The sequence below is a fragment of the Chanodichthys erythropterus genome, chromosome 23, assembly GCF_024489055.1.
Source record: "Chanodichthys erythropterus isolate Z2021 chromosome 23, ASM2448905v1, whole genome shotgun sequence".
NCBI lineage: Eukaryota > Metazoa > Chordata > Actinopteri > Cypriniformes > Xenocyprididae > Chanodichthys > Chanodichthys erythropterus.
In genome coordinates, this window is record NC_090243.1 from 32,811,010 (window position 1) to 32,883,098 (window position 72,089).

The 72,089-nt window shown below is 41.5% G+C and overlaps 1 protein-coding gene across 8 annotated transcripts; it reads left to right on the forward strand.

Annotated features, from left to right (window-relative positions):
• Positions 1-13,491: 13,491 nt before the first annotated feature.
• Positions 13,492-51,855, forward strand: LOC137013814 (uncharacterized). Of its 8 annotated transcripts, XM_067377771.1 has the most exons (20): positions 13,492-13,582; positions 36,545-38,956; positions 39,276-39,512; positions 39,597-39,711; positions 39,800-39,889; positions 40,473-40,866; positions 41,064-41,168; positions 41,393-41,555; positions 46,837-46,950; positions 47,031-47,153; positions 48,053-48,068; positions 48,151-48,386; positions 48,662-48,776; positions 49,626-49,743; positions 49,828-49,919; positions 50,341-50,458; positions 50,576-50,677; positions 50,758-50,931; positions 51,143-51,319; positions 51,615-51,855. In XM_067377771.1, the coding sequence occupies exons 11-20, from the start codon at positions 48,060-48,062 to the stop codon at positions 51,821-51,823; spliced, it is 1,350 nt and encodes a 449-aa protein (XP_067233872.1). In that variant the 5' UTR covers positions 13,492-13,582; positions 36,545-38,956; positions 39,276-39,512; positions 39,597-39,711; positions 39,800-39,889; positions 40,473-40,866; positions 41,064-41,168; positions 41,393-41,555; positions 46,837-46,950; positions 47,031-47,153; positions 48,053-48,059; the 3' UTR covers positions 51,824-51,855. The 8 variants fall into 8 exon arrangements, with proteins under 8 accessions (XP_067233872.1, XP_067233871.1, XP_067233870.1 ...); XM_067377770.1 differs by having other exon boundaries at positions 36,545-39,512; positions 47,791-48,068; XM_067377769.1 differs by having other exon boundaries at positions 36,545-39,512.
• Positions 51,856-72,089: the final 20,234 nt, after the last annotated feature.

Genomic DNA, 72,089 nt, shown 5'->3' on the forward strand with positions numbered 1-72,089 from the left:
CTGTGATGCCTCTGAGCGTGCTTATGGCTCAGTCGCTTACCTCCGCACAGAAGGTCAAAGTGGAGAGGTAGAGGTGGCCTTCCTCACAGCCAGATCGCGAGTGGCACCCAAAAAACAGCAATCGATCCCTCGTCTTGAACTCTGTGCTGCACTGACTGGGGCACAGCTCGCTAAAGTAGTCAGAACAGAACTGAACCTTCCCATACATCAACTCACCCTGTGGACTGACTCCACCACAGTCCTCACTTGGCTGCATTCAGACTCTTGCCGATTTAAAGTGTTTGTCGGAACCAGAGTCGCTGAGATCCAGGACATTACAGACCAGCACACATGGCGCTATGTTCCATCAACTCAAAACCCAGCAGATGATATAACCCGGGGGAAAATCCTATGTAAGCTGGGACCAGACAGCCATTGGTACCAAGGGCCATCCTTCCTCAAAGATCCTCCAAATCTGTGGCCGGAAATCCCACATCCTGTGGCTGCAGATGAAGACGAGCTTCGGAAAACAGTTCCCTGCCTCCTTACCTGCTTCACAGTCAGTTTGTCATTCCCTGACATCAGCCAGTATAAGACTTTTGAAGAGCTACTGGAGTCCAGGGCCTGTCATGGGGCGGCAGGTAATAGTCTGACAGCTGATGACTACAAAACAGCTGAAATCAGTGTTCTACAGCAAGCTCAGGAGGAGTGCTTCCCTTCAGAACTGGAGCAGTTAAAGGCGGGAAAATCACTTCCCAGAAACAGTCGGCTAAAGACACTGGCCCCTGAACTGGACAACGAGACTCAACTAATCAGAGTGGGAGGTCGCCTACGCCATAGCCCTTTTCTAGATCCTGATTCCGTGCACCCCATTGTCCTAGACCCAAAACACCCGGTCTCTAAACTGCTCATACACAGTTATGACACTAAGCTCCATCATCCAGGCCCTGAAAGAGTCTTTGCCGAGCTTCGGCGTAAATATTGGATTCTTCGAGGCAGAGAGGCCATCAAACGGTGTCAGAGTGCTTGTGTGGACTGCCAGAAGTGGAGAAGAAACCCTGAGGTACCAAAAATGGCAGATCTTCCTCCAGCCAGATTACGTTTATTCAAGCCCGCCTTCTATTCAACAGGAATGGATTGCTTCGGTCCATATACTGTTAAAATAGGCCGCAGAAATGAGAAGAAATGGGGCATCCTGTTCAAATGTCTAACTACCCGCTGTAGCGTATGCACACGTATCAGGATAATCAATAAACTTTGGAATGTTCAGAACGCTTTTAGCATGCTGGACTGGGTTGTAAAACCCCCCCAGAGACTGACCAGATCCACATTCCAACACCCCACACACACAGGGACACACAAAAACACACACACAGACAGACACAGAAACACACAATCATACATTTTGAACTGTATTTGTAAACTACCACTATGCTGAAATATATATTTCATATATTTCTAGGGCCTATGCATGTTTCCTAGTGTTTAAATGAGTGTATTTGTGCTAGTGTGCATTTTAACGATATAATTTTGTCTGTAAACCATAACTTCTCTCCTATGCCTTTCTGACCTATCGAGTTTGGTCTCTCCGTAAAGCTCCGGACACGAGCTATTCACTGAGATATGTCACACCGCTGATAAATGCATTTTTCTATGTGTTTAATGATACTGTGAAGAACGCACTCCATTTGGAGATCTGATCTGAGAGTCATAAATCATGCAGATTAAGTCGTGAGGCCAAACAAAGGAAAAGCTTTCCCGCCAACTTTGCACCCATGTTATTGGCTACCCCACCTCAAGGAGGTGTGTCGGCTTATCTGTCATAAAAGCAAAGACGCACAATTTCTTGTGTGTTCTCTCCCGATTGTCTCACGAGCATCTCATGCACGTTTTTCCCGGACCCCTCCGGTGACCACGCGCTGCCACCGCGCTCAGCTTCGGGATCGCCATCTTCCAGCGAAACTCACTCTCGTCCTCAGTTCAAACCTTCCCGCTGAACGGAGGAAGCCAACGAACTGCACCAGCGCTAACCTGAAATTCGACACACGCAACCAATGCAAGTATACTGCCGTTTCTCAATCTTAGATGATGAAACTGATTTCCGTGCTGGCTTAGGACTGGTTGTGAGTTTGCTACTTGCCTTCTCTCTCTTTCCTTATCTAATTCTATTCTTGTACATAGGTGTGTATTTTCTTGTATATATATTTAGATGTATAACCTCTGTATTCGTAGTTTGCATATATTAAAACGTTATTCATGCTCGATTGTTCTGTTTGTTCTTTCAGCGGAAAACCCAAGTCACTTTAACGTTTTTTCGATCGCTTTATGCTTTAGTTATTTTCATGGCCAGAGAATAACTCCGTTTATAATATTCTGTGAGGGACTTAGTTTGCTGGACAAACGAGCAGTTTCTCTAAATAATTATTAAACCAGAACTAATCATATATGTAATTGATTATAATTCGTTGTAATTGATTCACAATATATGTTTCATTCCCCATTGGGTCGATATATGAATCATAATTTATTCATAACCTTATGAATTATTATATTCATATTTCATCCATAAATTGATTAATAACCGCTACATTTCGTTACATATATTATTTGGTGGAGGATGCGGGCAACGTTTTAAACTTGGGTTTCGGTAAAAGAGCAATGTAGAATAATTTTGTATGATTTAACTTACATGCGCGCTTTATTCAGTGAGAAGACGCACGAGTCCTCTCTACGCACCGTTAACAAGCTGCTGTTTGTGTCTAAAAACACTGCAGGCCTAGCCTTGGTTGACCGTGAAATACACTGCAGTCTATTGATATTTCAAGCTCGTATCTGTGAAGGACGACAATCTTTGCAGTAAGTTACAGTTTTGAATATTAATTTCCGCTTGAATTAACGAATTGAATCGTATTCAACGCGTTTTGAAAGGAGTATAGTGGCGAATATTCCCACTAAATCTCTTTTAAAGGCCTTTATATTTACCCGCTATTAAATCTGAATTTCTTGTGTCGTCCAAAAATTCACAATAGCCGGTTTGCTCCTGGGTTACGTCGTTTGGACTAGCTACCCAAAACCACGTGATCCCCGTTACAGATCTAATCGGAAAAGCAGTCCGTCTGGTTTATCGATTGATGTGTAATAATTTGGAGCTCGTATCAGCATTCTGATCCAATGTTGATTAGTAACAGCGGCGAAGCAATCCCGCAAAAGTTACATATTCGCGTGCATTAAAGTTTGCACCAAAGGGACTGATTCCCAGAGTTGTGTACCCGTGAGTAAAACGGTACACATATATTTATGAAAGAATCCGCTGAGGTTCTATAGTTGTAATCGTGACCGTGCAGTTAAAACAGCGTAAGGGTCAGAACCCCACAAAGCGCTCGTTTTATATCACGAATTAAAGAAAGGGGATGCAGTAACTCTGACCAGACGCCAGAGGGCAGTCTACTCAGGTGTGGCACCCCTCCCTACTTATTGGTTGTGTGGACTCAGTGACGCCACCGCGTGGACGTTCTGAGGTAAAGCCGCTCCATACTTTGAACTGAAATTATCTCCAAGTTAACTTTTGCTTCTCTATACTGCGGGGAGTTGTAAAAGTAATTTGCTTTTGGTGGTTATGCTTTCCAATCATTGTTGGAATGTGGTTTACTGATTTAAATTTAATTTAAACACGTTTAAATTTTTAATTTAAATTGTTTCCCTTCCAACAAGGGAATTCACTTTCTGAGAGTGCGCCCTGGTTGACACTGTCAGATAAGTCAATTCTCTTTTCCCTTGTATTCTTTTTCCTGTATTCACAGATCTACTCTATTTTATTTTATTTCAGTTTATTTATTTTATTTTTATTCTACTTTGTGTTATTTCATCCATTCCCTTTTTGTCTTTTCTCTCTCGCAAGTTATTTCTTTAGTTTTACTTTGGAAATTCATTCCCTTTTTTTTTTTTTTTTTTTTTTACTTAATGTTTTATTTTATTCACTCTTAGTTCTGGGTCCTGTGTGTTATTGGCTGGCAATAATATTCACGCACACCCAAGCCTCCCTTATTTCATACACTTATTTTGAATTTAATTAAATAACATTTAATTCAATTTTAAAATTAAGTAGTGGCAATCAGTTGGCATTTTGCTATCAACAAGCAATTCTCTTTAGGAAAAATCTGCAAATAGGGAAGGCTTTCTCTTTTCTTTCTCCCATTCTGTTATTCTATGCACTCATTTAAATTTAATTGAACAAGTTTAATTCAAATTTGAATCAAGTGCCTCTGAATTATCCTCTTTTCGCTTTTTCCCATCCTGTTATTCTATGCACTCATTTAAATTTAATTGAACAGAGTTTAATTCAAATTTGAATCAAGTGCATCTGATTTGTTTTTGTTTTATGTTATTTTTACTTTTGTTCTGCTTCTAGCTAGTTCCTTTTATACCCCTACTCTTTTATCCTACACACTTAATTTAGTTAAATTCTATTTAAACAAGATTTAAATTGAGTTTAAATTTACAATTAAGTCGTGTTTACCTGACTGTTTGTGCACTTGCAGATAAGGCCCTTTAGCGCCCTGGGGTGAGCTGACGGTTGCTCCAGTGAGTTCCAGTGAGTGGAGCTACCTGGCCTGGCGCTTCTTACACTAACCGTGTGTGAATCGTGGACATTCTGACCTCGTATCACGGGCAACACGCAAGGACATCAGCGAGTTGTGTATCAGGTACAGGGAGGCAACGAGACCCGGGGTGACAACAAGCGGCAATTTTGTTTAATTTCCCTGCTCAGGCTTCTGCACGACAGAACCGCCCGTTTGGAGTAACTGCCCGTAAAGGGGACAGACTCTGAGTTCAGGGAAAACTCAATCTTGACTGGTCACTCGGGCCGTTGGCGCAAATACCTTACCGAAGTGCGCAATTGTACTGGTGTTCCCTGTTTGAGAGGTTGCACCGTGGTACAAAGGGGACAGGTGGCCACGGACACCGCAGTAGAGTGTTTGAACGTCGAGGAAAGGTTGCCTGCCATTGAGTTCTTATCTGAGCACCCACAATTCACCCAGGCCTAAATTAGTGACATACAGTCATTTCACCTAATTGAAAGCCACAGAATATTACATATTCTTCAATTACTCAGGTGCGGGCCAACCCTTATGCTCTCGATCCATACCATCCCTCTAGGTTTTATGACGCAACAGTGCACTCGCCGGACACCGTCATAAACCCAGCTGGAATAGGAAGTTTAAGTTTCACTTCTCCCCTCTAGCCCTTCTGTTTTAGTTTATTGCGATTCTATTTTTATTCCTTTCTATTTGTTTACTGCTCTATTTCTCATTTAATTGCATCCACCCTGTTCTGTTTTGCTTCTCTACTGTGTTTGTTTCTTTCAGTTCATGTAAAAGCAGAGCCTGTGAGAGCCATCACGGAAAACTGAGTAATAGATAGACGACCGAGCAGCGAGAGTCATCAAAGGACTCTTAGGGCTACCGCCTGTCAAAATCTTTATTCAAATCCGGCACTCACCCACACAAATTGACCCGCGTGGTCCTTTTGGCTATCGACAATTAAGTGTCTAGCCTACATTCCACTAACTGTCTGCACCAGTTAACTGGAACCAAACCAAAGAATTATATAATCATGCATTATTATAAGTCGTTAGCCCTGCGCGTGCTTGCATTGGTTCTGTTTGTGCTGTCTTTCTCTCGCCAACAGCAAGCTAACGTGTTCAGAGCAGCCAGCCCCAGCACCCATGGGGACGGACTCAAGACCGGGTTGGGCTCCCTGACCAGCACAATCCTGCCCAACGACGCTGTGGATCCCCAGCACCTAAGCAACGAGCAGCTGGACGACAACCTGAATCGACTAATGGCCCACGATCCAATGGCGAGCTACAAAGAGTGGGCGAGAGTCATCCGAGCCATCGCCCACAACCTCAAGCTCCAGGCGGAGGACGCCCGGAGGAATCAGGCCCAGATTCATCGTCACCATGATCAGCGACTCGTCGAGACCCAGGACCAGCGTTGGACAGCGGACGAATCCAAACCCGAGCTGCAGGAGGAGCTGCAAAGACTTCAAAAAGCCCTTGCAGAGCTCCACCTGGAGGTGGAGCGTAGAAAACTGACTGGAAAACTCCAACACAGCGAAGCTCCCCTAGCCAAAGCAGAGACTACACTGAAAGACAGACACACTAAAGCCCTGACCTGTGAAAATCATCTCAAACAGGCCCAGAAAGGAGTTATGGCTCCGAAACAACAAAGAGACTATGTGAATGAACTTGACACTGGTTACAGAGTACTGAAAAGTGGCATGGGAGGGGAAACACACATCACCGAGTTTCCCCTAACCAGTCAAGAAGCCCTAATTCCAAATGGGGTTAAAAGTCCACTGCCCAAAACGTCCAATGGCCAAGAACCTTCGCCAGCAGCTGTCACATCCAACTGCCAGCACCTGCGACAGGTTCTGATCCAAAAGCTTTCTGACCCTGCATCAGATCAAGGGCTCCCTGCTGCCATGGACCTAAAACGGGGCAGACTGAATAACCCATACACTTTCTACAGCCGAATGCAAAGAGGGTACTACGGAGCACGTAACCAGCCAGCAACGGAGGAAGATTTCATCTTCAACCCTCTGCTTCTCCGAGAGCTGCACCCTGCGGTGAGTGATCATCTGGCAGCCTTGGCCTGCTCAAGCAGCATGTCTATTCAGCAGCCGCGAGACTTGGTCGACGAAGCTCAAGCCAAGCAGAGAACTGCGTCTAAAAAGACTGTAGAAATTCCAACCAGTTACCCAGACTCCGATCACTGTCCAGAAACCTGTCCTTACCTTTTTGAAAGACTGAGAAATGAAGCTGAAAGACAAACTCAGACTCTCAAGTCACAAAGATGTGAGCTGAATGTGCAGTCGCACAGTCCAAATGAGGTCCACCTTGAACACACAGCTCCCACACACCACACCATTGGTCGAGTGAGCCTGGTAACTCCTGTGTGCGTAGCGCAAATGGACACGTTTCTCTGTTCCACTCACAAAGACCTGCTAGACTGTTTTGAGCCCTTATTGAACGCCAGACCACTGAAAATCTGGGCTCAAGTGTGTGAACTTCTGCCTTCCCAGTCACCCAGGCCACCTGAGCCAGACGGTCAGGTCACAGAGGTCGCGGGAAATCTCCCAGCTAACCGCGGGAACCCGGTCTTAGAGCACAGTTCAAGTTCGCTACCCGGCACACTTCAACCCACCATAGACTGTAGCTCCCTCTGCTCCAAGGTCATGACAGACTCACAGCTGAATGATGTAACTACAACAGACATTATTCTCACACTGTGGGCAGACAACTCAGCCTTCAGCCACACGCTGTTAAGTGCCCTCATTGAAGGAACACCGGACCTCCCATTTGTCAACATGCAAATACGCTTCCCATTGGACTTTCGTCTGTCAACCATGATGACCGTCAAGGACATCTGCGTTGTGAACTTCAAATGGAACAACCGGCATTTGACCCATCACTTCCTGGTCCTTCCAGACATCCTGATGCACTCTAGTGCTCATACGGACAGTGCAAATGAGTTGTTGTGGGCCCCAATGACTGTACAGCTTCCTGTTGTTCCTGTCAACACTGCCAACTTCCTGTCAGGCCAGACTATCCAACAGGTCTGCATCCTGATCAACATACAGGAACCTGTAGTACCACCTTACACCAAAGGGGGTGCTGTTTGGATCAACATACAGGAAATTGTAGTACCACCTTACACCAAAGGGGGTGCTGTTTGGCTCAACAGGCAATGTGGTCAAACCCTAAGCCACATGCTGGGCTCCTTCACACTGTCACCTGAAGGCGTGGAACTTGGACTTGCTCTAAAAGCCACACCGCTAACTGAAGTGTCACCCTACGTAGTTCACAGCTGGCTCAACGAATGCATGGTCACAGACATCAGCATTCCCAAAGCCCACCATCTAGAATGGATAATGGACCACGGCCCCTATGACTTTGAACGCAAGTTAACAGTCATTAACTTAATACCAGCTGCCATGGTCCCAGAAGGAAGCTTAAGCAACACAAGTTTCACAGCATCCTTCAAGAGCATCTCCATCACTTCCATCAAACTGGTACCCACAGAACAGGTGCACAGAACGGAGCTCATGGAGGACAAACACCTTGCAGTACCCACAGTCGCTAACCAGCCTGCCTGTGAAACTCAGGAAAGCGCTGCACCTCGGACAGCCAACCTGACAGCTAACACCACAACAGAGGAGCCCTTCCCAAGGTTTGAGCCTAAAGGCCAACAGATCCAGAAAGATGCAAGTGCGCTAAAGAATGATGCAGACTGTCAAAAACTCAGAAACGTCTTGCACAAACTCAAAGTGACATTTGACAAAGACCTTTTATGCTGTGGTCTCACTAAACTTCACACAGTGCATAGTGCAACACACCCAAATGCTCCTCCCACCTTAATCAGGCAGTACAATGGTCACATCGCCCCACATGAACCAGTACAGGAGGTTGTTCATTCAACAGAAGGAAAAGGTGTTATCTGCCCAGGCAACAGCACCTATTCAGCCCCTACCTGGTCCATTGTCAAACCAGACAGCAAGTGGCGACCCACCAGCGACTTCAGGAGGCTGAACCAGCAGGTGCCACTGCCACAACGTGCCAGAAAGCACAAGTCTGCACGGAGCGGAGATTCAGCTGCCTGTCAAAACTGCTATAACAGCACACCAGCGTTGACACTTCAGATACTGGTACCCCAACAACAGCGACCAGCCTGTCACAGATACCTCAAAGAGAATGCGTGCCAAGGAATGCCCACGGCCTACGTCGATGGATGTTCCTACAACCATGAGGGCATCCCACAGGCAAATGCAGGGGTACGATGGTTAAGAAACCAACCCTGCCAACCACAGAACAGCAGGTGGGGTCCCCAGTCATGTCAATATGGTGAAGCAGCAGCTACCCTCAAAACCCTTCACGTCTCCTCAGCTCATAACATCAGGGAACTCATGTGCACAGACTCACACTTTGCCAGACCTTGTTTCACATGCCATCTTCTGGGCTGGAAACAAACTGGTTTCAAGACTGAATGCAACAAGCAGGTGAAACATCAACACATGTTCCAGACACGTGATCACCTCACCGAAGCACACGACATGATCGTTTACTGGGAAAAAGTGAAAAGATGCTTGAAGCAACCAGGGCGTGACAAAGGTGTGAACGACCAAACTAATGTCCTTGCCAAGACTGGCACACTGCATAACAAGCTATGGTCACACCCACCCCATTCACCCACCCTTAGTGTGGCAACAACATCCCGCAGCCAGCGGACTGTTCCTGCAACATTTCCCACCTTACTGCCACTGCCACTGGCAACCAAACTTTCCAACATTTCCATTCGAAATGTTTTGTACCACCACTCAGACCCCTCCAACCTCCCGTTCCCGGCATCTGGTCCCACGGCGGCCCCTAGCAACAAGCGACTGCACGAGACCGACCACATGCTGCGTGTGGGAATAAACTTTCTAAAGTATGTCCCTGATGTCTTCACAGCGCCAAAGCTTGTACTGCCACAGGGCCAAAAGGGGGGTGAACTGATATACACCCACGACACACCATGTGCCAAACACCATGGCACCAGAACTACGGACGAGACATTAAAACAAGTGGCGCACTGGCCCAGCATGCAGCAAGATGTGGCAGAGCACGCCAGAGGATGTCAAGTTTACCGTCATGTCCAGACTGCAAACGCAAAGCACCGAGCTTCACTGCAAAACCGAGGAATCACATTTCCACGGTCAGTCGACCAGAAAGACTGGACGGTAAAACCTCCTCTGATGCTCATGGCCATCACAGACACCGTACAGGAGTCAACTCAGGTGTTCCCCACAGAACTACTGATGGCACGGCAGGTGCCACTGCCGTTGCATCTGTACCAACCAGGAGACTTGAGTCTCATCACAGCCTGCTCCCCTCATCAGCATCACAACAAGCTCCGCCTACAACTGAGAAAGCAACTCGCAACACAGAGCCAAACCCTGCAAACCACCTGCAAATCCTGGAAAGGTATTGCGGTGGTTCTCCGCACTCACAGTTTCCTGCTGATCCAAACTGCGAACTCAAGGAAGCAACTGTTTACAGTCCTCCAGAATGACTTTGCCCAAAATCAGCTGGTTATAGCTCTGTTGACAGACCTGCTGCGAGAAATTAGCTTCTCTATGGACAGAGTGGCTATGAATAGGATTCCTCAGTATCCTACACAAACTGTGCTGGACTTTGCTACTGGCAGACCCAAAGACACGGTCAATGTCAGGTGGCGGCAACGTAACACCCATGCCAAGAAACACACCTCAGTTGCGGTAGCCTACCACAACAGCAACCCACGGCTGTGCCCGGCTCCCCACTTTCGCAGGTGTAGTTTCACCAAAGACTTTCAGTACTTCTGCCCAAACCAGCTCTTCCTCAGAAACCACACTGAAGGAATGGGCCGGTTGCAGCCCATGACCAGCGACACACGCTGCCCGGCCAAGCCTCGCACCCCAGTTATCGGAACACAAGCCGAGACTGTGGGTGATCGACTGCTCATCCACACCCCCACTCATGCAGCCATCCTAATCTACAATCAGCACAACACCACCACTCGTGTCAGCCTGCCCAATCCAAGTAAGAGGATCCATTTACCCCTGAGTTCCATCCTTTATCACAGCCATCTGGCAGTGCACTGTCTCTCAAGCAAAGAGGACCAGTCAGAACTGGAAATCCCATCTTCCCCCAGGGATCACAATCACACCTTAGATCCAGGAATGGAACTGAGGATTGACAAAGGGGGGGTCCCAGCTAAGTGACAGTACTCCTATTGATGCAGCCCTCCAAGCGCTCTCACGACTGCCTGTCCTGACCAGCTCACCTAGAGCCCGAGCTTGGACTGCTGCCAACACAATCCGTTGCCTCTCCATGGCAATCAAGTACGCACTCGCCCTGGCCTTCATCCTATCCCAAGGGATCAAAGGGATGCAAGAGTCCATGAACAAGGGCTTATCTGCCCTCCCTCAAGGACCAGTAGGAACCACCTGCTGCGTGACCATCCGGATCCATGTGCCATCGAACTTGGTTACCGTCCAACGAAGTCCGCACAGGAACTTCGTTGGCCGAAAGGGGGAATCTGTAGCGTATGCACACGTATCAGGATAATCAATAAACTTTGGAATGTTCAGAACGCTTTTAGCATGCTGGACTGGGTTGTAAAACCCCCCCAGAGACTGACCAGATCCACATTCCAACACCCCACACACACAGGGACACACAAAAACACACACACAGACAGACACAGAAACACACAATCATACATTTTGAACTGTATTTGTAAACTACCACTATGCTGAAATATATATTTCATATATTTCTAGGGCCTATGCATGTTTCCTAGTGTTTAAATGAGTGTATTTGTGCTAGTGTGCATTTTAACGATATAATTTTGTCTGTAAACCATAACTTCTCTCCTATGCCTTTCTGACCTATCGAGTTTGGTCTCTCCGTAAAGCTCCGGACACGAGCTATTCACTGAGATATGTCACACCGCTGATAAATGCATTTTTCTATGTGTTTAATGATACTGTGAAGAACGCACTCCATTTGGAGATCTGATCTGAGAGTCATAAATCATGCAGATTAAGTCGTGAGGCCAAACAAAGGAAAAGCTTTCCCGCCAACTTTGCACCCATGTTATTGGCTACCCCACCTCAAGGAGGTGTGTCGGCTTATCTGTCATAAAAGCAAAGACGCACAATTTCTTGTGTGTTCTCTCCCGATTGTCTCACGAGCATCTCATGCACGTTTTTCCCGGACCCCTCCGGTGACCACGCGCTGCCACCGCGCTCAGCTTCGGGATCGCCATCTTCCAGCGAAACTCACTCTCGTCCTCAGTTCAAACCTTCCCGCTGAACGGAGGAAGCCAACGAACTGCACCAGCGCTAACCTGAAATTCGACACACGCAACCAATGCAAGTATACTGCCGTTTCTCAATCTTAGATGATGAAACTGATTTCCGTGCTGGCTTAGGACTGGTTGTGAGTTTGCTACTTGCCTTCTCTCTCTTTCCTTATCTAATTCTATTCTTGTACATAGGTGTGTATTTTCTTGTATATATATTTAGATGTATAACCTCTGTATTCGTAGTTTGCATATATTAAAACGTTATTCATGCTCGATTGTTCTGTTTGTTCTTTCAGCGGAAAACCCAAGTCACTTTAACGTTTTTTCGATCGCTTTATGCTTTAGTTATTTTCATGGCCAGAGAATAACTCCGTTTATAATATTCTGTGAGGGACTTAGTTTGCTGGACAAACGAGCAGTTTCTCTAAATAATTATTAAACCAGAACTAATCATATATGTAATTGATTATAATTCGTTGTAATTGATTCACAATATATGTTTAATTCCCCATTGGGTCGATATATGAATCATAATTTATTCATAACCTTATGAATTATTATATTCATATTTCATCCATAAATTGATTAATAACCGCTACATTTCGTTACACCGCGCAGTTTACATTGACGTCCTTCATAGTCTCGACTCTGATTCATTCCTCATGGCTCTCAGGCGATTCATTGCTAGACGAGGAAAGCCATTCGAGCTATTATCAGATCAAGGGACCAACTTCAAAGGAGGGGAGAGAGAACTGAAAGAAGCATACACAGCTATCGTCCCAGAACTGCAACAGCAGCTGGCAAGCCAGCAAATACAATTCCACTTCAATCCCCCTAATTCTCCACACTTTGGTGGCATCTGGGAAAGAGAGATTCGCTCCCTAAAACAGGCCTTGATGACAACACTTGGTGCACAGTCTGTCACCTTTGAAGTACTGTACACTGTGCTGGTGGAGATCGAAGGGATCTTAAATTCTAAGCCACTGGGCTACACTTCCTCTGACATTTCCGATCTAGACCCCATCACACCAAGCTCCCTTCTCATGGGGCGGCCAGATTCATCACTTCCTCCTGTGATATATCCAGAATCTGAACTGATCAGTCGACGCAGATGGCGCCACAGCCAAGTCCTTGCCGACCAATTCTGGAAGCGCTTCCTCAGGTTCTACCTTCCCAGCCTTCAAACCCGCCAGAAGTGGCAAGATGAGAAATCTAATCTCCAGGTTGGCACCATCGTCCTGATCGTCGACCCGCAGCTGCCCAGGGCATTCTGGCCAGTGGGCCAGGTGTCGAAGGTATTCCCTGGACTAGACAGCAGAGTAAGAACAGCTGAAATTAAGGTGGGAAAGAAACTGTACACACGCCCAGTCGCACGCCTCATTCGATTGCCTGCCATACCAGATTAAAGCTACTTAAAATGGTATAGTTTATAGGCCTTTTTGTTACTGTACATATTTCCTTCTGGAAATCTGGGGGCGGCTGTAAAAAAGGCCACACTCAGGTTATATTCATGTGCCTTAGTTCCCCTTGTAATACACTAGAGTTGACTCACACGCAGCATCCATTCAGCAAGCCAATCAGCGCTGTGCACAGGACGTGCAGATCAGCGGTCCCGCCCACTGAGCTGAGTCATACCGATCGGGAAAGCGGACAGATGCTAGCTGTACTGTAGCAATTTATATCTTTGATAAAGTTGTGTGCGTACCTATAAAGTGAGTAACAGTCTGTTTATATTTTGTTTCTACATTGTTTGTGCATGTTGAACTGCCCCCAGTGTTTATAAGTTTATGAATGTGAGTGACAAAGACAAACTAGCGTGTAAAGATGTTCGTATGTATATTTGCATACTAGTTTCCTCACATATATCACTATTATGTTTATAAGACAAATTCTATGTGCCATTTGATCATTATATGGTTTATTTAATATATATATTTAATATATATCGCTCAATTCTGAGAGTTAGAGCACTCTTTTGGTGCATACGCAGTAATAATTTAGACAGAGCGGCTCCATCTTTGTCCTCGCGCTGAGGTGTCGAATTTCAACTACTCAATATTAGTCATTTCTAGTAGCGCAACTTTCAATATAATGGCACATTTGTTTTCTTATTTGATTGTTTAATTACTGTATTTAGTGTATTCTTTGTGCAGAAATTGTACTGTTATTATATTTATTGTGACCACTGTTATTTGTTATTGTTATTTGTACTTATATATTTTCCTTATATCTTTATCTTGTAGAAAACCACACACACATACATGCAAACCAGCCAATAAATGTGGTGACAATAAATGGGTTATTCCCGCATACCTGAACATCTGTCAGAAAGTCTCTTACCGGACGTTCCGTAGTGGATTTGTTATCAACCGGCAAATTCACATAAACCAAGAAAAGCTACCAGTAGCCACTCAGTTTTACAGCAGGTGATGGCGATTTAGCGGTAATCAGGGAACCGGCTTTACTGAAGAAATGCGCGTGACAAAAGCATTCGATACATCGCCCAGCCCTAGTGTGAACGCAGCATTAAAGGTTTTGAATTGGTTATCTTAAAAGCAGATTGAGTACAGTGCTCTAAAGTATTAACGGAAAAGTTTAGAAATACTAACGTTACTTTAGAAAGGATAAAAGAGGAAAAAACATTCTGAGACTGAGAAGGTGATTTATATATTTTATTTTTGAGGAAAAATAAGTAATTTACATACCATTAGGTAAAAGTTTCTCTGTTTCCTTACAAAGGGTAATATTTATTTTCAGTTATTGTTTTTTTTTTTTTTTTTTTTTGAGGGGGGATTATTATCTTAATAAAAATAAATAAATCTCTGTTATTCCTTTTCTCCTTAAAAGTTCCACTGTGGTATTTTCTTAAATTTGGCAAGTTAACTCATTTAACAAGGTACTGATTTCTGGGATACTAAGAAAATTGTCTAATACATTTTAGTAATGTTTTTTTTTTTTTTTTTTCTAATTGGTATAGGGAAAAAGTAAATTGATGACTATCATCATTTAAAGAGAAAAATACCGGCCAAATTCACTATTCAACTGCCAGGAATCCAGGATTTTCTTATTTGAAAATATTCAAATTTAACTTTACAATTTAAAATAATTTATTTGATTATTTATTTTATGGATTTAAAATTTTCTATTTGTATCTATAAAATGTCATTTATTCCTGTGTTGACAAGCTGAATTTTCAGCATCCATACTCCAGTCTTCAGTGTCACATGATTCTTCATAAATCATATCTCATCTATCATATAAATCAAGCTGATTTGCTGCTCAAGAAACATTTATTATTATTATCAGTTGAAAACAGTTTTGTACCATTTTGTTCAGGATTCCTTGTTTAATAGAAAGTTAAAAAGAACAGCATTTATCTGAAATAGAAAGCTTTTGTAACAAAATGTCTTTACTGTCACTTTTGTTCAATTTAATATTCATCAAACCTTTCTGTCACAAGTCTTTCGTCATGTGTATTGGTACATTACCATGCTACATTGCACCCCCTTCAGGGTACAATGTTTAAACCATTTGGTGCACATGGTCCTCCAGAATGGTTTGGTAGTAGTTTGACATAAGCACATCAAGCACAGTAGGGAATGCCATGATATTGCAGCCCGATCATCACTGATCCACCCCTATGCTCTGGGTAGCAACAGGGTGTTAAGCCTGTTTAGGGCTTCTCCACATCGTAACTCCCATGGATGTGGGAAAGATGCCGGTGAAGGTGGACTCATCCGAGAACAATACGTTTCACATTGTCCACAGCCTGAGATTTGCACTGTTGGTACCAATAAAACCAACATTTGGCAATATAAGTGACCAAAGTTTTGACTATAGCAAGCCTGACTTTGAATATTGTTTTGGTGGAAACAGGAGGCAAGGTTGAAGGGTTGTATTTTGGAATCCACTGCCGCTTCAATATATCTTTTGAGTGATTTATAATCAAGTTATTAATCAACATTTATCTTTCTAAATATTAAATTATTTAAACGACTTCTTCAACTTATGTTAAAGCATTTATTTTCCTTTTCATTTTCAAACACTAGAGAATAATGATGGATATTGTCTATACCTCTCACTGAGAGAAAAGTACAACTTATCGGTATGTTTTGAGAAATGTTCCTGTTTATAGTTAAAGCCTGGGCCAACTTCAACCTTGAAGAAGCTGTGAATCATGTGTATCTTTGTATGTGCGCTAAGTGTTCTGTGTGCAGGTCGTTTATTGGTGCTGGTGAACAACTGGCACTCTGCTTGAGATCTGCAGATGCCTTGTCATGATCTAGAAGGACATCCTGTGCCTAAATCAGAATCAGTTAACCTGAAGTAATTACGTAGTTAGTAGACTCTGTTAGAGTATAATTGCTGTGGAAATGTGAATGTACGTGGAGCGGCCTACAAACTCCTTGTGCAAACTATTCTTCAGTAAAAATTTCATTTTCTTTTTTTTTTTTTTTTTTTTTTTTTTTTACTCTGACTCCGGCCCGGGTCTTCATTCATTATATCTGGTCTTTTGGGTCTTTAACTGAAAAATTCCGCTACAGGGTACTCATTAAATTTGCAGTGAGTTGAGCAGCTGTGGTTTTATGTTTTTTTGTATAGAATCCGGGTTAGTACCTGGACATCCATTTCGGACAGTTATTCACTCCTGTTGGATGTGGTTCGTCCTACGTGGTGGTATGCCGACATTACTCTGGATACCATAGCTCTCGATACACCACACTTGCTGTCCTGGTCACAGATGAGATGCGCATCAACAGTTTGTCCTCTTTTGAACTTGGATATGTCACCCATTATGATGGGTGGTTTGCAATATTTTTTGTACAGCTGTACTATTGCTCTGCTGATTCAACCTTCACACTTTGCTTTTACTGATGGGATGTAAAATCAGTGAAACGCATAGCCGTGAAACATCCAACACAATATTGGCCAGTGATTCCCTGCTCCTCATGTGATCTTGCCATGTGCTCCGCTTGTGATGTGTGCCATGTTCTCATTAGTCGATTTAGTCATGTGGTTTATTAGTTCTGGCGCACGTTCAAGCTCAAACCAGTGCGCAACACTTTGCTACGTTTTCCGGGTTGACCGACATGTTTCCTGGAAAAGGTGTGCAACAGGTTTGAGATACGTTTTCTCTTGTTTGCTGGGTGTGTCAGAAATGTCAGCCCAAACTGTGGCAAGATGTATATAAATCATGCGGTATTAAAGAGATGGCTCGCTCAATGGGTATTAATGTAACTTAAAAATACTATACTTATATATTTTTTTATTGTATTGTGGAGTGACACTTTAATAAACTTTTCTATACTTCTCTGATTATATAATGGTAAATATTACAATATCATAGCACAACAGTGATCAGCAATAATAAGCTGATCGTTTTACTCACAATTAAATTAATATAGATCAACACAGTCTCAGAGGTAAGAAGTGGATTATACTTCACCTGAAATGTCTTTTCATCCTGAAATGCAAGGCAAATGTTGTATAACAATAATTAGAAGTTTCCACAAATCCCTTCACTCGATTGGGATGTTCTCTTTTATTCTGGACAGCAAGGGCAGTGACTGTAACATTGAGCGTATTTTGTAGTATGTATTTATACCGATTTAATCAGGCGCCGAAAATTCTTCAAAAAGAAGTTCGACATCGGCTGCGGCTGGATGTAACCGACCAGCGAGAGTAGCCGCATGCAGGCGGGGAGGAGCTGAAAATGGAGGCGTAAAGTCGGACACTTTCTGCTTCTCATAGTGATGCTCGTGCTGTATTTGCATACTTTATCACAGCTGAAGTGATATAAATGCAATATTTTACTAATACACTGTTTCAGAGACATTCCATTCAATACTTTATGTCCTGCTTACAGCGTCTGTTTTTACAAGAATAAAGTTCAACATAAGCATATATTATTTAAATTCCAATGTAGTGGGGTCTATGTTTTTTTTTTTATGTTTTATTTTGATAAACATGACACAATATAACATTGCAACTACATGAAAAGAGAATATAAACACACAGATTTTTGAGCATTAGTGGAACTGAAGGCGTGAAAATAAACAGGAAACACACGTGATCTTTGTCATGCGGTGAATCCGGCCAATCATGAAACAGCTGTGTCGTCATCAGCGCTCATGCAGCTCCTCTTGAGAAACTGCACTGGCTCAGGCGGCTGATCTCGAATCGCTCTCACGGTACTTTGATGCCACACGTCACAGTCACATGGCGTCGGCGCTGTCTCAAGTCGGACAAAATTTCTTACCGGCATGCACTGCTTCAAGTCAGCCGCCGAACGGTCTGTATGGCGCTGCATCAAGTTGAACAAGCCTAAAGAATGGCCTTCTCAGCTGCCATTGTTGCAACTCTTGCGTCATCAGAACAGGGTGTTCAATGCACCACCGTTTCCGTTTAAAAACGTTTTGCAACGATTTGTCTGGGCTGAACGCAGCCCTGTTTTGTGATTGAATCATTGTCTTGATTGTTTACAGGTGTTCCTTGTTTTTCATTAGTCTCTTTTTATAAATAGCCCTCATGTTTCATTGTTCTCCACTGAGTTTTTGAAATGAGCGCATGCGTAAGAACAACCCCCCTCCTTCACAGCTCATTTCAGAGGAACGCCTCCCAAAACTCGTGCACGAGTGTTTACCACCGGCATACGCTGTGTTGTGTTTTTTGGATTCATTATGTCGGACTTGTAGTATTCTTACATTCTGCTAAGAACCAATCACATGTCAGAGACATTATATCCTATGTTCTTATTGGCTATAGCATTTGCCAGTAAAGTTTATGCGGATTGGCTCAAAAAGTCCAGTGTGTATTATGCTGAGGAAGAGTTAATACTCATGTTGCGAGTCTGAGTCGAGCTAATAAATCCTCATGATAAGACTAGTTCTTCTTGCATCCAGAGTCTCTTTGAATACTAATCATTATAACAAAAACACAACATGGTGTCAGAGTGAACGGATCATATGAACAAAGATGGATACCGCTGGAGTTCCAATGCCCACGATGAACTGGGACGCAACTAACCTGCCTGAAGCATGGCGCAAGTTTCAGCAGCACGCAGAGCTGATGTTCAGCGGACCCCTGAAGAAAAAGGGTGAGGATGAGAAATGTAGTTATCTTATCCTATGGGTCGGAGAGAAGGGCCGTGATATTTTTAATACATGGTCACTGTCTGCAGACGAAGCAAAAGTTTTGAAGTCATACTATGACCGCTTCACAGCATACGTTGAACCCAAAGCGAATGTGATATTTGCACGTTATAAATTCCATGAAAAAATGCAGGGAGACCGTGAGCCTTTTGAGCAGTTTGTGACAGACCTGCGTCTGCTTGTCAAGGACTATAATTATGCAAACAGTGATGAGATGATCCGCGATCGCATTGTGTTCGGGATACATTCACCGAAAGTGAGAGAGAAACTTTTGAATGTGGGCTCAGAGTTAACGCTCAAAAAAGCGATAGATGTCGCTAGATCTCATGAGTTGGCGCAAGCACAGCTAAAAACTATTTCAAGCAGCATGAGTGCTTCACGTGAACATGCAGTGCACGCAATCTCCCGCCATACATCAAAAGGCGCAGTTCCAAAGCAACGCACCGCTAAATACACAAAGAAATACAGCGAGAATTTGCAACTTAGGAATGCTACCCCAGTGCACCAAAAAGGATGCGGCTACTGTGGAAACAAACCTCACGCTGATCGATCTCACTGCCCTGCAAAAGGAAAGGTGTGCAAAATATGTGGTAAATTAAACCATTTTGCAAAAGTCTGTCGCTCCAGCTGTGAGAAAACTGTCCATGCAATAAGTGAAGAACATTCAGACCAAGTTGATGAGTATGAAAAGCTGTTTATTGACTCAGTGACACAGGGCAGACAGAGTTCAGACACAGAGCAAGCTTTTGTGTATATTAAAATAGGTCCAAAACAACTTGAAGTCAAGTTCAAGCTAGACACTGGATCATCTGCCAACGTCATTGCCCTGCATGAGTATAACAAGCTGAACACTCATTGCACTCTGCAGCCGACATCTCACCCCTTGTTTGGCTATGGTGGTGAACGCCTGGCGGTAAAAGGCAAATGTGACCTGAAATGCAAGCACAAAGACATTGAGATGGCTATGACATTTTTATGTAGTCAACACAAATCCACCCCCTGTCATAGGTCTAAAAGGATGCATTGACTTTGGCCTCATCAAATTAGTACTATCTGTTACAGAAACACCGATAGAAGTGCCTATCTTGAAGGAGTTTGCAGATGTTTTCAAGGGAATTGGACTATTTCCTGGTGAGTGTACCATACACTTAGATCCGCATGCAACCCCAGTAGTCCACCCACCCAGACGTGTTCCTCTCGCACTACGCGGCCGTCTCAAAGAGGAGCTTGAGAGCATGATAAGACACAACGTCATCGTTAGAGTCACTGAGCCTACCGAATGGGTTAACTCTATGGTTGTAGCTGAAAAACCACGCACAGGTCAGCTAAGGGTTTGTCTGGACCCAAGGGACCTTAACAAGGCCATTAAGCGACCTCATTACCCATTACCTACTCTCGAAGATATAACGTCCAAGCTAGCTGGTGCCCGTTATTTTAGTGTCCTCGATGCTAGATCAGGGTATTGGGCTATTAAGCTCACTGAGGATTCTTCAAGGCTGACCACTTTCAACACACCTTTTGGGCGTTACCGTTTCCGACGTCTTCCCTTCGGACTGATTTCAGCCCAGGACGAGTTATAGCGAAAAATTGATGAAACGTATTAAGGTTTGAACGGGGTCATGGCCATTGTTGATGATATTCTCATCTATGGTAAGACCAAAGCTGAACATGACAAACACCTCCATGGTATGCTGCAGCGTTCCAGAGAGAGAGGAGTCAAGCTCAATCCAGAAAAGAGTATCATCTGTGCTACAGAGGTGAGCTATTTTGGACATCTCCTCACTGCTGAGGGAGTAAAGCCAGACCCTGCCAAAGTTGCTGCCGTAAGAGACATGGAGCCACCTAAAGACAAAGGGGAACTCGAGACAGTGCTAGGTATGATCAATTACCTCTCTAAATTTGCACCTGGTCTTTCTGATGTCAACGCACCACTGCGACAGCTCCTAAAGGAGTCAAGTGAGTTCGTTTGGGATGCCCAGCATGACAAAGCCTTCGAGAAGATAAAAGGGCTACTCACATGCATACCAGGACCAGTCTTGGCCTATTTCGATCCTCTCAAGGAGATCAGGTTACAGGTTGATGCTTCCAAGTATGGGCTCGGGGCAGTCCTGTTGCAGGATGGAAGACCTATCGCGTACGCATCAAAGTCACTCTCTGAATGCAAAATCAATTACGCTCAAATTGAGAAAGAACTCTTTGCCATTCTATTTGGTTGCAAGCGTTTCCATCAATATATCTATGGCCGTCAAATCGTTGTTGAAAGTGACCACAAGCCCCTTGAGTCAATAATGCGGAAATCCTTGGCATCAGTTCCCCCAAGGCTACAGAGGATGATCCTTCAGCTCCAAAAGTACAATTTTACTATTGTGCATCGACCAGGCAAGGATATCCCTGTCGCAGACACATTGTCCAGAAAGTCGTTGTCTGACCAGGATACAAGCCTAAGTGAGGGTATGGATATTCAAGTGCACACAGTGTACAGCAGTCTTCCTGTCAGTGATTCAAAATTGGACGAAATCAGAGCTCAAACTGAAAAGGACCCACAGTTCCAGACACTGAAAGGAGTGATACAAAGAGGATGGCCTGAGGAAAAGAGGAAGTGTCCCGTGAGTGTGTCAGAGTTCTGGAACCACCGTGATGAGCTTTCGTACCTGCATGGAATAATCTTCAAAGGTGAAAAGATTGTCGTTCCCACAAGCTTTCGTGCAGACATGTTGTCACGTGTACATGCCAGTCATTTAGGCATCGAGAAGACCAAGCAGAGAGCCCGTGACATCATGTTCTGGCCTGAGATGGGGAAGGAAATAGAGAACATAGTTAGGAAATGCTCAATCTGCCTCACGTATCGCCCCTCCAACACCAAAGAGCCAATGATCAGTCACAAAATTCCAGACAGGCCATGGCAAGTTGTGGCTACCGATTTGTTCACCTGGAGCAATGAGGATTATCTTGTGACAGTGGACTACTACAGCAGATATTTTGAGCTGGACAAGCTCAGCAGCACAACCTCAACTGCTGTGATAGACAAACTAAAAGCTGCTTTTGCACGACATGGCATTCCAGAGGCTGTCATCTCAGACAACGGCCCCCAGTACAGCTCGGGTGAGTTTGCGGCGTTTGCAAGAACGTGGGAATTTAAGCATACCACCTCAAGTCCGTGTTACCCGCAAAGTAATGGACTAGCAGAGAAATCTGTGCAAACTGCAAAGATGTTGCTGGAAAAGGCTAAGGCTGACAAAAGAGATCCACACCTCAGTCTCCTGGAGTATCGCAACAGCCCTGTCGATGGTTTCAAGTCCCCAGCTCAGCTGTTGATGAGTCTTAGCCTACGGTCAACCCTACCAAATACCAATCAGCAGCTCCTGCCGAAAGTCGTCAGGAGGAAAGATGTCAGAGTAAAAAGGTTACAGAAACAACAGAGCCAAAAAAGCTATTATGACAGATCGGCTAGACCTTTATCTCAGCTCAAGGAGGGACAGGCAGTTAGAGTACATGAGCAAGGATACTGGAAACCAGCCGTTATCGTCAGATCAGCCGGCACTAAGAGATCGTATCACGTGCGTACTTCTGATGGACGGGAATATCGACGAAACAGACGTCACCTCCTGGACACGAAGGAACCTCAGGACAGTTCTGACATATCCTTGGGACATGATGGTGTTGAGCTATGTGAAACACCAATCAGCAGTGCACCACACAATGACATTATACACACACCTGACCACACTGATGACCTGCCCAAATCCGTCACTTACAGAACCAGATATGGACGCCAGATAAAGCCCAGAGTCATTCTGGATCTGTGATTGTACAAGCGTGTAGGCAGATCGCTGCCCTTAAAAAGAAAAAAAAATTGTTGTTCATAATGTTCAATGTAGTTTGCGTTTTGTATGTGACAATCCATTATAGCATACAGTATGCTAGTGCTTTAGTATAATACTATATGGATGCTCTAGTTTGTACATGTGATGTTTTTTTTTGTTTGTTTTTTGTAATCTGCATGTTTCTTTCACTTAATATGATATGCAATATGTTCTTTATATTGTTTATTTCAAAAGAAGGGGGATGTAGTATTCTTACATTCTGCTAAGAACCAATCACATGTCAGAGACATTATATCCTATGTTCTTATTGGCTATAGCATTTGCCAGTAAAGTTTATGCGGATTGGCTCAAAAAGTCCAGTGTGTATTATGCTGAGGAAGAGTTAACACTCATGTTGCGAGTCGAGCTAATAAATACTCATGATAAGACTAGTTCTGCGTGCATCCAGAGTCTCTTTGAATACTAATCATTATAACAAAAACACAACAGGACTCACTGCAGGTAACTCATAATCTGCAGTTGTTATTCCACAAGGAACGTCACGGCAGTGATTGACAAGCCAGAGGGCTAATCCGCGCACGTCTCTCACAAGGAACGTCCGGCAGTGATTGACAAGCCAGAGGGCCAATCGCGTAAACGATTGGCTGATGTTTTTAAAGCCCTACCTCGTGCACAGATGATGTATATTAATATTATTACTTTCAGTGCACCTAATAAATAGTCTTTTATCAGTTAGTAAAGACAGTTTCAAGTAATATTGCAAAAATGTATAAAACAAAACATCCTCTTTAGCACCTTTAACTTCTGATATAATAAATAAAGAATTTGTGTTGTTTAAATGGTTTTATAATATCTGCGTCACATTTCCTTGCGTGTCGTGGTAGATTGGACTCTTGTCATAGAATTTGATGACGTATGTCCATGCGCATAAACTCAGAAATGTCATAATAAGAGTCCCATGCAACATGACGGGAGCCGCTGTGCCATATGTTCTTTCGTTTGGGTTTATCATCACGTCAGGTCAGCTAGATGCACAGAATGTGGGAAAACAATTAAAGACACTGGAACAACATCATCAAATTTTAACGGTGAGACATCGCATCCACAAAGGTCAGTCACATTAATGCCTGGCTCACACTATGAGTTTTAGGCCGATTTATGCCCGATTTTCCCCTCCCGAGAATCTGAGAAAAAAATCTTGTCCACGACCTCGATCGGTTCCGATGTTCGGCGCAGATTATCTGGTAATGTGAGACGTTCACAGATAAAATCTTGCACCTCCCGATCTGATCTCACACAAATCGGGCTCACCCCGATCATATCAAACATGTTTGATATTTATCGGGATGAGCAAGACTGTAATAACATCAGTACTGTCACAATAGCCAATAGGAAACAAGTATACAACGCAACGGAAGTGACAGACATTTCGAAATGGCGACCACGAAAACCAAGATCAAGGAATCTACAATGCAAAAGGTGACACTAGCGCTTTTGAACTACAGTAGGCAGGCAATATTATAACGGTAAACATTCAAGCACACTACGATAGTAATAAAAGGTCAATTTTACCAGAAAGTTTAAACAGAAAGTTTCCGTGTTTCCGTATCCATTTTGTTTACATCCGCTTTTGATCTGCTGCGTAGATCACGTGACGCGCTTCCTCTGGCAGATAATCTTAATAACATTTTGTAGTGTGTGATGCTCCGCGAATTTCAAATCTTGTAGTGTGAGCATGTTTAAGATTTGAGGGAAGAAAATCTGCAAAGATTCTCCTGGAGTGTGTGCTGCAACCAGATTTTACAATTGGATAGGATTTTAAAACTCCTGTAGTGTGAGCCAGGCATAACTCACACAGTTAAGGCTGGAATACACTACACGATTTTTGCCCCGATTTTCCCCCCGATTTATAGTCTGAACAAGTTGATGGTAGTTGACAAAAGTCAGAGCCAGTCTGCAGATTTGAGCCGACAGATTCCATGGAAAATCGCTTAGTATATAATGGTCATTCATGAATGAGAAAATGCAGAATCTGTCGTTTTATATTTGTTTGCGGCAGTTTCGTCACACAGTCGGGTCAATACAGCTCACGTCGCTCCCAAGTTGAAAAATACGGAAATTCTTTTTCATAACGCAAAAAAAAAATCACTGAAGAATAAGTGGAGCTCCACCATGATAGAGAAATTGCTTCAGTAAGTACTGTACTGTTAGCTTTGTCTTGAGAGTTAGCAAACCACATTCTGCGGCAAATCCGGATTCATTCATTATTAAATATGTTAATATTCATCACTATTATACATTTACGCCAGAAGAATTATTAATTATATTACATTAAATGTACATAGCGACTGATTATGATAATTGATTACATTATAGGTAACAACTTGGATATTCATAAAACTACACAATTTACCTCTAACTCCTGTTGTAATCTGTCCATACTGACTGTGTCTACCCACCCCTGTCTATCTCCAAAAGCATTTGCCTCGCATCTTCCACTACTCATCTCTTGCATTTGTTTCGCCTGTCTGTCATGCATCTCCTAGCAACCAAGCATGTGTTTCTGTTTGTGTTCCGAACGATTTTAAAGTCTGGTAGTGTATGATGCCCGGCTTTTCTCTGTAACCATTTACAAAGTCGGCAAGTGTATGATGCCTAGTGTTTTAAAAATCTGTTCAGATTTTAAAAATCGTGTAGTGTATTCCAGCCTTTAGCTGTTATACTGTGGTGAAGCTGCATGGCTCTTTTTAATTGCCAGCCTGTTAAAATATGAACAAAAAAATCTAGACTTTAAACCTAGCACTACGTTTTATCAATCTTTTCGTATTATATGCAGCTTTTCTCTTTCTTAATGTGTGTCCATAAGAGAGAGAGAGAGAAAGAGATGTTAATCCATTTATTACTTAAAGCTCATATTTTAATGTGTCGCAATCAGCATGTGTAGTTTTCAATTTACATTCTTAAACATTCCGCAGTTTCATATTTTCTGATAATCAATGATAATGACCAAATAAAATAAATAAATTTCAAATAAAACAGATTATAGAAAGATCATTATTTTGTCTATATAATACAACTAGGATAAAAAATAGGATTTGATTATAAGAATTTTTTTTTTTTTTTTTATGACTCGACTGTCCATTTGGAGTGAAGTTATTAAATATTAATAAATATTGTTATACTTGCACTTGGATCCTCTGTCTTTGTTCATTTCCTGACAAAATGTCTACTTTTAAGGTTTCAAAGAAGTTTTGGGAGAATAAAATGTCAAAATTAAGTGTAACACTTATATTTATGTAAAAATTTAAATAACATACTCTTACCTGTACATATGAAAATATAAAAGAATAATCAAGATTCAAGCATACTAAATTTTATTGCATTTTAAATGAATAAAACATTCTTGCTGACAAATGGGCAAAACCTAGGATAGTGGCAAAGTTTAAAATGTAAAATACAAGTAATTAGCATTTGGAGTAAAAGTCTTTTATATGACATAAATAGATTTTTTTATTATAGTTTATTTTATTATAGTATTTATAGAATCCCTGACAAGATTGCTACACTGAAAGACAATTTTAGTGTGTCTTCTGTAAATCATGGTAAAAACTAATTTAATAATTTTTGCTCAGAAGAAACAAACAAATTAACCCTCTATGGTTTGCATTATAGTTCTAACTATGAATTAAACAGAGACATTCTGATGTATTGGAACACAACAACAAAAACAACAACAATTCAAATCTATATTATACTTATTGTTTTGATGCTTGAAAACCCTTTTTGCGTCTTTGACCCTTAAATCAATATCGAATTGCATATTGCATTTTTTTTTTCTTCAATACCGTACAGCCCTACCTCTTTCTTCTTCTCTTCCTGTTATGTCTTTTTCTCCGAAGGGCCATAAGGTAGTTCATGGGGAAGCGATCTTTCCTATCTCCTTTGACCTTTTCCCTAATTTTAATTAGATTTTTAATTTTTAGATTCAGTTTCTCTGCACATAACCACATGTTTCCTCTGCTTGCCTGTATTTAAGCTTTTTGTCCTTTTCCCCTCTGTGTAATTGATGTCTAGTTCCCATTCAGTCGGTCACGTTCGACGTACGTCGGACAGACCGACGAATAGGAATCTCGCTAGAGAGGCCAATCTACTTCGAGTGTAACTAAAACGAGCCAATGCACATTGGCATGCAATCATATGCATCAGCTGCTCGCCTCGCAGCGCGGGTATATAATGAGCACAGGTGCGTTGCATCTTCAGCTTTTCGCTTCGGAGCCGAACGGTGTTTGTTCCTGTTCTCTGCAAGCGAGTGTCTGCTAGAAGACGAGTCAAGCTTTTTGGTTGAACTTCTCTTTTTTTCCGAGTGCGGGCGAACAGCACAGCAGCGGGGTCGAAGTCCTCTCTTTTTCTGTTTTTGTGTCGTTTGCCGTTTTTGAGCAAATAGCTGTTTGACAGCGTCAGAAGGCTGTTCTCACGGCCGGTACGGTGCGCTTTTGAGCGCTGAAAAGCCGTTTTTACGGCTGGTAAGAGGGAGCGCCTTCAAAGAGAGAGAAAGCACATAACAGGCTGCACACAATCCCTGTCTGTGTTGCGGTGGCCGTTCCCCTGCGTGCTTCAGCACTTCTAAAAGAGTAAAGTCCCTGAAAGAGCTTACACAAGTAGATTCGCGTCTTTTTAAAGACGACATCCTACTTGTGTTTCTGGATGCGATCGTTCCTGTCCTCACTGACGGCCACGATCACCGTTTCGCATGTCTGGGCGCGTGCTGAAATGATGTTCGTGGGTGTTCATGTTTTCATATGAGAACATGATCACGTCGACACGCCGGTCGTGACTCTTCTTTCTCCGGGAAGCTTGAGTCCCCTCTGTTGTTGGCCAGCTGCCGCTTGTGTGTAAAAGCACAGCCGCGGGTCTGCCCGACACTCTGGGAGACCGTGGAGATCAGCGAGAGCAAACCTTTCGCTCCTCTGCGTGTCGTGTGCCGTCGAGCTGCCGGGCTGCAGCGCGGGTTGTCACGGCAACCCAGCGCTCGCTCGGCGCTCTAGATGCGCAGTTCCCTTGCGTAATCTCCATTGTAGCGCCCTCTCTGGTGCAACAGAAGAGGTCTACTTTGCTGATATGGCTTGGGTGACATGAGGTTGAGGGGTTCCTTCGGGGAACCAACCCCCTAGGGCCCCTCCCTCTCTAGCGCATTGCAAGCTGTGCAGTTTCTGGATTGGATTGCTGGTCCTTTTCATAGGGGAACCTAGCATTTCATTCAGAGCTCCAGCTGAGGGACAGACGTCGATTGCAGCATCGGAGAGAGTGCTGTTATGCTCTGGAAATGAGGGTGACGCTGCCCACTGTAATGGTGTGTGCTTATGCTGACTCAGATTCAGAGTTTACAGCCATGCTTTCCTGGGTCTTCCAGATGTGCATGGAAAACTTGGCAGTATGGGGGTATATTTGTGCCATAAATATGGAATGCCAAAGGTGCCAATCTGCATAAGTTTTTCCTCTCTCACTACCCTCTTGGATGGGGTGGCTGTACACAGACCACACCCACCCTGCATGTGAGGCCAAGGCACTCTTTTTGCATGAGGGTAGTTCTGTGCTGGGGTTGAGCTGCGCTTGTTGACTAACCGTGATCAAAGTCACGGCGCAGGCCCTCAGCCAGACGATGTCCACCTCCGTGGTCCAGAAGTGCCCCCTGGCTTACCTTGTGAGGTGTGAGAGGTTGTCAAGCTAAATGCTTTCTCAATGCTCCCATCTTACGAGGTGGCCTTTCGGTGACACTGTCGAGGACTGAGCCCAGCGGTTCTCCTCAGTTAGTAGCGGATCGGGGAGCTTCCCATGACAAACCATTGAGTTCCTCTTGGGCCGCCCCTCAGTCTGCTCGTCGCCAAGGGTGTCATCCCCTGCAAGAAACTCCGGCCCAGCAGGCTCTGCTGTATCCATTGCGGGGAGATGACGCCTCCCGTCTCTGCAGCTGTTTAACTGGTTGGTGAGAATCACCCCTGAGACGGGCGACCCAGAGATGGGTGGGGCTGCTCTTCCACCCCTGGAGGAGGGCCAGGTGGTAAATCCTTTATTGGGTTTGTTTCTGTTCCGCCACTGACCCAAGAGGCAGCGGTACCCAAATTTTAAAGAGCAGTTCCTCCATTTCCAGGTCTGAAGAGGGTTTGGAGAGCAGTGGGAGGAGAAAAACCTCACCACTCTCATCCCCCTCTTCTGTCGCCAACGGACAGCAGCGAGCAGCGGGCAGCCAAAGCCTTGACTGCTCCCTCTGTCCATCCGTGGAGCCAGGTAAGTGTTGCCTAGCACACTGTGACGCCGCTTTGGGCCGCCTCGCAAAGAGAGCCCCCCGAGCCGCGTCCCTGTGTTCCACCTCGCTGCCCTGCTGCGGGTACACCGGTGGTCCCTTTGGTCCTGCTTGTACGGTCTCTGCGAGCCGGGTTAACGCTCCCCAGTCCGTCTCGCTGGCTCCTTCGGACCATCAGGGTCGGCTTTGCGATTCAGTTCGCCCGGCTTCCCCCCCCCAAGTTCAGGGACGTCCTCTTCACTACAGTGAAAGATGCCGATGCCCCTGTCCTGCGTGCGGAGATCGCAGTCCTACTGGCGAAGGACGCGATAGAGCCGGTCCCTCCAGCCGATTTGAGGTCGGGGTTCTACAGCCCCTACTTCATTGTACCCAAGAAAAGCGGCGGGTTACGACCGATCTTGGACCTGCGAGTTTTGAATCGGAGCCTCCACAAGCTACCATTCAAAATGCTCACGCAGAAACGCATTTTCGAGTGCATCCGTCCCCGAGATTGGTTTGCAGCGATTGACCTGAAGGACGCGTACTTCCATGTTTCAATTCTTCCGCGACACAGGCCATTCCTGAGATTCGCGTTCGAAGGTCGAGCATATCAGTACAGAGTCCTACCCTTCGGGCTGGCCCTGTCTCCCCGCGTCTTCACGAAAGTCGTGGAGGGAGCCCTTGTTCCCATGAGAGAACAGGGTGTTCGCATTCTCAACTATCTCGACGACTGGCTCATTCTAGCACAGTCCCGGGATCAGTTGTGCAAACACAGGGATTTGGTGCTCAGACACCTCAGCCAGTTGGGGCTTCAGGTCAACTGGGAAAAGAGCAAACTCGCCCCGGTGCAGAGGATCTCTTTTCTCGGTATGGAGTTGGATTCGGTCGAGCAGATAGCACGCCTCACAGAGGAACGTGCTCGGTCGGTGTTGAACTGCCTGAATACATTCAATGGCAGGACAGCGGTCCCACTGAAGTTCTTTCAGAGGCTCCTGGGGCATATGGCGGCTGCTGCGGCTGTAACACCGCTCGGTCTGCTTCATATGAGACCGCTTCAGCACTGGTTTCACGGCCGAGTCCCGAGATGGGCGTGGCAGCGCGGCACATTCCGGGTGCCAATCACTCAGGAGTGCCGCCGAACCTTCAGTCCGTGGTCGGACCCCTTGTTTCTTCGGGCAGGAGTGCCCCTAGAACAGGTGTCCCGGCATGCTGTGGTGTTCACAGATGCTTCTGCCACTGGCTGGGGTGCCACGTAATACGGGCATGCAGTCTCAGGGGTTTGGACGGGACCCCATCTGCATTGGCACATCAATTGCCTCGAGTTGCTGGCAGTACGCCTTGCTCTGAGCCGTCTCAAAGGCCTGCTTCAGGGCAAGCATGTACTGGTCCGTATGGACAACACTGCGACCGTTGCGTACATCAACCGTCAAGGTGGTCTACGCTCCCGCCGCATGTCGCAACTCGCCTGCCATCTCCTGTGGAGTCGGAAGCATCTGAGGTCGCTTCACGCCATTCATGTCTCCGGTGTGCTCAAGCGTGTGGCCGACGAGCTATCACGAGCTGCGCTGCCAGGAGAGTGGCGACTCCACTCCCCAGGTGGTTCAGCTGATCTGGAGAGAATTCGGAGAGGCTCAGGTAGACCTGTTTGCCTCACCAGAAACCTCCCACTGCCAGTTGTTTTACTCTCTGACCGAGGGGACACTCGGGACAGATGCACTGGCTCACAGCTGGCCCCGGGGCCTGCGCAAATATGCGTTTCCCCCAGTGAGCCTACTTGCACAGACCCTGTGCAAAGTCAGGGAGGACGAGGAGCAGGTCTTGTTAGTTGCGCCTTACTGGCCCAACCGGACCTGGTTCCCAGAACTCTCACTCCTCGCGACAGCCCCTCCCTGGCCCATCCCTCTGAGGAAAGACCTTCTTTCTCAGAGACGGGGCACTCTTTGGCACCCGCGTCCAGACCTCTGGAAACTCCATGTCTGGTCCCTTGGACGGGATGCGGAGGTTCTAGGTGACTTACCCCCTGAGGTACTTAACACCATCACTTCGGCACGTGCACTGTCTACGAGACGTGCTTACGCCTCAAAGTGGAACCTGTTCGTCGAGTGGTGCTCTTCTCGCCGGGAAGACCCCCGAAGATGCTCGATCAGAGTCGTGCTTTCCTTCTTGCAGTAGGGTTGGAGCGTAGGCTGTCCCCCCTCCACCCTCAAAGTCCATACTGCTGCTATATCCGCTTACCACGACCACTTAGATGGCAAATCTGTTGGTCAGCACGACCTGGTCATCAGGTTCCTTAGGGGGGCGAGACGGTTAAATCCTTCTTGGGACCTCACTCTGGTGCTGAGAGCACTTCAGATTGCTCCCTTTGAGCCTTTGCTGTCAGCAGACTTAAAGATTCTGTCTATGAAGACTTTGCTGCTGGTGGCATTGGCCTCCATCAAGAGGGTAGGGGACCTGCAGTCATTTTCGGTCGACGAATCGTGCCTGGAGTTCGGGCCGGGTGATAGCCACGTGGTACTAAGACCCCGGCCTGGCTATGTGCCCAAGGTTCCTACCACTCCCTTCAGGGACCAGGTGGTGAGCCTGCAAGCTCTGCCCTCGGAGGAGGCAGACCCAGCCCTGGCTTTACTCTGTCCAGTCCGCGCTTTGCGACAGAACCTAAAGCCTCAGGACCTCAGACCAGCTCTTGTCTGTTATGGAGGCAGGCAGAAGGGAAAGGCTGTCTCCAAGCAGAGGATGGCCCACTGGATAGTGGATGCCATCGCCCTGGCTTACCAAGCTCAGGGCGTGCCCTGCCCGCTCAGGTTGCATGCTCACTCCACGAGAGGTGTCGCATCCTCCTGGGCGCTGGCTCGTGGCGCCTCGCTGACAGACATTTGTAGAGCTGCGGGCTGGGCGACACCTAACACGTTCGCTAGATACTATAGCCTTCGTGTCGAGCCGGTCTCCTCCCATGTTCTCGCCACAGGTCAGAGGCACGGAGAGGCCCCGGCTTAGTGTCGGCTTGCTGCGCTACAGGCGCTTCTTTTCTCCAGAGAGTCCCTACAAGGCAGACCCTGTCGAGTCCTCCGATATCCCTTCGGCAGCCGACGTGGCGGAGCGTCTGGCGCCAGGCCTATACTCCGTTGTATCCTTGAGAACCGGGTTTAGGCTGGGTTCCATATGTGTGACCCTACGGGGATCCCATATGGTTGGTTCCACGGTTGCTCCTAAACGAAGCCCGTGTCTTTCCCTCTGGGAGAACCTACCCTTCATCGGGTTGGAGTCACCCCAGCTCTTCCATATGTAGCACAGCCCTACAGGGTTAGTCCATATGTACTTCTCCACATAACTCCTTCGGGGAAGGATGTGGCTTCCGCAGCGTTCCTTTCCCAGCGAAGGGTACGCTTTCCCAGCGTTATCCAATAGTCTCACTGAATGGGTTTTGGGGAACAGCAGTGATCGACTCTCTCTGTGTTAGCTCTGTCCCACCATCCTCAGGCAAGGGGGTTCAGGTGGCTTACAACAGAGCGCTGGAAGGGGGCAGCTCCTGTGGCGCTTTGGTAGGGATTCCTATTCGTCGGTCTGTCCGACGTACGTCGAACGTGACCGACTGAATGGGAACGTCTCGGTTACAAAGGTAACCCTCGTTCCCTGAAGGAGGGAACGGAGACGTACGTCCCGTCGCCACAGTCGCTGTACCCCGCTGATGCTGCCGCCTATCCGGTTCGGCTCCTCAGCGAAAACCTGAAGATGCAACGCACCTGCTGCTCATTATATACCCGCGCTGCGAGGCGAGCAGCTGATGCATATGATTGCATGCCAATGTGCATTGGCTCGTTTTAGTTACACTCGAAGTAGATTGGCCTCTCTAGCGAGATTCCTATTCGTCGGTCTGTCCGACGTACGTCTCCGTTCCCTCCTTCAGGGAACGAGGGTTACCTTTGTAACTGAGACGATCTTGGCATCTCTAGGTGTTGATGCTATTATATTCTAAATTATGACTATATGTTTCACACTTTTTTAGTAGGCTATATGCCTCTCTAATCTCAGCTTGTGTCTATTCTTAACTAGTTATCACCACGAAGATCAGACAATATTAAGATATTTTAATTAGTCTTTCTTAGGTATTTTAAACAGGCAGTTCCTCTGCAGGTCCACTGGTGGGAATAATGTTGTTCAGTATTCAAAATTTTGTTCAAAGTCTATGTTGGAATTTGTTCCCCACTTTCTGATTTATAAAATATCCACAACCAGAAAGGGGGAACTTTCTCTCTCTGTCTTCCTCCCTCTACGCACACACAATTCTCTCCTCTCGCAGCCCCGCCTTTAGCTTCACTCTAGTTTTCTCCTCCCTCTGTCAGATGCAGCCCCGCCTTTACTGCTCTCTCTAGTTTTCTCCTCTTTCTGTCAGAGGCAGCCCCGCCTTTAGTTTCACTCTAGTTTTCTCCTCCCTCTGTCAGAGGCAGCCCCGCCTTTAGCTTCACTCTAGTTTTCTCCCTCTGTCAGAGGCAGCCCCGCCTTTAGCTTCACTCTAGTTTTCTCCCTCTGTCAGAGGCAGCCCCGTCTTTAGCTTCACTCTAGTTTTCTCCTCCCTCTGTCAGAGGCAGCCCCTCCCTTATCTTCACTCTAGTTTTCTCCTCTCTATAACAGAGGCAGCCCCTCCCTTACACTTTGAAAAGTACTATACACCAGTTTTTGCAAAAAATGGAGAAACAGAGTTTTCTCTATGAACTTTTGCTTACTTGTTTTGACTTAAGGGCTGTGTTTCCCTGTCTGGATTGCAGTGCTTACAGTCTGGAAAGTGTCCAGATAAACGACAGAGCCAATTTCTGGGAATGTTTGTAGTTTTTTCCATAGTTCTTTTATAATATTTTACATTCCCTTTTATTATGTTGGATTTCAGTATCCATTAAAAACTTGGTTTTCCATTTCACAAAATCAACAGGAATATTCACATATATTTTTAAATAACATTCTCATACACTTTTGCCAACTTTACACCAAGCAATAAAAATTTATTACACATAATTTTTTGCTAAAATGGAACAATAGAGCCACCACCTTGGAGCTCAGAAAGACCGTTCCTACTGGCTCTTCGCGATCAGTGGGTGAGTAAGTCAGTTGTCCAAGCGGATTGCCACCTTACATTGTTGCTAGGCCTCCTCTTTCTCAAGAGTCTTTATGATAGGGCCTCTGTCCTCTGAGCCAGAGGCTAAGTTGCTCTGTGAGCCTTCTTGGCCATTGCTCTTGAACTAGAGCATTGCTAGGCCTCCTCTCACTATGAGAGTCATTCTATTAGAGGATTCTGCTCCCCTCAGCTCCACCCATTATTGTGTCAAGCTCCTGGCCCTGTTATGTTGACAAGCATGGGACGTAGTGTATTTGTTCTAGGAGCTCAGCCACTGGCTAAGTGGTTAGGCTCTCTGTGAGCCTCCTTGGCTACTGCGAGTGTTATTAGGCCTCCTCTAACTAGAAAGTTATCTTACTCAGAGCTCTGCTAGGACAGCAATTGCATGTTGTAGGCTCTCTGTGAGCCTCCTTGAAAGCTGTCCTAAATGTGTGAAACGTAACGAACTCCTCTCATTTTAGGGAGTGGGCATTCTGAGGCCTCCACTCCTAGAGCTCGGCTGGCTAGTTGTTAGGCTCTCTGTGAGTCTCCTTGGCTACTGCAAGCCTTGCTAGGCCTCCTCTCGTTAGAGAGAGTGATCTTACTGAGGCCTCTGCTCCCCAGGGTGTTGCTAGGATAGCAATTGCAAGTTGTAGGCTCTCTGTGAACCTCCTTGCAAGATGTCCTGTGTAACGCCTGTTGCAACGCCAACCAATTTTGGAATTTTTAGAATGCTTTTAGCCTGCTGAACTGTGCATGTAAATCATGAATCGGCTCCAGCTGGTCTAAGAGAGATGGGCACTCTGGCATCTTTGTGGCCCTATCAGAAACTAACCAGAGAACTCCAGTCCCCAGCTCTGGGGACTTCAAAAGAGTCTCTCATGTGGCTACATTCCAGAACAGCCAAAACCCAATACACACACCACACACACACACAGACACACACACACACACACACACACACACACACACACACACACACACACACACACACACACACACACACACATGCTTAGAGATTGTATGTACAGTTATTCTCAAAATGTGACTGTGCCAAAGTGTACCTGTCATGAATATCAAGTGCATGTATGTATCCCTAATGTTTAAACTTAGTTATGACTGTAGTTGTGTTAGTGTCATTCTAAACGATAAAATCAGAATATAAACTGTATCTCCCTTTTTATGTTTTTGCCTCCTGACAAGTTTGGTTTCTTTGTAAAGCTCTCTTTATGCCTTATTCGACAATGTATGTCACATTACTGTAAAATGCATTGTTCTATTTTTAATGCTACTTCGAATAAAAATGTACTCTGATCTCACATTTCATAAATTATGCAAATCGAGCCTCAAGCATGGGCGTAGGTTTAGGGGGGGACGCTAGGTACTAGTCCCTATCAATATTTTGATATGACAAATTTGTCCCCACCAATATTTAGCAAGCTCCTTTGCACTGCTATTTGGATCGATTCTAACGGCCAGGACGACGACAGTACAAGAAACGCCGTAATTTGATTGGCGGCGGGGTATCTTACAGGCTACACGCGCGGACCGGGACTACTTTTGTGCTTGCACTAGCAGCGAGCGTTTGGTGTGTGTGCGCGTGCGCGCATGTTGATGACGCCGACGGTAAGTTACCAGGGCTGTCTCTCTGCCACATACAAAGGCCAGAGTAAAAACATTTTAATATTCCATTTTAACTATAATTAGCTAGCCCCACAAATAAACTAGCAGTAGTGACTGACCAGGCTTTCAAATGCAGATTCTACTGTGGAAAATAGTATTAACTGGTGATAGTATGTGTTACCCAGGATGATAGAATGCTACATTAGCAAGTAACAATGTCAATTAGCCAACAGTGTTTTTTGTAAGTATAAATAGGCTATTAACGTAGCCTATAGTAAATGATGTTTGTTTGTTAATAAACCGTATGGTTGTTCAGCATTTCACATTCCCAGGTATTAACGTGAGTGTACTGGAGGCTAAATAGTGTTTAGAAAAAGGTTATTATATTTATTTATTTAGATTTGTTTCCTTGTGGTAGAGTATTTTTTGTTAGTGTAAATACTAATGTACATAATTTCTGTTAATAAAACATTTGGTTGTGCAGCATTACACAGTCTCAGGTTTTTATTTTTATTTTTTGAGAGTGCATTTGGGGGGGGGTGTCCCCACCAAAGCTGAGACCAAACCTACGCCCATGGCCGCAAGACAAGGCAAAGGAAAGGTTTGCCTGCCAAGATTGCACTTCTTACTGTTGGCTGTTTCAACCAAGGATGCGTGTTGGCTTGTTTGTCCAGAACAGACAAGCACAAACATTTGTGCTTTGTCTCTAGATTGTCTCTGAATTGTCCATCGCCATCTCATGCACGTCTCTCCCGGACGTCTCAGGCGACCGCGCTTCCATCACGTGCTCATCTTTCGGGACGACCATCTCCGGCGAAACAAACCTTCAAGTCCTCAGTTCAAATCTTCCCGCGGAAATGGAAGAAGCCAGCGAACTGCAGCCACACTGAACCATCACCTGTATCTTTTGAAACTCAGCACAAACTAATGCAAGTACCATTTCTCTATCTTAAGATGCAATACATCTTATATGACCTAATGAAACTGATTTCTTTGGTGGCTCTCAAAGACTGTTAGTAAGTTTTGCTACTTGTCTTCTCTCTTTTCCTTTCATTACTTTCGCTTTTGTATATATGTATATCCTCTGTGTATATTTAGCCGTATAACCTTTGTATTATCAATTTCATATATTAGATACATTATATTCATGCTCGATTGTTCTGCTGCTCATTCAGAAAAACCAAGTCACTTCTATGATCGTTTCTGCAACACTGATTTACGCTTTGATGCTATAATAGGAATTTATTCTCATGGCCAAAGAATTAAATTTCTTTCATAATAGTCTATGAGAAACTTAATGGTTTGCTGGACAAACTAGGATAGTTTCTTAGTTTAAACAACTATTAAACTAAAACTAATCATATATGTAATTGATTAATTCGTTGTAATTAATATACTATATATGTGCATAATTCCCTCTTGGGTCGATATATGTATCATAATTAATCGTAAGGCTTTATGATTTATTATATTCATATATTTCACCCGTGAATTGATTAAATACTTGTAATATCACTAAAGATTCATTACACCTGAGATGCCCTCTGTATAGAAAATTTACATAAACATATGAGAATCCATCAATATTTCTCCAAATGTGCAGCTTTTAAGCTAAAAGCCTATATGAAATGCCATAGAGGTAACATGAATGTTCAGACGCTTTGCATCACAGAAATACATTATATTTTAAAGTATATTAAAATAGAAAACCATTATTTTCAATTGTTATAATATTTCACAGTATTGCTGTTTTTTCTGTATGTTTGATATACAGCATGATGAGCTTGAGACATGTTCACAGAGCCTACTGACTGAAAGGGCTCATTATGCAGGTCATTATGCAGGTCTTTGTCTTCTCAGGTGTGAATCACAGCATTATTCATGAAGATTTACACCTCCATGTATACTGTGTTTCTTGACAAAAAGTCTTACAAAATTTAAATAGCTATATTTTTTATACGAACGAGTAGGCAGGATAATTTTACATCATTTTTAAGCAAAAATTCTAGGCTCCAATACCCAGAAGTCTTGTGAACACATATTTAATATATATTTTTTTGCCTTATTACATTGACTTTTGAGTTTTTTGTTTTTTTCAATAACCACGCATAAACGTTATTCCTTCAAAAATACAAACATGTACATACATGTTGCACACATATTATCGTAGCCTATTTCGTGCTGAATACAGTGTAATGACAGCTTTTCCATTAATATGTTTATGAACAACTGAAAAAAAGCACAAATGTCAGGGTATGTCAAAACTTATCCAGGGCCCCAAATCAGCCTCAGACTGTATAAGTTTCTTCTGTTGAATTAAAAGATAATTTAAAGGTTAACACTTTTACTTTTTTCTTCTTAAGATTCCTTGCTACTACCATTTTTTTAATTTCCTGCGTCAGTTATTGTTTTAGATTTATCTGCCCATATTGCTGCCTTTCTGGTTTAGACCCTTGCCTTGTTCTACTGGTTTTGTTTGAGACTGTCCTCCTCCAAAAACCGACCCTATAGGTCGTTTGTGCAAGCCGCTTATTACGACCTACTGTTACGTTTTAAAGTTAAGCGCCCTCTAGCGTCCCTTTAAATAACGACAGTATCATCATGAAATGGCATTTGACCGTAGACCAATCAAAATACTATTTGTTTTATCATTGTATTCAATCGAGATTTCTTAATATTGCTAAATGAGTTGTGTAATTAAAATTTATTTATGTTTTTATGTATTTGATGTGCTTAAAAAACATCTTGGAAAGGAAACAAAAACTCTTATCACATCAAATGATTAATTAAATTCTATAAACCTTTTTAACAAAAAAGCTTTAAAAATGAATAAAAAACTATGATATAGCTTAACGTTATATAAAATAATCATAAAAGTGTGATGGATTAAAAATTTATAATATATAGTATAATTATAAATTTGTGGCGCTGAATATATATATGAATATATGTTATATATATATAATATCCCCATTTTAATTGTTCTTAGTGGCGCCGAATTAAAAATAAATAAATAAATAATAAAAATAAATAATATTTAAGCGATGAACCAAAAGGAAGTTGAAGGAAATGAAGAAGAAGAAAGCAGGCGTGGCTACTAGGTGGTTTCCTGACGGACATAGGTAAAGTGTCTATGTTGTTTTTTTTTTAAAAATATGTATTTATAGTCGTGTAACGTTACTGTAATGTCTGTCATATTGCCACAATTAATTTCAGCCTACTGTATCCCGAACTGTAAATGTTTACTATTTAGAGTAAACTGTATTTTCAGCATTATATAGTAATATTATGAGGGCATAACAGTTTAACAGCTGTTTAAATTTAGGGTATCAATTCAATCTGATATAATGACAAAATATGTTGATACCATCAGGTTCATTGTTATAGCCTATTTTAGACTATAGCCACAGAAAATTAATCATCTCATCTGTTTGTTTTCAGGTTTTTGTACCCCTTGTATCCTTTTTGTATCCTTTTTCAAATCAAACGGTTCTTTTAAAATCCACTTCCTCCTTTCTCTGTTTCTCTTTTTTTTTTGTATTTATCTCTCTCCTTTTTGTATACCTTTATCCTTTTATTATTTCAAAAAAAAAAAAAATGGCATCTGAGTCGTCTAGACAATTTAAAGAATGGCTGGAAGCAGCAAAAACCCTGGCAGAAGAGTTGGAAACCCCAAAAGTATGGTTTTTCATACATTATTTCTCTAAGAAAATGGCTCTACCCATGTTTCCCCCAAATATATCATTTAGTTTTTACTTTTAGACCAAAAAGAAAACGAAACAAAAGGGACCTAAAGACTCCAATGTTTCTTGGAGGAAGAGGGACCAGCATGGTAACATCCTACCACAACGAGTTAGGATTATGAAGAATCGATCTGGTCAGTAAAATACACAGTCATGCTGTTGTTCACAAGTGTTTATGCTTCTGGTCAGTGTTTTGTATATCATTATATTTTGTGTTTGCAGTGAAACCCTCTGGCACTAAAGCTTCAGAAGTTGAGGAGGTCTGTGAAGTTGAGGAGGTGAATGAAATTCAACAAGAGATCCCAAATCTTGGTAAGCATATTGAATTGAAAGCCTAAATAATACCAGCCTTAATATTTAAATTTGACACTTGCCTAAATTTGTAATATTTAAAAGTAAGCAATGACCATTTCCATAATGCACATGAAGTGATAAAGCCATGTAAGAAATTGCGGTAACACTTTACAATAAGGTTCATTAGTTAAACATTATTTAATGTATTAACTAATGTGAACTAACCATGAGCAATACATTTGTTACAGTATTTACTAATCTTTTGTTAATGTTAGTTAATGAAAATACGGTTGTTCATTGCTTGTTCATGTTAGTTCACATTGCATTAAGTAATGTTAACAAGATTTTAATAATGTATTAGTAAATATTGAAATTAACATTAAAAAATGCTGCAGTTTCTTATTAGTTCATGATAAATAATGTAGTTACCTAATGAACCTTATTGCAAAGTGTTACCAAAATTGCAAATTTGCTTTATTAAATGCATCATTGTAAATGTCTTTTTTTTCATTATTATTATTATTATTATTGTCATCATCATCATCATCATCATCATTCTCATTATTATTAGTATCTTTTTTTTTAATTATTATTAATTTAGATCAACATCTTCAGAGACTAAAAGACCTGGTAAATTTGGTCACTGTCCCTACATCAGTGGAAGACACAACCACCATGTCTGCGTGGACAAAAAGACAAGCCATCTCTGAAAAAAAATTCAAGGCTGCGATGCCAGAAATTTTAAACTGCATGCTGACTGCAGAGACCGTAAACCAGCATTGCTGTCAAAAATGCAATGCTGTGGATGCTGTTGTCCGGTGCTTGGACTGTGTTCCCTCTGGAATTCAGTTTTTCTGTTCCACATGCGACACGGAGATCCACAGAAAAAATGTTTTGCACAATAGAGAAGCTATGTTTGATGGTTTTTTTTAATCCTATTCCACCAACATCCTTTGTGGTGGTTTGTGGTGACCAGTATCACCTCAGTGAGCAAGGTGTGTTCAGATAATTTTAGTATGTATCCTCTCACCATGTTTTCATAATGTTCAATACATGTACAGTGCTACAATATAAGCCTTGTCTGCTGTTTCCTTGATCTGTTTTTTTATTTATTTATTTATTTATTTTTTAATTTGTTTAGTAAATGTGTAGACATTACTGATATAACTTTCTGAAATTTGATTCACTACAGTGTGTATGCTTCCGATTCTTCCACCACTGGAAATCTGCTCCTGCGGTCCAAACCCAGACCTCAGAATTATCCCAGGAAAGCAGACCGTATTGGTGACCATAAATGGTATGTCTTGTCACTTCCTTCTACCTTTTTATATCCCACCAGATGAAGTCAAGCATAATAATGGCTTATTATGTATTATTATTATTATTATTATTATTGTGTTGTCCTGTGCTGTATAAATACTGGTCAAACGTTAACACATGTTTGTTTTACGGACCATACAACCTGTGCCTGCCAACTGTATGCTGTCCACTTTGTTCTGCTAAATGGACTCCTGGGATAAGGGACTTGTTGGAATGTAGATATTGGCCAGCAACCACCAGCTGCCAAATGATATTCAAGTTTGATGTATTCACATCATTCGAACAGATGAAGTTGGCTAGCCCTTCTTTATCGCAACAAGCATTCCACAAAATGCTTGAGCATAGATCTCTTTCCACTGGTCGGGTAAGAGCTGTTTTCATTTTAAAAGTTTCTAAATTTCAGACTTCTTTTTAAAATCAAGAAATCTAAAGGGTCAGTGGAATTTTTTTATTTTTTTTAAATTTAAATATAAGTTGGCATAGTTGTGCATTAGTCATTTTGTTTAGCCCTGAAATACAAGTGACAGCCTGTCCATGATGCACCTCACCTCTCACCCAGTGCTAGATGGGATAGGCTCTAGTCCCTCCATGCCATGACCATCTAAATGAAAAGCAAGTATAGCTATTGGTTGGATGGACTTGATAGTTATTTATAGAGAAACGTACTCGGTTACTAACGTAACCTCGGTTCCCTGAGATACGGAACGAGTACTGCGTATGGGGAAAGGTCTCCTTTTTCCCCGTTACTGAAGCCTTTTTCAATAACGCAGTGTAACTGCATCGTCATTGGTTCACTCATAAACAAGTTGTTGAACCAATGACGGCGCGGCATAGCTGCGCGACCTATGGCGACAGAGCGCGCGAATATTCCCGCTGAAATGGGCGGGGCTTAGGGCTATATAAGCGGCGTCTCGCCATAGGATTTCAGGTCATTCGACTGAAGCGACGACACTGAAGCCGCAGCCTCGTGGCACGGCATGTAACGCAGTACTCGTTCCGTATCTCAGGGAACCGAGGTTACGTTAGTAACCGAGTACGTTCCCTTTCGATACTTCACTCGTACTGCGTATGGGGAACGAATTCAACCGCGCCGTGCCACGGCAGGGAACGACTGGACTTGTCTTGGGCACCGCGAGGGAACCAGAGGACAAGTGAGAAGGCCGGAGCCGTCGAACCCTTCGTTACACTACAAAAAGGGAGTTAACTCCCAGAGTGGCATGAAGCGGAGCTCGATAGAGGCCGCTGGATCATACCGAGAGGACCCGAGCTTGCAAGGTCGGGACGTCCAAATGATAAAATCTGACAAAAGTGGACGGCGAAGACCAGCCGGCCGCCTCACAGATGTTTTTAATCGAAACTCCACTAGACCAGGCCCAAGAGGAAGCCATTCCTCTAGTAGAGTGAGCTCTAACTCCTATGGGGCAGTCGAGGCCCATAGAGGAGTAACAAAGAGCAATAGCGTCAACTATCCAACGCGAAAGACGTTGCTTTGAGACCGAAGACCCCTTGGTGCGGCCACCAAAGCAGATAAAGAGTTGATCAGATTGCCGAAAAGGCTGTGATCGATCAACGTAGGTTCTTAATGCCCTGACAGGGCAGAGTAGTTCCAGCTCTCGCTCGTCCAACGAGGGAAGAAGCGCTGAGAGGGAAATAACCTGTGCTCTGAATGGAGTTGAGAGCACCTTAGGGACGTAGCCATGCCTAGGTTTCAACAGACTTTGGAATCGTTGGGCCCAAACTCAAGGCATGCAGGGCTCACGGAGAGGGCCTGCAAGTCACCAACTCGCTTAACCGATGCTAGTGCAAGTAGCAGAGCGGTTTTGAGCGTCAGGGGCCTGAGGTCAGCTGAACGCAGTGGCTCAAAACAGTGAGAGGACGAGGAGGATTTAATCGCCTAGAACCTCTCAAGAAACGCACCACGAGGTTGTTTCGTCCCACTGACTGGCCAGCAATAGGAGCGTGAAACGCTGCAATGGCTGCTACGTAAACTTTGAGCGTTGAAGGTGTGCGACCCAGATTCAAACGCTCCTGGAGAAAAGACAGTATCGGAGATACGTCACACTCCACTGGGTCTATGTTGCGTGTAGAACACCAGTCAACAAAGACGCGTCTCGTGGACGGAGCTCTCGCCTGAGAAATGGTATTCAGCACGTCCCGGGGGAGGTCAGCAGGCTCCCGTCGAGGGACCAGAGGTGCAGAGCCCAGAGTTCTGGCTGGGGATGCCAAATCGTCCTGTTCGCCTGAGAGAGGAGGTCCCGTCTCAGGGGGATCGGCCACAGAGCTTTTGTGGAAAGCTTGAACAGCTCTGAGGACCAAACTTGGCTCCTCCAGAGCGGGGCCACCAGGAGGACTCTGTGCTTGTCTTCCCTGATTCGTCTGATGACCTGTGGGATCAGAGCGATCGGGGGAAAAGCGTAAAGGAGGGTGCTGGGCCAGGCATGGGCCAGCGCATATTCCTCCTTCGAGAAATAAATTGGGCAGTGAGAGTTGCCTTCTGAAGCGAAGAGGTCTACCTCTGCCTTTCCGAAGAACTCCCAGATCATGAGAACCGTCTGGGGGTGGAGCATCCACTCGTCTGAGGGGATATTGCTCCGAGATAGCATGTCTGCTCCCAAGTTTGTTCTCCCGGGTATGTGAGTCGCCCTGAGCGACTGAAACCTCGGTGATGCCCATTCCAGAAGACGCTTCGCCAGAGCGCATAAGCGGCTGGATGAAAGACCGCCCTGGTGATTTATGTATGACACCACTGTCATGCTGTCCGACTGGACTAAGACGTGGCGCCCTGTCAGGTGTGCCTGGAATGCATGAAGGGCTCGAATCACTGCCAACATCTCGAGGTAGTTGATGTGCAGATGGCATTCCTCGTGAGACCACGAGCCGAAGGCCGGTCTGCCCTCGCAAAGAGCGCCCCAACCTGTGTTGGACGCATCCGTTGAGAGCACCGTCCTTCTGGACACCGCCTGTAGGGGTACCCCTTGGTTGAACCATACAGGGTTCATCCAGGATTTCAGAGCTGCCAAACAGGCCTGATTGACCCTGAGACGCAGGCGGCCGTGCCGTGAGGAGGGACCCGGAACCCAGCTTGACACTCCAGGGATGGCCCGCCAGGCCTCGGCCCGCGTGACAAGGGGCTGAATGGTATCGGGTGACGGGCCGCCAATCAGGGGCCCGAGCACCGGAGAGAGTGGAAGAGGAACTTCGCTCTTTCTTAGAGAAGGTAGAATATTCATAGTGTTCGCCATAAGAATGGCGTTTTGCATGGACGCAGCACTGGGCACAGTTAGCACAACACTGAACATATCTCCCACGCCCGGAGCTGAACGAGGCGGAGGGGGGGTGGAACGAAAGAGCTTTTGGGGTGGTCCGGCCGTGGCGAGACTTTGCCCCATCCTCTTCCTTCCTGAAACATCAGGAGGGCTTAGGAGGCATCGGGTCCAGCGTAATCTTAGGCCGGGGTCCCTGACGTTGCCTCGGGAAGGAGGAGCGCTTACGATGGCGCTGTTCCTTGGATGGTGCTGCCTGAGAGGTAGAGGTTTGTTCTGCTGAGCCGGCGCAGACTTGGGGCGGCTGGAAGCAGGCGTGCAGCTAGAGCGTTTTGGCAGGAAGTGTCGCATAGCCTGAGACAACTTGTGTGCTGCAGTAAAACGCTCCATAAAGCCCTCTACTGCTGGCCCGAAGAGACCAGAAGGAGAGACCGGGGCATCCAAAAAGGCCGTCTTGTCCATCTCCTTAATCTCGGTCAGGTTGAGCCACAAATGGCACTCAAGCACAACCATGGATCGTCCAATGGCCTGAGCTGTGGCCTTTGTGGCACGCAGGGCTAAGTCAGTGGCGCTGCGGAGGTCACGGAAGGCAGGTGCATCGACGCCGGACTCATCCAGAGAACGGAGGAGCTTCGCTTGAAACACCTGGAGAATAGCCATGGTGTGCAGCGCTGAGGCAGCCTGGCCCGCGGACGTATATGCTCTGCCAGCCAGGGCAGAAGTGGTCCTGCAGGGCTTGGATGGAAGGGCCCTCTTAGTTTTCCAACCCACAGCCGTGGGGGGACAGAGGTGAGCCGCCACTGCTTCGTCCAGGGGTGGTAGATGCTCGTAACCCTTCTCTTCAGAGCCATCCACAGAGGTGAGAGCTGAAAAATGCGTAGTACATAGGCGGGCAGAATACGGGGCGCGCCACGACTTCGTCAGCTCGTTGTGAACCTCTGGGAAAAACGGTGCAGTGCGTTGACGAGGGGCCTGGCGGGAACCTGGCAGGAACCACTCATCGAGCCTGCTCCGTGATGGCTCCTCTGGTGGAGCCCATTCGAGGTCCAAAACCTCTACAGCTTTCGAGAGGATGCGGAAGAGCTCGGCTTGCAGTCAATGGGCTCCAGCGAGGAAAGGTGGGCGGGGTCAGAATCACCGGCCCAACCTTCGGTTTCAGAGGCCGCGAGAGACATGAAGTCATCAAGCGGCTGGTCCTCAGAACCGCCAAAAGAGATGTCGCTCGCATCTGCCGAGGGACGCAGCTCAGGGCGGGAGAACAGGACGGGGGACTGCTCTCTCGGGGGAGAGGGTGAGGCACGCGGGGAAGCCGGCGTGACGTCATCCAACTCCCGTGCGCTGGGCCGCTCTGCCCCGCTGTCTCTTCCTAGCCGGCTCGCGGGAGGAAAAAGACGGGAGGGCGCGAGCGGCGAGATCGCCTTCACTGAAGAAGTGAAGCTCTTTTAGAGCGGCAATAAACCGCGGGAAATTCGCTCTTTTAGGCGCGCCGGATGGCGGCAGGAGACGGGCTGGCAGGCGGCCGGAAGCGGGAGGCGGGCGGCTCGAAACGACGCTCGAGGCGGCAGTCGACGAGGGCGCCGGCGCTTCTTCCTCGGCGAGCTCAGCAGTCCGCTGCGGGAGCCTCTTCGACGGCGGCGAGAGCTTCTTTCCAGGCGAGCTTCTTCAAGGCGGCGAAGGCTTCAGCCGGAGATCAGCGAGGAGCGATGTGAAGTCGTCGCTGAAGGAGAGAGAACTGAAATCCTATGGCGAGACGCCGCTTATATAGCCCTAAGCCCCGCCCATTTCGGCGGGAATATTCGTCGCCATAGGTCGCGCAGCTATGCCGCGTCGTCATTGGTTCAACAACTTGTCTATGAGTGAACCAGTGACGATGCAGTTACACTGCGTTATTGAAAAAGGCTTCAGTAACGGGGAAAAAGGAGACCTTTCCCCATACGCAGTACGAGTGAAGTATCGAAAGGGAACTATGCTGCACCTTATTGCTTTAACATGTGAGTTTCCACATACATATAATTTCAGTCATGTTCAGGCATATAAACATGTTTCTTTAATATAAAAATGTTGGCTCTAGGCATCAAGAAAACGATTTTGAGTATGTTGGTCAATAAATTTATAAAGTTACACTTCTATTTGAAGTTCATGGAAAGTAACAAAATGTGTAAAATGCATGACTGCTTGCTTAACATTCAAATGTAAATAATTTTTTATCCAAATTGGTACATTTTAAAAACTGTTTGAAAGATATCACTGTTTTAAAGCTTGTAACATTAGAGTTTGATGGCAATAATATGGTAAATTGTTCAATAACTTTTTGTCTCCCATCTGTAGCCTTAAGACATAAACTACAACTTTGACTGTTATTTATTTTTGCACTTGATACAGAACGTTTTTAACTTCACAAGTTTATGCCAGATGACAAATAAAAGCTGATACACACAGTGGAACACAGTGTTCCAGATCAGATTCATACAGACCTGAATGTGTGGCACATTTAAGGTTAAATTTTATTTTAATTAAGTTAAATGCAACGTTTATGATTATTTAATTGTTGTTGATGAAAATTTCTTATTTAACAGGACAGACGAACCACTTCTTTTTGATGGACTGTTCATCGCACAAGATGCCAAAGTGTCTGCCTTTGTTGAACAAATAAGAAGCCAGGGGCCTGTACCATGAAGCTGGATTAGCTGGCTAACCAGGTAAGTTTCAGATTAGTTTGCGCCAATCCTGGGTTTTAGGTACCATGAAAGTAACTTGGCTTTTAGTGGTGTTCATCGCCTTAGTAACTTACGCTCCACGGCTAACCTGCTCCAGGGCTACAGGTTATGTTCTGTGTTAGAGATCTCAAACTGAAATTGGACCAATCAGACGTAAGCTAAGTGACACTGACACACCCAGTGCAATAAAGTCACTCCCCCAGTTTCTATTCCTCTAAATTAAAGGTCATTATATAGTAAAAACAAATATTTAATGATGAAATTATCTTAATAATAATATAATTTATATATGATTTGTATAATTATATGATCTATATTTTTATTAATCCATTACACACAGGCAAATTTAGTGTAAAAGTAGTTATTAAGCACTTAGTTTCAATGAATATTAATATATATAGATCATTATGTAATATAGGCCTAAATAAGGAGTAAATATATACTCTTTAAAAATTACTACATGTGACCTTGTATGTTTAAGTCTCTATCGCTATATATTATCAACAAACTTCACAACTTTCACTTGCACTGATAGAGAAAGAGCATTTCTTTTATTTGTCTTCTTTCACAGACAAGTATTTTCTATTAGTGTAAATGCATTTAAATTCTTAATTTTCAGCGAAAGAGTTTTTAATTACACTGGCTCTCTCGCGAGAAGTGAATGACAGTTTCTGTTGCAAGGCATGTGATTGGCTGTTTGCCACTGATGTCATGGATTCATGTGCCCGCGCTCCACAAACTCAGGATCAAAGCCTGAGTTGACAGAGAAAGTTGATGATCTGCATCATGGTACCAACAAAGCCGGATTGGTGTGGTTTGGTTTTGTCAACTCGAAACTAATCCTATAACCCTGAGTTTGTTCATCTACCATCATGGTACAGGCCCCAGATGTGTAGTGTAAGTATTTATTTATCTCTTTAACCCTACTTTTTTTTAACTTGTCCTGGTATTACATGTACCATATTGTTTTTACTTTCAGAGGACTGGTCATGATGTCTGTGGGCCAGCAACATTTACAGCAGGCAGAGAAATATCACAGAAGTCCAGGGCCAAGGTGGATGAAGAGGGCCTTGAAATAGTGGTGTGCAGACATGGAATCCTCCTGCAAGGCTTGAATCACTATCGTGGTGAAATATATGCCTACCCAATGTTCCTGCAGAAGGAGCTGGCACAAGCTGCAAATGTAACATTCTTTTGCATGGACATTGCTTGCAGGTAGATAACCATTGCCAAATGACAACTGAAGTTTTTACTGATGTTTTACCTTTACTAATCTATGCCATGCATGGGAATAACACAATTACTAGCTAAAATAACACATTTAATATATTATGGACTTAGAAGGTTAATATGGCTACAGTGTTATTAGTTTACTACTGCCACAGATTCATCCCGCAGATATAGTGCAATATTACTATTCATATAACTACATAGTTTCATGATTAGGTCCTGATTTATCTACTTACCATTTTGTGGTTTTCCCATTACAGGTATTGGCCTTATTTGGAAAAGATGGCAGAGAAGTTGCCTGAGCTCCAACCACTTACCATGATGAAGCCTTTTCTGTCTGTAATGCATGCTAAGGCTCACACTGGCAAATGTGAGGTACAGTCTGCGAGTTAAGTTTGTCACAATGGCCCTGTTTCACAGACATGGCTTAGCCTAAGCCAGGATTAGGCCTTAGTTCAATTAGGATATTTAAGTTACTTTTATAAATGTACTCTAGAAAAACATTACTGGTGTGCATCTTGAGACAAAACAATGACTTTGACATATTTTAAGACATATAAAGTTACTTTCAGTTAAAACAGCTCAAATATGCATTTTAGTCTAGGACTAGCTTAAGCCTTGTCTGTGAAACTGGGGAAGTATGTTTTCAGGAGCATATCCTTGCAGCATCAGAAAAAAAATAGCTGGATTTGTATCTCTTTTAATATGCTTGTTTCAGAAAAGGTTGTCCACATTAGTGAAATACTTGCAGTGGTTGTCAAATCTGTACTGGAGGACCCCCCAGCACTGAATTTTGTGCAGTATGTCTCCCTTATCTGACATACCCAATTGAGGTCCAGTTCAGGTCTCTACTAATGAGCTGATGAGTTAAATCAAGTCTGTCATATCAGTGAGACATTCTCAAGGATAATTTTTTAAAACAACTTGTTAATGTGCGTTTTGGGTAATATACACACAACATTAATGAACTTTTTAAAACATTATTAACATTACAGTTAGTGATCATACCAGCAAGGCTGTTTATAGGATATGCTTCCTAAAACCTTTCCTAAAATTCTAACTGCACAACTGCAGTTGTGATAGCAAGCTTTGCTTTCATGGTAATCTTAGTTAGTATTATTTTATATTTTCAATATGTACTAATGGCACCAAATTCATTAAGGATACACCAAATAATAAATAAGGTTTTATTGACAAATGTCTTGATCTTATGTTTTGGAGCAGGTTAGGTGGGGCGGTAGGAGCCAAGATGGTGCAGGAAATACTGTCGGTGAAGAGGTGGAACAGGTCAATAGTTTCCTTTCAAGGGCAGCTCTTACTACAAAGTACATGACCAAGTCAGGTTGGTTAAAGGATTAACCCTTGTGTTTGACACATAATACTAGATTTTACAATTGATATGTTCTTATCTGTTTTGTTTTTAAAGGCAGAGCAGATATGATAACTGTGCTTTCCATGGGATGGAACCATAGGAAGGTGGAGAGTCTTCACAAGACACTGGCAAAAAGATTTGTCAAAGTAAGAAGGCTACACTGCATGTTAACCCTAAGGTTCTGAGGTGTTTTCTGGCCCTGGAGGTGTTTTGACATACATTTGTTTTACATGGTCTACTGACGTTAAACTCCTGTCAATTACAAGTATTAATCAACTTTACATTTTTATAAAGTACTAAGATGTTTCAAAAATATGTAAAAAGACAATAGGTACTTGATGCTCAAGTAAAAATAATTGTTGACTGTAGATGTTGTTTGTCATTTACTTGAAGCACCAATTATCAAGTAAGTGGTTCTTCCAGGGCAAGGCTTAGTTATTGCACTCCGGCTGTGCTGACCCCTGAGAATTCCCCAAATGTACAGTCTTGACTGCCTAATCTATGGTAGTGGGGGACTGCGTTCACTAACTTTGTAGTGATACTAGTATTTTTTTTTTTTTTAAATAGACTACACAGAGAGCTGAAGTGGAAGCAGCCAATCTTGAGAGTCTCAAGCAGGAGTTAAACATCTCTGTGGAGGATGCAGATCGCTGGGTGTCTGATGTTAAGAAATGGGCAACCACTGGTATGTCATAGTTGCTGGTGTATACAATGGTACTTTATTTCCATACATTTGGTAACATTTCTGTAGTGATACTATGTTTTCTTTAATGTTTACTTTTGCCTATTTCTGTTTTTCAAGAGAGAGACGGTACTCACAGTAGCCAGGAAGAGCTCCAGACAGAAATCGATGAGATAATTTATTCAATCCGAAGAAAGAAGCATGATCTGTATCGACAAAATGGTATTTGGTACTGTCACTCAGCTTGCATTATTTGAATTGTTTTTTTGTTTTTTTTCCTAATCACTTTTTTAACCTTACAGACAGCAACCAAACAAGGCAACGCAAACGGAGGAGACTTAGTGAGCTCAAAAAGACACTCGGAGAGAAGATAGTGCAGTACAACACCCTTCCTGGCTGTGAAGAGAAAATTGACACCGAAGCAGCACGCTGTCTCTCTGACGATTTTATTCAGCCTTGGGAAGCACAAGGAGATGGTTAGTAATGTTGTATTTTTGTGCTTTTTTTTTTTTTTTTAAATGCATATCATTCAATTAATTGTTCATATAAGAAATAATAGTCAGCAATTTAACACAAATATCCTAACACTAATATTTAATTGAAGAGCACTATGCTAGGCATAAACCTGAAAATTTAAGTTTTTATTTTTATTTTTTACCCTTCCACTTTTATTTTAAAAAAAAATAGTGGCGAGTCTCCGCTTGAAGAGGCGACTGTTTGACCAAGTCATGCTGGTCAGACGCATGGAGGAGGAGAAGATAATAATTGTGAAAGAGATGACTCAGCATTACCAACATCTAAAAAAAACATTGGACCAGCTGGACAGCCTTCTTCGGGAGACTAAAGAGGACATCAAGATCCATTGTATGTACTATAAATGTTTTTTTGTTTTTTTTTAATAATGTCAAAATATGTTTATGCCAGTAAGCAGGATGTTTGTTTCTTGTAAATATTGTAATTATTAATAAGTAATTTTAAATCACCTCTTGTTATCAATTCTTGTTAGCTGTTTTTTCTTTTATTTATTTATTTATTTATTTATTGCACACTAATGAACAGTACAACACCGGAGTTGGGCACTGAAACTGCAGGGCATTTTCTCCACTATATAGTTCATGAAATGCTGCCTAATTTCTGTTTTCTTCACTTTTTACTTTAGATCCACAAAGAGAGCTGACCGAAGAGGGTCACAGGGGGCTGCACTGCTGTATCTTACACAAGCGGCACATTCTGCAGCAAAAACTCGCAGAGGTCGCCAGCACCTATGGCAGTGTCAACACAGACCCTTCCTTCTTCGTGCTGGAGGAAGATGTTGAAGAGGAGAGTGAGGACAACAGCAGTTCAGAATTTTCTGAAGAAGAATTTTAAAGTTTTTGCACAAACATTGGAAGCACTCTTTGACTCTATATGCAGTTTGATTAAAAAAATTATTAAACAAAATAATAAGTAAAAGTCATTTTAAATCTGAGCTACTGTGTCTGTTTTTTTTTTCTTACACCAACATGTTCTCATTTTCCTCAGACTTGGATAACAGAAGGCTCTACATTACCCATGAGCCTCTGTCACCATTGTGACAGAGACACAGCTAGCAAAGCTTGCTTACTTCGTTCCTTTCATATTTTACATTAGGCAGTATATTAGGCCAACTGTTAGATATTTATTGCATATTGAATAAATATTTATATTCACATACATTTTTGGTCTTAAAGGTAATATATTTCATATTCATTTGTATACACATACTTAATATTTGATCTCAAGTTTTTTTCTTCTAACACTATCAATGTTTCATATGTTACCATTAACTACATTAGTGATCATGAACAATACAAAATACTTATACGTACTCATTCAGAATTTGTGGAATGCAATGTGTTCATTTATATTGTATATATTGTTAATATATTTATTGTTAGTTTGCACCTCGATCTATGTCCTTAATATCTGTGTGATCATAGTGCCCTAAATGCTGATACTGATGTTTATTATTTTATAGCTTATGGCCACTTTATAGCCATATTGCTGACATGTGGCCAAAGCAGGATACTAGTGTTCATAATACATAAAAGTTAATGTAAACCTTATATTGCTTTATTTTATTTGCACCAAATAATACAACAGAGACCATGATATACAAATATAATGCCTGTGAATCCTCCTGTTGCAGTACTACAGATAAGTGTAGTATGTGGAAATGAAACAAGATGTATCATTTGTATATTATGTACACCTACTCAGTTTTCTATTCCATAAAACTCTCGTTAAACACAACACACAATTCTCTGTGTAATGCAAAAAGCTAACCGGAAGTAACTTGATTTCCTTTTTTTAAACAAAACCGAACAAAATACCACACTAATTCATCAGTGCCTCATATTATTCACATGTCCAAACACACATTGCTTAGCTTAACACCAACCCATGGCTTTAGAATAGGCCTGTAAGTAGGCCAAAGGTCAAATTATAGGTTTTGAATGGATGTAAACAATGCAGACAGAGTAAGGTTTGTTGGAGGGAGAGCCAGAGGACGAGGCAGAAATGCTTACAGGGGAAAAAAAAAAGTGTGATTTCAAGCTTTCATTTGTCTGTACTGTGGATTTTTCAACATCTCTCTGCCAATTACTTTCAGTCATATCTGAACCATTGGCACAAAAAGTGTGTGTGTGTGTGTGTCTCTCTCTCTCTGTGTGTCTTTCTCTGTGTGTGTGTGTGTCTCTGTGTGTGTCTTTCTCTGTGTGTGTGTGTGTGTGTGTCTTTCTCTCTGTGTGTGCGTGTGTGTGCAAAGGGTGGGACTCCGTGAAAAGGACCAAAGGCACACAAAATCATAATTCCATAAATTCTGCAATTTGTTGTTTTTTCAATGTGTAGCAAAAACGGGATCTTCATAGCAATGATCAGATCTCTCAGGGCAATAACATACGTTGTTCAGCATCTCACTGCCAATAACTTTCAGTGATATCTGAACCATTGGCACAAAGGGCTTCCAAGCAGTATCCAAACATTACCAGGACATTTGTTTATTGTTTGCATGTTGCATACTGAGCATTGTTGTTGATGTTGTTGTGGCTGTTGTTTGTGTGATGGTAGTTATTAGCCACTGTTTTGTTATGGATTTTGCTCCTTAAATATCCTGTAGATGGATAGATATGTGGAATTAGGGTTAGGGGCATTTTAATGATGTGTGTGCACGTGTTCAAAGGGTGGGACTCCGTGGAAAGGACCAAAGGCACACAAAATCATAATTTCATAAATTCTGCAATTTGTTGTTTTTTCATGTGTAGCAAAGACAGGTTCTTCATAGCAATGATCAGATCTCTCAGGGCAATAACATTTTTTGCAATGAATAGGCGAGTTCATAACAAATGAAAATTAATGACTACGTTATACAATTATCTCAAAATTCAGAGGTGGATGTGCATGGCAGAGCATCATTTAACAAAAAGTTTTGTTCTGGTATTAATAGTATTTAATCCCGGTTTTCCTTGTGTTCTTACCTGCAGAGAAAGGAAGTACCAGCTTCAGATGTTTGCTCATTTGGCAAGGCCCAAATAAGTATTAGTCTATCCTTCCATACACATATAGATTTAAAAACACATCTTGACTGAGGGCTAATAGGTGCTTTGTGGTAATGAATAATAATAAGAAGAAGAAGCATGTGGCTTTATCAGAATTTTTTAGCAGTAAACATCACTAAATGCACTTAGTTAAAGTGAAATATATATATACACACTCTTAAATTACAAATTATAAACAATCTATAAAATGAAGAGTAAATGAAGGAACAGAGCCAGTGACATATTTTAAAATATTTTATGAGTCAAGTCATCAAACACATGAGAACGTCTATATGCTTTACAAAGCAAGCACAAAACAGAAAACAAACATACTGTACATCAGAACTGATATGCCTTAATACTGAAAGACACATTTTTAAGTCAGTCTCTGTAACTGTCATACAATGGATCAACTTTTCAACCTAATAATGCACAGCACATCAGAACAAACACACACATCTTCAGGATGAACTTTGAATATTATCTCTAGGCTCCCATGAGTTCTTCCACTTTTTCCCACTGTAAGACAGCGAAAGTGTTAGTCACATTGTTTATTGATGTTAATTACTTGGATATAAATACTACCTTGGCACTGTACAATAACACATGTAGGTTTCAGGTAAGCGTGCATTCTATTTTACTCTATTATACCTATTTTATTCTATTATAACATGGGACAATGATGGTATTGGTTTCACAACATAATCCATATAATGCATTTTGTACATTATAATTGAACTGTTACAAAAATATAATGCATTCAGCAGAGGATTTAATTATTCACATTGCACTCAGAATGTGTCATAAAGTAACACATTTTTTAATGATTTAGTTTTGTTTCAGAATCAATTTTATTTTCATGGTTGAAGACAACTAAAATATAATGTAGTTCTCAAAAAGGCATGATAAAAATAAAAGTAAACACTTAATACTAACAGTGGTTGACAACATTAAAAAATAGATACAAATAAAATAGCACACGCATTTAAAATGAAAATCTGATGTCCTGAAATTGTAATGGTGTTTCGAGATGCTATTGATCATAGCTTACGATATTAAATAAAATCATTTTTTAACCATAAATTTCAATTTTATATTAAATGCACTACACTGCCAAACATTATTAGATTGTTAAGTGACTTGCTTGACAATTAGACTTTAGTATCACAGATCAATCTTGCAGTTAAAGCCAAATAAATTTTTATGTAATGTTTACTACGTTTCTCTAATGTTTATATAAATGTTTCTTTTTGTTAGTTCTGTCAAGTTTATACAGTACAGTAGACATCAGATAATATGCGTACCATCCAGAGCAAGGATGCCACTGAACCAACACCTCCACATGGCCCTTAGCAAAAAAAAAAAAAAAAAGAAAGAAATAAACATGGAGAAGTTAATGACATATTATTCCAACACATACAGTATTAGTTACAGTATGAGTTACAATCAAACTGCTAAATGGTAAATACAACATTAAATCCAAGTGAAATTTAACAAAGTGACATTATTAGTGGGACTAAATGTAACAAAACTTTAATTATTAATTAGTAGCATAATTAACTTTTTTACTATAACATCAATACAATTTTAAAAAATATGGGAACTGCAGGTTTTATTTTTGTCAAACTATTTTGATTACATTTTCATGGACAAGAATTTAAATTTAACTTAAATTGTGAAGTAAAATATTTATTTTTAAAATCCATGGTTGAACATTTTAACATGAATTACTTGAATACCTTAACCCTACATACAGCAAATTAATATTGTTATTGTCAATGTGTTTTTTTCCTTACTATTTCAGTACTTTTAAATGGTTTTTGAAACAAACCTCCCTGATTCTTTTCCTTAATATTTTTTTGTAGGGGAAACTGGTTGATTCCTCATGCATGGGGCATTCTGAAACAAATTAAAGGGTGGTTATAAGTAACAGATATAAGTAAAATAGAAAGTTCAAAAACATCTTTAACATTACCATGAGGGTCATGGATAAATCAAATTTTGAAAGGAAAATTAGACTTTTAAAAATAATTATTATTATTATTTATTTATTATTATTATTATTTTACATGTAATCATTTTATCACTTTTATCCAAAACAACTTACATATGAACAATAGAAGTACTCAGATCAACAAGGCAACAAAAAGGACAAAGCTTGGGTACTATATGTTCATAACACGGAATAGCTGGCAAATCCACACATACCTTTAGGGTCTGCTTTCCTCTTTATTTGTCTTTTTTTCCGTGAGGAAGATACTGGGCTTAGACTGCCTAGCTCAGTGGACAGTTTAGAACACGTAGAAAGGGTAGAGGGAGGTGGCAGAGGAGAAGCCGGGGAAGAAGATACAGAACTAGATTGAGAGGACATGAAAACAGGATGAGTCAGGGGGGAGACTAGAGGAGCAATGGATAAAGGCAATGGAGAGGGGGTGGTAAAGGAATCAGGAGAAGCCAAGGAGGAAGATGCAGGAGGAAGTAAGAAAGTGTCAGACTCAGGGGTAAGCTCTAAAGCAGGGTCTGCTGTGGAGTCTGCTGGTGGAGTTTCTGTCTCTTTGCTGTTTGCTGCAGAATTCTCTCCCATGCTGCTTGCTTCTTTATCTGTGTTAGCCACTGTTGGAAAAATACAACTGTAATATGAAGCTTTGCATTAGATGATGTAATCAACACATTTACAACAAATATATTTAAAGGCTGTAATACACTATACAACTTGTAACCTCTTTTCCAGGCAGGAAAAGGGGTTACCTTCCAGGTTAGGAAACACATAAACAATGAAAACAATATGGCCCGGTTTCACAGACAGGGCTTAGACTAAACCTGGATTAGGCCACAGTTCAATTAGGGGAGTTAAGTAGCTTTTATAAACATACCTTATAGGAAAAAAGAAAACAGAAAAAAAGAAAAACATGTGCATCTTAAGAAAACATTTTGTAATAGTCAGTACAAGTTTCTTTCAGTTACAACAGCTCTAACATAGTGTTGTCACGATACCAAAATTTTGACTTCGATACGATACCCAACTTCAGTATCACGATACCGATACTTAAACGATACTATGGCAAAAACCTAAAACAGTAGGAAAAGTAAATAAATAACATATGACAGAACTGTGGCTAGCATTTTTATTGGCCACAATTTTGATGTTGGTAAATTACATTTTATATGATTAAAGCTGACTTTCTTATGCTTAAATTACTTTGAGTCATTTTACTTGATTTAGAAGATTTAAAACACTTTCAAACTTTTAAATGCAGACTGACCACCCAAATCAAGATTACATTTTATATCAGCTGGTATGTACAGGTGGGCAAGAGGTGGACAATGTATGAGCATGAGCTAGTATGAGAACAAGTTATTTGTGTTATGCTATATAAAAGAACAAAGAAGCAAATTACAAAAACAGTAGTAAATTAAAAATAATCTTTTTTCAGATACACTAGGTTTATTTAACATATTTAACAGGTTTTGTTGTTTGATTAACATTAATGATGGACAGGCCTATTTAATTGGGCTGCTGAATGCATGGACGTAACTGACAAATATCCAGTTATTACCCACCTGTTTACGTCCACTTAAGCCATAACCGACTGTATTCACGCGAGATACTCCACATGATGGACATTTAGACATCTGTGTGCACGTGTATTTGACTATTCAGACGCGTGGAAAACTGATCGCGCGCGCGACAGACAGAGAGAGAGAGAGAGAGCGAGAGAGAGAGAGAGAGAGAGCGCTTCTGTTGTGTGTCATTCAGCGCAATTCCGCCTATCCCTCCTTCACTAACTGCATGTAAATAACGAATTGTGTGATTGGATTGTAATTTTGTGCTACGACGATCTTCAACGACCATTTGGCTGTAAACTTAAATTATATTCAACTCGCCAAAGTGGCTAGTGGGAGTGGCTGTCATCAAGCCCTGCATGTAAGTGTTTTGACAGTGAGAATATTGATTACTGTAAATAATTAGAGCAATGTTATTAAAGCATAAATTGGTTTAATATAATTGTATAGTCCCTTCACATATTTGTTTTTTAAAATTAATTTTATTTTAGCAACCAGATATCACTTATTAGACTCAATAATACACCTCTTTGCGGATGTCTGCTTGCATGAGTAATATAAATAACACTCATTTAATTTTTGAGAGCATAAACATAACGCTGGTATCACATTCACTAACCTGTCGCTCTTTAAATTCTCTGTACAAATCGGGATGTTTGGCAAGTTGGATGCTCCCTTCGCTTGCGTTATTTTGTAACGTATTTTGCAGACGGGCTTTGTGGTGTCCGTGGGCTTGCCCTGACTGTCGGCAATGTAAGCAAAATAATGCCATATTTTGCTTTGTGCATCTGCCGTTGCGCAGTTGACAGGAATAAACACGCACTCAATGTGCCTCAGAAGCAGCGCGCTGCACACACACTGCTCCCTGCTGTCGCACATTAGGAAATACAGCTGGCACTCAAAGTACCGGTACTAATAAAATGAAGAACCGTACCGTTTCTAAAAGCAGGGTATCGCGATACCTTTCTAGTACCGGTATATCGTGCAACACTACTCTAACATGCATTTTAGTCTGGGACTAGCTTAAGCCTTGTCTGTGAAACTGGAGGAAGGTGTTATAAAATTGTCTTAAACATGTCTTATAAAACATGTTTCATATCCTGTGGGATGGAATCATAGCCTGAAGCTATGAGTCTGTGCCCATCATACACTACATGATTTTCTGTGAAATGTTACTTCCCAGATTGAGTAGGCTGGCTCTTACTTTCAGCAACTAGCATTAATTTCTGAATCAGGGCAAAAATATATGCAAAAGTTGTGAAAGTCGTGTAATCCAGCCTTAAGCTGCACAAGACATACATGATGTGACATTGAGTGACAAAGTATACACTACCATGAACAGTTACTATTCTTACATTGTGCTCACCTTATTATGGCATAATGTAATGCAGAATAAATTTAAGTAATAGTAATATATGTAATATTAAAAAAAATAGAATGAAACAATGTATTTTGTTGTTGTTTTCAAGGATGAAACACTAATGATTGTCATCAGATTGTTCCAAATTGGTATACATTTCTTTGTTCTGTTAAAACCAAAGAAAGATATTTTGAAGAAAGTTTGTAACCAGAATGCTTTGGGCCAACAAAGAAAATTCATTTGAATTTGTCTATGTATATGTTTTGACTCTTATAAATTGTGTTTCCATTGACACCCATTATACAGCTGTCAGACGGCAACGGTTGGAGTTAAAAATCATCATTTGTGTTCGACTGAAGAAACAAAGTCACCTACATCTTGGATGCCCTGGGGGTAAGCAGATAAACATCAAATTTTCATTTTTGGGTGAACTATCCCTTTAAACATCTCCAAGTGTTTTACCAACACAAAAATGATAAACTCATTTGTATCAACCAGATTTACAATGTTGGTGCAACCCTGATTCCAATAATATTCTTATAGAAAAGTTGCACTATATAAGTGCAAAAATCTCTGTATATAATAACTGATTATTGCTCATTAATTATTACAATTAATGGCAAGAGGAATGTTTGGAAATATAAACTGATATTTCCTACTGACACACTACAGCAATAGATATAAATAACTGGCTTAAAACCATTTTTCTTTCGTGAAAATACAAATGTTAAGTTGAACTATAAATATATAATTTTATCTATGCATTGTATTTATGGCAATAATCTAAAATAATAATGGGTTAAAATAATAATAAACATAAACCTGTTATTTAACACATACCAGCATTACTGGAGACGCCTGCACAGCTCCAGCAGGAACAACATCCTGAGAAACACTTTCATCAGGATCACTGGCATTAGGATCCATCATACTGATCTCATCTTGAAGAAAAACAGAATTTTAAAACACAAGAACATCTTCAGTTTAACCTTTTTTCAAAAGTAATTTATGAAACTTTATGCTGTTTAATAATAAATAAAAATAAAAAAAATAATAATAACTAATACTTTTAGATGACTATTATTAGAATTATTGCCAAGACAGAAATATACTACTACTGTAAATGAAAAACTATTTTACAATACGACATTACAATACTTCTGTCTTCATTTCTTCGCTTAAGCTGTTTCAGTGAAAACAGGTTTATAAATGCATCTTATTACAAATCAGGTGAAATACTTGAAACAACTGGCCACACAAATTTTGTAAATAATGCGAATGTGAAATGTGTAACTGGTGCTCGTTGCGTTCCCAAATGCATGTTAAACTGCTGAGATAAAGTTCACTACATTCATTCCCTGTGAACTGAGACGTGGAAAACACCGAATCACAAGATGATCGAGTGAACAAAGTGTGATCTCCACTTTGAAACGGGGAGCGCAACGGTCTACAGTCTTAATAAATTATCAGCTTTTGCAATTTGATAAGGGCACAAAGCCACATCGTGATTTTAGTTTGTTTGAAATGCTTTGCCAAAGCAATGAAACAAAACACAAAGACCAAAATTTATCTTATTATGAGGTAGTGCTGGGCGGTATACCGGTTCATACCGAATACCGGTATTTATTTTTGTTATGATATGAATTTTGATGATACGCAATATCGGTATGTGTCGCTTAACCAACGTTCAGAACGCGGCGCAGCCCGTCACTGTTTGAGAGCGTCCCGTTTCACTGGTGCACTGTAGTGAGAGCACAGCTGAGATCGCATCACAGTAAGTCCGAAATCACCCCCTAAAGCCTCATTCACTATTACCTATGTTATCCACTTATATTATTCACTTGAAAGAATGAATGAAAACGAGTGAGTGAATTCGGACAGCCGTTGTGTGTGCATCGGCTGTACACTCATTGTGGTGCATTGTGGGATTGAACGAGTGCACTCAATAACGTCCACTATGGTTTCGGACGCCACTACAAATGGCTGTCGCCTCAAATAATGCCCTATTTGAGGTTATAGGGGGCGATTTCGGATTCAGTCCTTGATTACAGCTGAGAATTCAACCAGCACGCGAGATAGAGCGGTTTCTGCGCGGAGCGCCGTGATGAGATTAACAACTTTCTCCACATGGATCATATTATATAGACCGGAGCGAGCCTGTTTACGTTTTTTATGGACCTATTTCATATACTCTAATACTCTAAACATGAGCCAGCAGCGTGTATGCGCACATATTTCATCACGTCTTCTTCAAATGAAATGTAACGTTATGCAAAGGACACTGAACTGTACGTCTGATCACGACCGCGATGACACGACGGGTTATTCTGCTACACAGAAGACGATGTGAGTTAATAAATAGACTGACAATTCAAAGAAGAATGGGCAAAAATGTAACTGCTTTATTTAACTGCTTTCTGTGTTAAACTTACGTGTGTCATTTGTTCAGAGACTGTAGTGCTCTTAAATGTACTGAAAATATCCTTAGACAGTTTAAATGTTCTTCCGCGTTTCTCCCTATTTTTGGCAGTTTGTTGTTATATAGCGTTAGATTTTTAAAATGCTTAAAGTGCCCTCAACTCTTTGGTCATATTGGTCATATTTTAATATTCATGTGTCTGTAATGAGTGTGTTGCAGGTCTGAGTTTTATTGGTTGTTGTCTCCCCACAGCATCATTTTGTGGGGTTTTGTAAACCTGTATTAACTCTAGTGTGGAATATTTCTACAATATTCACTCATCCTGACAGTAAAACAGGGCATTCTAGTCAATCTACTGCAGTATTTCCTCTCTTCATCAGTAGAAAATGTGGTTAATGCCCAGTCATATATATATATATATATTATATATATATATATATATATATATATACACACACACCGTCATATACTGTGAAACCGATATAATTTTGAAAAATACTGTGATATAAATTTTTGGTCATACCGCCCAGCACTATTATGAGGCATATAAAAATATTTTCAGCTCATTTGGTTCAAACGTTTTTTTTTAAACCTGTTTACACCTGGTCACTTCATGCATTTTCTCTGAATGGATTGCTATGCAATAATGAAAAGACCAGGTGTAAATGCCCTCCGAAACGCATTTGAGACGGATTTAAATCCGATCGCTCAAATCACTTTGGACGTTGTCTAAAACAATATATACATTTATACAATACATTTTACTCCTCCCAAAAATACTAAATAATAAACATGTGAGAATGTGTTATAGGCATGTTATAGAAAGATATGACAGCATTACTGCAGCATGCATTGGCGCAGATGAACAGATGAGTATCTCTTCAGTAAGCTGACGTGCAAAATACCTCAAATGAAACTTAAAAAGTTGAAAACGCTCAACACACAATCATCTTCATTAAAAAATGTGAGAATAAATGATTTGACCAGTGCTGATGCTGCTCATGATCAATAAAATGGAGCTCATAGCGGTAGCTTTTAATGATGTGAATACTGTTAAATCTGCGCATAGCGCGAGAATTGAAGCCTTCAAGCCACCGCTCAAGCGGCTCGTGAATCGATCATCTCTTCCTACTAGTTCATTTATAGCATCAAATAAACATGAATGAACATCAGAAGGAATGTTGTTTAAAACACAGAAAGACATCAGTACACCATTTTTCAAGTTCAAGTCCACCGAGGTTCTTAAACTCCTGACTGCTTTGTCGGACAAAATGGTGGATTTAACGTTATAATTGGTTAGATTGTTTGTCAATCACACTCCTGGCGGAGGGTCAATTAAACTAGTATACGTTCAGCTAATTGTCAGCCTCTTACAATTCAAGTGTCAAATGATGTTTTATAAACAAAGTTTGGGAGGAGCACATTCAAGCAGTCTAATTGGCTCGATAGGAGGTATATATACACTGACTAGAGCCGATCTCACCTATAGTTTCCTTGACTGTTTTCTGCATCCCGTCGCCACCCCGTTCCTCACTCTCAGTGGAGATATGAGGAAGTAATATGGATTTGGGCTAAATTTTCAAACTCTGATCCCTCGACCGCCTTGAACAGGACGCCAAATACACTTATTACACTTGGTGTTTTACTCTATTCAATTATTTGTAAGTGTGAATTTGTGAAAACAACTGCTACAGGTAATTGGACTTTATTTATTTATTTATTTATTATAGATTCTTGGCATTTTTTCATAAATTCAAATCTATAAATCCAAATATTTATTACATGTATGAAGAAAAGGTTCAGCACCCAAGGCTCTATCGCTATTGTCTCAATAGTGTTCAGTGTCTTTGGGCGGATTGGCATCAACGGCCATTAGGATTGTTTGTGATTTGGTTTTAGTGATTTAGAAGTCCTCTTCACTACTCCTAACCTTTTACAGATTTGGGAGCTAGTTTTAGCACTAAAATGTTTTGTGAAATACTCTTAAGAGCAAAAATTAGGACTGACACGCCTATTATAGAGTTTCTCATAAATCGGCATGTCAGGAGCTACTTTTAGCCTTAAGATGTTTTGTGAATACGGCCCCTGATTCTGTACAGACACATTTATGTGGCCAATCGTAAATGAAATTGTTTGAACAAATCAGTAAAAAACACATGAAATGACCAGGTGTTAACAGGCCCAAAGATTATGTGAAAAAGTTCTCACTAGACTACCATTTTCTAAAAGGATGCAATGCTCTTTTTATTACCTTCTCCGTCTAACACCATCTTGATTGTCCATTGATAACTGGTCCTTCTCAGGGCTCACCTGAAAGCAAGGTAAAGAAAGAAAAATAAACATTCTACTACAGACAAAGGATTCAGAGATTATCCAAATGAAGCAGTACAGATACTTAACACTGATTAATACTGACTGATCACTGTCAACTGAAAACATACAATGAAAACTATTTTACATTACAGGGTTTTTCCTGGGTCAGAAATGCTCTTTGGTGGTGGTGGATGAACACTGTATCCACAGTACAAAATACTGTACCCATGTGAACTGTGAGCACAGTACTGTCAGTAAATCCACAATAAATGCGAAGAAAAAGTTTGGAATATTAACATATCCTATTCATTCACAAATTAAATAATTAATTCTGTCAGGACAGATGACAAAAGAAAGAGCTTAGAACCATTTTATATTTAAATATCTGTACATTTAAAAGTAAAAAGTCACTGAGTGGCCAGTTTGAACAAGTGAACAAAGTAATACATTACATTGCAAACGTACACTACAATACTTAATAAAAAGATCATTTGACACACAGCATCAGGATTATTTTGATCCACCCATTGCTATGGTTATCAGCATCAATTTAATTTAATCGCACATATAAATACATTTGTCAATCCAGACACTATGCAATGTGTAGTTAGCAGCATAAACAAATGTGTTATATAGGCCTACAGAAAGCAAAGATCGCTGCCATATTAGCCACTGAAGCTATCGATTACAACACGAGAAACACAAAGCTGCACTTCTGCAGAAACGTCCATTATAATAAATGAAGTTGTGTGTGTGTCTGTCTACGTTGTGCATCTTTTATTGGCATTGTGTCAATACTTTGTTGGTTATAATGAAAGGATTCAACATGCAGCACTCGCGCTAAGCAAAAACTCATACAGACTAACAAACGCATCCGACTGGCTATTGCGTTCACATGCTCAACACAAATGTCTTCAGGTATGATGGTACATTTTAAACCACTCAGTATTAATAGTGATCAAACTAATGCGGTATAGTAGTGACCTACACATTTAAAACAGTGACATAAGTTAACGTTGAAATCATGCATATAGTTAAAACTCTATAAATATGCTGCCATAACCAATCAGGGATTCATGATATATCAGCCACCATATCTTACTTGGCCGATAAATGCTCATTTTAATGTTATCATTCTCAGTCCGAACTAGGCCGATATTTTAACACTGATAAATAATGGATTATATGATGTGCGTTGTTCTCCATGATAGTATTGAATTGCTTGAAGGAAGATACAGTTAAGGTGAATCACAAATCTGTGAAATCAGAGCGTTGTTACACGAAGAGCGCATCTGCGGAGTTACACCTTTATGACTAGCACAGTCAGTTTGCTTGTGCATTCGCAGCCTTTTGTGGAATTATAAGTTGTATTTTTTTATTTTGTGTATATATATATATATATATGATTAAACTCATATAGGATGCATTTGGTTGAGTTAATGAACGTGGCAGGAAAGCGCTTCATTGTAGGCCTACCGGTGATCATCTCTTCAGCATGCGCACTCAAACAGCAATGGATAACATTAATAACTATGGCTGGGACTGTCATATATACATAACATTATAATGAGAACATGACTGTAATAAAACGCTGTGAATTATTTTGGATTAGTTGCCGTTTTTTAGCATTTTGTTGTGGGGAGCGTATCCAGAACAGGAGTTCACACTTTGTGACTTAATTCATGTACATCTGTGCATGATTTTGTGCATGTATAAGTTGCAATTTTTTTGTATAAATATCTACTTTATCATATATAAGTTGCATCCCGTTGAGCTAAAACCATCTAACAAAGCGCTTTGGTTTATGGGTGTTCATTCAGCTCTTCAGGTTAATGCTAAAACAGTGTTATTTGAAACAGTAATGCTAAAGATGTTTAATAAAGATGTTTATATACACTTTTTTTTTTTTCAAAAACATTACAACTTGTATTGTTCTTATTTTCATCAACAATATGGTTTGAGTAAAATCATTTCCCAACAGGCTTTCATTTTATTCATCCATAGCACATGTATTGTGTTTCTTTTTATGTAGCCTAAGTAATGTTGACCAATAACTTGTTTGCATTTTTATTTAATTTTATTTATTATTAGTAGTAGTAGTAGTAGTAGTAGTGAGGCAATATATATATTTTTTGCAACTTTACAATAAGGTTTCATTTGTTATTGTATTAACTAACATGAATCAACTGAGCAAAACCCTTGTAAATGTGAGTTAATAATGCACTGTGAACTAACATGAACATGCATATTTTAGGTTAACAGATAAAACACTGGATCCTAAAATGTCTTGGGAAATGTTGAGATTAACCTTAGCTAAGATTAATAAAACTTCGACAGGATTTGTTCATTCATTGATAGCTCATGTTAACTAATACTAACAATAAACTTTACTGTAAAGTGTTGACACTTTTTTTAAATAAAGAAAATTGGCCATATGAATGTACACTACCGTTCAAAAGTTTGGGATCAGTACGATTTTTTTAATGTTTTAAAAGAAGTATCTTCTGCTCACCTAGCCTGCATTTATTTGATTAAAAATACAAACAAAAACAGTAATATTGTGAAGAAGCATTTGTCTGAAATCTAAATCTTTTGTAACATTAAACACTTATTACATATATATATCTTCCAAGGGGTTTTTTCCCTCCTAGGACTTTTTTCCCAGTGCTAGCACGCTGGGTTTTTCTCCTAGGGGGTTTTTTCCACCCCTGGAAGTCAGCCGACATTGGCTTAATGTAGCACCATCTTGTATATGTTACATATTACCACGCTTGTTTGTACAGTTTTAACCACTTCCCTTTTTTTCTGTGCTTCTAATATGTAAAGCTGCTTTGAAACAATTACCAACTGTAAAAGCGCTATATAAATAAATTTGACTTGACTTGACTTGACTACCGTTCAAAAGTTTGGGGTCAGTAAGAATTTTAATTTTATTTTTGGGGGATAGAAATAAAATTAATCAATACTTTTATTCATCAAGGATGAGTTAAACTGATCAAAAGTGGCAGTAAAGACAATTATAATGTTAGAAAATATTCTATTTTAAATAAATGCTGTTCTTTTGAACTTTCTATTCATCAAAGAATTTTGAAAAAAAAACTGATTTCAACATTGATAATAATAATAAATTTTTCTTGAGCATCACATCATCATATTAGATTGATTTCTGAAGGATCATGTGACACTGAAGACTGAAGTAATGATGTTGAAAATTCAGCTTTGATCACAGGAATAAATTACACAGCTGTTTTAAATTGGAATAATATTTCACAATATTACCGTTTTTGTTTGTATTTTTAATCAAATAAATGCAGGCTTGGTGAGCAGAAGATACTTCTTTTAAAACATTAAAAATTCTTACTGACCCCAAACTTTTGAACGGTAGTGTCAAAATAATTGTAAAAGTAAAGGAATCTTATACTGGATCAAACTACACTGCTGTACTGTATATGTTTGATTTATGCTGAAGTGTTTGGGACACGGTCTATTGTTTTTGTAATCAGCCTCCAAGTATATTAGAATTTGGATTTAGATTTATCTGCCAATGTATCATTTATCGCCTTTCAAATATAAAGAATTATTGGTTATCAAAATTGGCCCAAATTTTCCTGTCAGCACATGCCTAATTTGATTTCCAAAAAGAAAAACAATACCTTCTGTACATCTCTGACTTCTGACTGGGACAGAGTATTCATTTTGAGAGCAGAGGGTCCAACCTCACTGAGAGTCTACAAAACATAACATTAGACATGAAACAGTGGTGTAAATATGTGAACACTAGATCTCACAGATGTCTCTGCTTCGTTTGCTCGTTCTCTTCCAGCACAACTCTCACTTACTTTGTCTAGTCCCACAGTAAGAGCAGCACAATCATCACTGATGACAGCGGGGTCTCACGGCTTATCTGAAAATAAGAAATAAAGCTTTATATACAATCACTTCAACTAAGAGTTACAAACCTTCAGTATATATGAAATATATCAAAGGGATAATGTACAGTCAGACAGTGATTAATGCAAATTAAACATGGACAGGATGATCAGTGTCCCCCATTCACAGCTTCCGATCAATAAATATGTGCACATGAAATATTGGTTTGAGATCATATACAAGATCACAAAATAGATCCATTTCAAATCAATATTTCAATATTTAAAAACCCATGGTAATGTTCATGGCTTTATATATGCATTACATTATGTGTGTATGTTCATCACAGTATGTGAGGTTGTGTGTAGCTTTACACCTGTTTTATGAGGACACGTGTTTTATGAGGACATCATGAGAACATGTTCTTCATGTTTGACTTGACTGAAGAATCTCAGTGTATTGTTAGATTGACACAAGCCTGGTCTATGAGGACACTAGTTTTACCGGGACACTGATAACTAGATACATTTGGATGGCGCCCTGAGTTCAGGGTTAGGGTTAGGGTTAGGTTAGGGGTATGATAGTGGTGAAACGAGGTGTGCTAGTTGTACATTAAGTGATCATGACTCACTTTTCACACACACAATCATAATTCAGTGACTGATAACGGTGGCAAACAATCTGCTTCTTAGAAACTCTGAAATCTGTTCTATTCTTTAAAAGGTGCTAAAGAGGATCTTTTCGTCGACTGAGAAACCAAAGACTGTTACTGAGTTTTTGAAATGAGCGCATGCGTAAGAACAACCCCCTCCTTCACAGCTCATTTCGAGGGAACGCCTCCCAAAACTCGTGCACAAGTATAGGAACACGAGTGTTTACCGCCGGCATTCGCTGTGTCGTGTTAGTGGATTCATTATGTTGGACTCACCGCAGGTAACTCATAATCTGCAGTTGTTACTCCTGTCTCCTGACAAAAACATTGCATGCGGCGCCTGTGGAGTGTGGAAAGTTACTGGAGAGTCTCTCACAAGGAACGTCACGGCAGTGATTGACAAGCCAGAGGGCCAATCGTTTACGCGATTGGCTGATGTTTTTAAGGCCCTGCCTCATGCACAGATGATGTATATTAATATTATTACTTTCAGTGCACCTAATAAATAGTGTTTTATCAGTTAGTAAAGACAGTTTCAAGCAATATTGCAAAAATGTATAAAACAAAACATCCTCTTTAACACCTTTAAGGACTAACTCAATTATTACTTTACTTTATTGGATACCTTTATTGTTGCTGTATCTTATTCTTCTGAATCTGATTCTTCTCAGTTACCATCTGAAAATAAGAAAGAAAAGCAAATAAAAAAAAAAAAAAAAAAAAAAAAAACAATTGTTCATTGCAGTATTACTCATTGAAAGTCAATTTCAACTGAGGGTGCTTCTTTTTACCTACTTCTAAAATGATTATATCTAATCTAACAAACACAATGATGAGTTTTCAATATTGACATTTGCTACAGTGAGCTGTGAATTATGGGTTATCAGTATCGATCCCAATCTTCTATATGGGTGCACCCCAGAGTCCCGGTAAAACTAGTGTCCTCATAGACCAGGCTTGTGTCAATCTAACAACACACTGAGATTCTTCAGTCAAGTCAAACATGAAGAACATGTTCTCATGATGTCCTCATAAAACACGTGTCCTCATAAAACAGGTGTAAAGCTACACACAACCTCACATACTGCCATGAACACGCATGTAATGTGATGCATATTAGGGCTGCACGATATATCGCATGCGACTGTCACGCGCATTTCGTCAGTAAAGCCGGTTCCCTGATTACCGCTAAATCGCCATCACCTGCTTTCAAATGGAGCGGCATTTAATAGACAGAGCCGTAGATCACTGACAAGCTACGCAATATCGCGTTCATATCGCAGATGAATCGCCTTCGATAATGAACGCGATATTGTGCAGCCCTACATGGCTTTATATATACATTAGGGCTGCACATTGAGGAAAGCACATATGGGACCAATATGATATGCATCCGTTTTCTTAATTGTTTACAACACAGAACCGACTGTTTTCGCTGAGAGTGTTTGTTTGCTCTGTGCGAGTTTATATTGTGTTTGATGTTTAAATTGACAGGACTTAAAACACAAGCAAATGATAAGCTTTCACTCTATGATGGTACAGTATAGATCAATACTGTTAGATTAACCTGAAAAACATAAAGCACTGCTTATTTTAATTTGTATCTTAGTTTTATTGTGTTTATCTAAGCTTGTAATTTGTTTATTATTCTCTAAGCAGATGCACTACCCTACAAAAGTATCCCAATCATCCTAGAATGATTAATTATTTTCAAATAGAGCTATTCAATTCATCTGGTGGAATTGTTTTCATATCGCAATATATAAATTGCAGAAAAACTAAATATTGCAATGTCAGATTTTCTGCAATATTGTGTAGCCCTATTACCCTGAGTAACATTTAACATTTAATAATAAAACAAGTAAAATCATACCTGTAAATAACATATAATATACCTGACACAGGTGAAATCACTGATGAATCTTTGTGAATACTGTATGTCTTCCTCCTGCGATTGGGCTTTCTCCATCACTGTTTCACTTCAGCATGATCTGATGTGTCTTCTGTCATCTTCTGTTTTTAGTATAAACATCAAAAGATAAATTATAGTAAACTGCAAGTTATTTTCATACTTTATTGTATGATATTTAAGAATTATGTATAACTGAGGATCAATATTCCTTCATAAATTTTCACAATTGATAAATTATAGACAATAATACTGACAGTATTTATTTGACTGAATAAGACTGACAGTTCTGATACATCTTATCATAGCCAGTACATCTTTGTTTCTTAATGTCTTTAAATCAAACAGAACTGTAGTAATATTTACAGTAGGCTGGTATGTGAGGATACTGTACTGGGTGAAATGCCGTCCCCTTTATAGACTGTAGTCATGACAACGCCTTATTATGATGGCTTGGCTAGGTTATTGCATGCGATCAGAAAATGATGCAGTTACAATTATAGTTAAATCGAAAACCAGTTTAAAATGACAAGCATCGCTGATTCCCTCCTGACAGTCTTTAAACACAATCACAATCTCGCTAGCGCCGTTAGCATCGCGAGCTAGCTGCTTTGTAACTGTAAAACGAGCTGCAAAGAGCTTACAAAACATGAACAAACAAGCCAAACGGACCCACAAGCATTTAAAAAGCAGAAGAACTTACCTTTAAAATAACAGTAGCCTCCATCAGGTGCTCAGATGTCTTCTCAGGTGCAGCTTCTATCCGGCCCAAACAGGAAATGAACGCGAAGACTCTTATTATAAACCATACTTAATATAACATACGCGGGATTAAAATAATAATAATACATATATGTAATGTGAGCGCACGAGTTAATGTGTGGTTGTGTTTACATGAATAGCATATGCTAACGAGCTAAATAAACTGTATAAATACTTAGTAAACAGCGTTCAAGTTACTTTTATACTTTATTACATGACATTTAAGGGATATTTTTAATCGAGGATCACTATTTATTCATATATTTAATTCACAAAGAAAAAATTATAGGCAATAACACTTAAATAATTAGTATTTTGCATTAACTCGCTTGTTATACAGACCTATGCTGAAGCTGAATGAAGCTCCGCCCACCGGCGCCATCTTGTCTCGCTGTTGTTCATTGCGTATGCAACCAATAGGAGCTGCGGAATTAGGCTCCGCCCGTCAGCGCCATCTTGTTTTCGTGATTTCCCGCCTACCATAACCGATCTGACCAATCACAGGCCTCAATACTTACACTTGTGTGAAAAATGCTAATTTTCGATGACGCCGGTACAGTACCAGGACCCGGATGCAGGGGCGCACTCTCGTACACAGAGGATACACAGTGTATGGTATAAAATCAGGTTTTTGTGGTATATAAGGACATGCCGCGAAAATTGGAGAGGGTGCTTCTAGGACATAGAGAAAGGCATCTACATTGCCGGAATTACAAGGACATGGCCTGTGTCCTCATAAACCCAAATGTCCCCGTAATGCCGGTGCGTATTCAGGTCAAAAGTCCTCGTAAACCACACACACACACACACACACACACACACACACACACACACACACACACACACACACACACACACATATGTATATATATATATATATATATATATATATATATATATATATATATATATATATATATATATATATATATATATATATATATATATATATATATATATATATATATATATATGTACACATATACACACACACACACACACACACTATAAAAATACATAAAATGTAAGAACCACCTAATCAAGTTCTTACTGGGCATAATAGAAGCTTCCAGACAAGTGTGTTCAGGAAAGTTTGAGCTAAACTATGCTAGACAGTGGCCCTCCAGAAGTGAGTTTGGGCACTCCTGGTCAATACAAATTCTTTTTTATGACACTATCTAATGTTATGCATAAAATTTAGCATTCATTATAAATAAGACCTTAGTACAGT

Excerpts from the sequence above, each read along its gene's own strand:
- LOC137013814 (XM_067377770.1), top strand. Across the intron at positions 48,387-48,661 it reads TGCATGGACATTGCTTGCAG|GTATTGGCCTTATTTGGAAA; the intron begins GTAGATAACCAT and ends TTCCCATTACAG. Across the intron at positions 50,932-51,142 it reads TTGGGAAGCACAAGGAGATG|TGGCGAGTCTCCGCTTGAAG; the intron begins GTTAGTAATGTT and ends AAAAAAAAATAG.